The sequence below is a fragment of the Equus asinus genome, chromosome 1 (assembly GCF_041296235.1).
Source record: "Equus asinus isolate D_3611 breed Donkey chromosome 1, EquAss-T2T_v2, whole genome shotgun sequence".
NCBI classification, from domain to species: Eukaryota; Metazoa; Chordata; class Mammalia; order Perissodactyla; family Equidae; genus Equus; species Equus asinus.
This window is the reverse complement of record NC_091790.1, coordinates 65,427,112-65,499,200: the sequence shown is the minus strand read 5'-3', so window position 1 is coordinate 65,499,200 and position 72,089 is coordinate 65,427,112.

The following is a 72,089-nucleotide window of genomic DNA, read 5'->3' as shown; positions in this document are numbered from 1 at the left end:
ACACCCAGAGCAGATGTTCTACTTCTCCCTGGTCAGGCCTGCAAAGAAACTGCGTTTCACAGGCCTTTGTAAGAGATGTTCCCGGTAGGCTGTTAGAGCACTGTGCAGAGCGAGTTGTTTCTGAGCTTCCCGAAGAGCTGGAAGCAAGATGCTTTGGGGCCCTCTCACCCTTTGGAAAGAAGGCAGCACTTTGTGCCTTACAGCTCTAGGGCAATGTAGCACACCCAGAGCAGAAGTTCTTCTTCAGCCAGATCAGGCCTGCAAAGAAACTGCGTTTCACAGGCCTTTGTAAGAGATGTTCCCTGTAGGCTGTTAGAGAACTGGGCAGAGCGAGTTGTTTCTTAGCTTCCCAAAGACCTGGAAGCCAGATGCTTTGGGGCCCATCTGCCGTTAAGTAAAGAAGGCAGCACTTTGTGCCTTTCAGCTCTAGGGCAATGCAGCACACCCCGAGCAGAAGTTCTACTTCAGCCAGATCAGGCCTGCAAAGAAACTGCGTTTCACAGGCCTTTGTAAGAGATGTTCCCGGTAGGCTGTTAGAGCACTGTGCAGAGCGAGTTGTTTCTTAGCTTCCCAGAGAGCTGGAAGCAAGATGCTTTGGGGCCCGTTAATTTTATACCCTGCTACTTTGCTGTAGTTGTTGATTATTTCTAATAGTTTTTCTGTGGATTCTTTGGGGTTTTCTATGTATAAGATCATGTCGTCTGCAAACAACGCGAGTTTTACTTCTTCGTTACCTATTTGGATTCCTTTTATTTTTTTTTCCTGCCGAATTGCTCTGGCCAGCACCTCCAGTACTATGTTGAATAGGAGTGGTGAAAGTGGGCACCCTTGTCTTGTTCCTGTCCTCAGAGGGATGGCTTTCAGCTTTTGTCCATTGAGTATGATGTTGGCTGTGGGTCTATCATATATGGCCTTTATTATGTTGAGGTACTTTCCTTCTACACCCATTTTACTGAGGGTTTTTATCATAAATGGGTGTTGGATCTTGTCGAATGCTTTCTCTGCGTCTATTGAGATGATCATGTGGTTTTTGTTTTTCATTTTGTTGATGTAGTGTATCACGTTGATTGACTTGCGGGTGTTGAACCATCCCTGTGTCCCTGGTATAAATCCCACTTGATCATGGTGTATAATCTTTTTGATGTATTGCTGTAATCGGTTTGCCAAAATTTGGTTGAGGATTTTTGCATCTATGTTCATCAGTGATATCGGCCTGTAGTTCTCCTTCTTTGTGTTGTCCTTGTCAGGTTTGGGGATCAGAGTGATGTTGGCTTCATAGAATGTGTTAGGGAGTTCTCCATCTTTCTCAATTTTCTGGAACAGTTTGAGGAGAATAGGTACAAAGAACTCACACTGCTTAACAACAAAAAAACAAACAACCCGATCAAAAAATGGGCAGAGGACATGAACAGACATTTCTCCAGGGAAGATATGAATATGGCCAATAGACACATGAAAAGATGTTCATCATCGCTAATCATCAGGGAAATGCAAATCAAAACTACACTAAGATATCACCTTACCCCCGTTAGATTGGCAAAAACATCCAAAACCAAGAACGACGAATGTTGGAGAGGTTGTGGAGAAAGAGGAACCCTCATACACTGTTGGTGGGAATGCAAACTGGTACAGCCACTATGGAAAACAGTATGGAGATTTCTCAAAAAGTTAAAAATAGAAATACCCTATGACTCAGCCATCCCATTACTGGGTATCTATCCTAAGAACCTGATATCAGATATCTCAAGAGTCCGTTGCACCCCTATGTTCATCGCAGCATTATTTACAATAGCCAAGACGTGGAACCAGACTACATGCCCAGAAACTGATGATTGGATAAAGAAGATGTGGTATATATACACAACGGAATACTACTCAGCCATAAAAAAAGACGACATTTTCCCATTCACAACAATGTGGATGGACCTCGAGGGCATTATGTTAAGCGAAATAAGTCAGTCAGAGAAAGACAGACTCTATATGACTCCACTCATAGGTGGAAATTAGTATATTGACAAGGAGATCTGATCGGTGGTTACCAGGGAAAAGGGGGGGTGGGGGGAGGGCACGGAGGGGGAAGTGGTGTTCCCACAACATGACTAACAAAAATGTACAACTGAAATTTCACAAGCTTGTAATCCATCATAACATTAATAAACAAAAAAAAAAAAAAGATGCTTTGGGGCCCATCTGCCCCTATGGAAAGAACGCAGCACTTTGTGCCTTGCAGCTCTAGGGCAATGTAGCACACCCAGAGCAGAAGTTCTACTTCAGCCAGATCAGGCCCGCAAAGAAACTGCGTTTCACAGGCCTTTCTAAGAGATGTTCCCGGTAGGCTGTTAGAGCACTGTGCAGAGCGAGTTGTTTCTTAGCTTCCCAACGAGCTGGAAGCAAGATGCTTTAGGGGCCATCTGCCCTTAAGGAAAGAAGGCAGCACTTTGTGCCTTGCAGGTCTAGGGCAATGTAGCACACCCAGAGCAGAAGTTCTACTTCAGCCACATCAGGCCTGCAAAGAAACTGCGTTTCACAGGCCTTTGTAAGAGATGTTCCCGGTAGGCTGTTAGAGCACTGTGCAGAGCGAGTTGTTTCTTAGCTTCCCAAAGAGCTGGAAGCAAGATGCTTTGGGGCCCTTCTCACCCTTTGGAAAGAAGGCAGCACTTTGTGCCTTGCAGCTCTAGGGCAATGTAGCACACCCAGAGCAGAAGTTCTTCTTCAGCCAGATCAGGCCTGCAAAGGAACTGCGTTTCACAGGCCTTTGTAAGAGATGTTCCCTGTAGGCTGTTAGAGCACTGTGCAGAGCGAGTTCTTTCTTAGCTTCCCAAAGACCTGGAAGCCAGATGCTTTGGGGGCCATCTGCCGTTAAGTAAAGAAGGCAGCACTTTGTGCCTTTCAGCTCTAGGGCAATGCAGCACACCCCGAGCAGAAGTTCTACTTCAGCCAGATCAGGCCTGCAAAGAAACTGCGTTTCACAGGCCTTTGTAAGAGATGTTCCCGGTAGGCTGTTAGAGCACTGTGCAGAGCGAGTTGTTTCTTAGCTTCCCAGAGAGCTGGAAGCAAGATGCTTTGGGGCCCGTTAATTTTATACCCTGCTACTTTGCTGTAGTTGTTGATTACTTCTAATAGTTTTTCTGTGGATTCTTTGGGGTTTTCTATGTATAAGATCATGTCGTCTGCAAACATGCGAGTTTTACTTCTTCGTTACCTATTTGGATTCCTTTTATTTTTTTTTCCTGCCGAATTGCTCTGGCCAGCACCTCCAGTACTATGTTGAATAGGAGTGGTGAAAGTGGGCACCCTTGTCTTGTTCCTGTCCTCAGAGGGATGGCTTTCAGCTTTTGTCCATTGAGTATGATGTTGGCTGTGGGTCTATCATATATGGCCTTTATTATGTTGAGGTACTTTCCTTCTACACCCATTTTACTGAGGGTTTTTATCATAAATGGGTGTTGGATCTTGTCGAATGCTTTCTCTGCGTCTATTGAGATGATCATGTGGTTTTTGTTTTTCATTTTGTTGATGTAGTGTATCACGTTGATTGACTTGCGGGTGTTGAACCATCCCTGTGTCCCTGGTATAAATCCCACTTGATCATGGTGTATAATCTTTTTGATGTATTGCTGTAATCGGTTTGCCAAAATTTGGTTGAGGATTTTTGCATCTATGTTCATCAGTGATATCGGCCTGTAGTTCTCCTTCTTTGTGTTGTCCTTGTCAGGTTTGGGGATCACTGTAATGTTGGCTTCATAGAATGTGTTAGGGAGTTCTCCATCTTTCTCAATTTTCTGGAACAGTTTGAGGAGAATAGCTACAAAGAACTCACACTGCTTAACAACAAAAAAACAAACAACCCGATCAAAAAATGGGCGGAGGACATGAACAGACATTTCTCCAAAGAAGATATGAATATGGCCAATAGACACATGAAAAGATGTTCATCATCGCTAATCATCAGGGAAATGCAAATCAAAACTACACTAAGATATCACCTTACCCCCGTTAGATTGGCAAAAACATCCAAAACCAAGAACGACGAATGTTGGAGAGGTTGTGGAGAAAGAGGAACCCTCATACACTGTTGGTGGGAATACAAACTGGTACAGCCACTATGGAAAACAGTATGGAGATTTCTCAAAAAGTTAAAAATAGAAATACCCTATGACCCACCCATCCCATTACTGGGTATCTATCCTAAGAACCTGATATCAGATATCTCAAGAGTCCGTTGCACCCCTATGTTCATCGCAGCATTATTTACAATAGCCAAGACGTGGAACCAGCCTACATGCCCAGAAACTGATGATTGGATAAAGAAGATGTGGTATATATACACAACGGAATACTACTCAGCCATAAAAAAAGACGACATTTTCCCATTCACAACAATGTGGATGGACCTCGAGGGCATTATGTTAAGCGAAATAAGTCAGTCAGAGAAAGACAGACTCTATATGACTCCACTCATAGGTGGAAATTAGTATATTGACAAGGAGATCTGATCGGTGGTTACCAGGGAAAAGGGGGGGTGGGGGGAGGGCACGGAGGGGGAAGTGGTGTTCCCACAACATGACTAACAAAAATGTACAACTGAAATTTCACAAGCTTGTAATCCATCATAACATTAATAAACAAAAAAAAAAAAAAAGATGCTTTGGGGCCCATCTGCCCCTATGGAAAGAACGCAGCACTTTGTGCCTTGCAGCTCTAGGGCAATGTAGCACACCCAGAGCAGAAGTTCTACTTCAGCCAGATCAGGCCCGCAAAGAAACTGCGTTTCACAGGCCTTTCTAAGAGATGTTCCCGGTAGGCTGTTAGAGCACTGTGCAGAGCGAGTTGTTTCTTAGCTTCCCAACGAGCTGGAAGCAAGATGCTTTAGGGGCCATCTGCCCTTAAGGAAAGAAGGCAGCACTTTGTGCCTTGCAGGTCTAGGGCAATGTAGCACACCCAGAGCAGAAGTTCTACTTCAGCCACATCAGGCCTGCAAAGAAACTGCGTTTCACAGGCCTTTGTAAGAGATGTTCCCGGTAGGCTGTTAGAGCACTGTGCAGAGCGAGTTGTTTCTTAGCTTCCCAAAGAGCTGGAAGCAAGATGCTTTGGGGCCCTTCTCACCCTTTGGAAAGAAGGCAGCACTTTGTGCCTTACAGCTCTAGGGCAAAGTAGCACACCCAGAGCAGAAGTTCTTCTTCAGCCAGATCATGCCTGCAAAGGAACTGCGTTTCACAGGCCTTTGTAAGAGATGTTCCCTGTAGGCTGTTAGAGCACTGTGCAGAGCGAGTTCTTTCTTAGCTTCCCAAAGACCTGGAAGCCAGATGCTTTGGGGGCCATCTGCCGTTAAGTAAAGAAGGCAGCACTTTGTGCCTTTCAGCTCTAGGGCAATGCAGCACACCCCGAGCAGAAGTTCTACTTCAGCCAGATCAGGCCTGCAAAGAAACTGCGTTTCACAGGCCTTTGTAAGAGATGTTCCCGGTAGGCTGTTAGAGCACTGTGCAGAGCGAGTTGTTTCTTAGCTTCCCAGAGAGCTGGAAGCAAGATGCTTTGGGGCCCGTTAATTTTATACCCTGCTACTTTGCTGTAGTTGTTGATTACTTCTAATAGTTTTTCTGTGGATTCTTTGGGGTTTTCTATGTATAAGATCATGTCGTCTGCAAACAACGCGAGTTTTACTTCTTCGTTACCTATTTGGATTCCTTTTATTTTTTTTTCCTGCCGAATTGCTCTGGCCAGCACCTCCAGTACTATGTTGAATAGGAGTGGTGAAAGTGGGCACCCTTGTCTTGTTCCTGTCCTCAGAGGGATGGCTTTCAGCTTTTGTCCATTGAGTATGATGTTGGCTGTGGGTCTATCATATATGGCCTTTATTATGTTGAGGTACTTTCCTTCTACACCCATTTTACTGAGGGTTTTTATCATAAATGGGTGTTGGATCTTGTCGAATGCTTTCTCTGCGTCTATTGAGATGATCATGTGGTTTTTGTTTTTCATTTTGTTGATGTAGTGTATCACGTTGATTGACTTGCGGGTGTTGAACCATCCCTGTGTCCCTGGTATAAATCCCACTTGATCATGGTGTATAATCTTTTTGATGTATTGCTGTAATCGGTTTGCCAAAATTTGGTTGAGGATTTTTGCATCTATGTTCATCAGTGATATCGGCCTGTAGTTCTCCTTCTTTGTGTTGTCCTTGTCAGGTTTGGGGATCAGAGTGATGTTGGCTTCATAGAATGTGTTAGGGAGTTCTCCATCTTTCTCAATTTTCTGGAACAGTTTGAGGAGAATAGGTACAAAGAACTCACACTGCTTAACAACAAAAAAACAAACAACCCGATCAAAAAATGGGCAGAGGACATGAACAGACATTTCTCCAAAGAAGATATGAATATGGCCAATAGACACATGAAAAGATGTTCATCATCGCTAATCATCAGGGAAATGCAAATCAAAACTACACTAAGATATCACCTTACCCCCGTTAGATTGGCAAAAACATCCAAAACCAAGAACGACGAATGTTGGAGAGGTTGTGGAGAAAGAGGAACCCTCATACACTGTTGGTGGGAATGCAAACTGGTACAGCCACTATGGAAAACAGTATGGAGATTTCTCAAAAAGTTAAAAATAGAAATACCCTATGACCCAGCCATCCCATTACTGGGTATCTATCCTAAGAACCTGATATCAGATATCTCAAGAGTCCGTTGCACCCCTATGTTCATCGCAGCATTATTTACAATAGCCAAGACGTGGAACCAGCCTACATGCCCAGAAACTGATGATTGGATAAAGAAGATGTGGTATATATACACAACGGAATACTACTCAGCCATAAAAAAAGACGACATTTTCCCATTCACAACAATGTGGATGGACCTCGAGGGCATTATGTTAAGCGAAATAAGTCAGTCAGAGAAAGACAGACTCTATATGAATCCACTCATAGGTGGAAATTAGTATATTGAGAAGGAGATCTGATCGGTGGTTACCAGGGAAAAGGGGGGGTGGGGGGAGGGCACGGAGGGGGAAGTGGTGTTCCCACAACATGACTAACAAAAATGTACAACTGAAATTTCACAAGCTTGTAATCCATCATAACATTAATAAACAAACAAACAAAAAAAAGATGCTTTGGGGCCCATCTGCCCCTATGGAAAGAACGCAGCACTTTGTGCCTTGCAGCTCTAGGGCAATGTAGCACACCCAGAGCAGAAGTTCTACTTCAGCCAGATCAGGCCCGCAAAGAAACTGCGTTTCACAGGCCTTTGTAAGAGATGTTCCCGGTAGGCTGTTAGAGCACTGTGCAGAGCGAGTTGTTTCTTAGCTTCCCAACGAGCTGGAAGCAAGATGCTTTAGGGGCCATCTGCCCTTAAGTAAAGAAGGCAGCACTTTGTGCCTTGCAGCTCTAGGGCAATGTAGCACACCCAGAGCAGAAGTTCTACTTCAGCCAGATCAGCCCTGCAAAGAAACTGCATTTCACAGGCCTTTGTAAGAGATGTTCCCGGTAGGCTGTTAGAGCACTGTGCAGAGCGAGTTGTTTCTTAGCTTCCCAAAGAGCTGGAAGCAAGATGCTTTGGGGCCCTTCTCACCCTTTGGAAAGAAGGCAGCACTTTGTGCCTTACAGCTCTAGGGCAATGTAGCACACCCAGAGCAGAAGTTCTTCTTCAGCCAGATCAGGCCTGCAAAGAAACTGCGTTTCACAGGCCTTTGTGAGAGATGTTCCCTGTAGGCTGTTAGAGCACTGTGCAGAGCGAGTTCTTTCTTAGCTTCCCAAAGACCTGGAAGCAAGATGCTTTGGGGGCCATCTGCCGTTAAATAAAGAAGGCAGCACTTTGTGCCTTTCAGCTCTAGGGCAATGCAGCACACCCCGAGCAGAAGTTCTACTTCAGCCAGATCAGGCCTGCAAAGAAACTGCGTTTCACAGGCCTTTGTAAGAGATGTTCCCGGTAGGCTGTTAGAGCACTGTGCAGAGCGAGTTTTTCTTAGCTTCCCAGAGAGCTGGAAGCAAGATGCTTTGGGGCCCGTTAATTTTATACCCTGCTACTTTGCTGTAGTTGTTGATTACTTCTAATAGTTTTTCTGTGGATTCTTTGGGGTTTTCTATGTATAAGAGCATGTCGTCTGCAAACAACGCGAGTTTTACTTCTTCGTTACCTATTTGGATTCCTTTTATTTTTTTTTCCTGCCGAATTGCTCTGGCCAGCACCTCCAGTACTATGTTGAATAGGAGTGGTGAAAGTGGGCACCCTTGTCTTGTTCCTGTCCTCAGAGGGATGGCTTTCAGCTTTTGTCCATTGAGTATGATGTTGGCTGTGGGTCTATCATATATGGCCTTTATTATGTTGAGGTACTTTCCTTCTACACCCATTTTACTGAGGGTTTTTATCATAAATGGGTGTTGGATCTTGTCGAATGCTTTCTCTGCGTCTATTGAGATGATCATGTGGTTTTTGTTTTTCATTTTGTTGATGTAGTGTATCACGTTGATTGACTTGCGGGTGTTGAACCATCCCTGTGTCCCTGGTATAAATCCCACTTGATCATGGTGTATAATCTTTTTGATGTATTGCTGTAATCGGTTTGCCAAAATTTTGTTGAGGATTTTTGCATCTATGTTCATCAGTGATATCGGCCTGTAGTTCTCCTTCTTTGTGTTGTCCTTGTCAGGTTTGGGGATCAGAGTGATGTTGGCTTCATAGAATGTGTTAGGGAGTTCTCCATCTTTCTCAATTTTCTGGAACAGTTTGAGGAGAATAGGTACAAAGAACTCACACTGCTTAACAACAAAAAAACAAACAACCCGATCAAAAAATGGGCAGAGGACATGAACAGACATTTCTCCAAAGAAGATATGAATATGGCCAATAGACACATGAAAAGATGTTCATCATCGCTAAGCATCAGGGAAATGCAAATCAAAACTACACTAAGATATCACCTTACCCCCGTTAGATTGGCAAAAACATCCAAAACCAAGAACGACAAATGTTGGAGAGGTTGTGGAGAAAGAGGAACCCTCATACACTGTTGGTGGGAATGCAAACTGGTACAGCCACTATGGAAAACAGTATGGAGATTTCTCAAAAAGTTAAAAATAGAAATACCCTATGACCCAGCCATCCCATTACTGGGTATCTATCCTAAGAACCTGATATCAGATATCTCAAGAGTCCGTTGCACCCCTATGTTCATCGCAGCATTATTTACAATAGCCAAGACGTGGAACCAGCCTACATGCCCAGAAACTGATGATTGGATAAAGAAGATGTGGTATATATACACAACGGAATACTACTCAGCCATAAAAAAAGACGACATTTTCCCATTCACAACAATGTGGATGGACTTCGAGGGCATTATGTTAAGCGAAATAAGTCAGTCAGAGAAAGACAGACTCTATATGAATCCACTCATAGGTGGAAATTAGTATATTGAGAAGGAGATCTGATCGGTGGTTACCAGGGAAAAGGGGGGGTGGGGGGAGGGCACGGAGGGGGAAGTGGTGTTCCCACAACATGACTAACAAATGTACAACTGAAATTTCACAAGCTTGTAATCCATCATAACATTAATAAACAAACAAAAAAAAAAAGATGCTTTGGGGCCCATCTGCCCCTATGTAAAGAACGCAGCACTTTGTGCCTTGCAGCTCTAGGGCAATGTAGCACACCCAGAGCAGAAGTTCTACTTCAGCCAGATCAGGCCTGCAAAGAAACTGCGTTTCACAGGCCTTTGTAAGAGATGTTCCCGGTAGGCTGTTAGAGCACTGTGCAGAGCGAGTTGTTTCTTAGCTTCCCAAAGAGCTGGAAGCAAGATGCTTTGGGGCCCTTCTCACCCTTTGGAAAGAAGGCAGCACTTTGTGCCTTACAGCTCTAGGGCAATGTAGCACACCCAGAGCAGAAGTTCTTCTTCAGCCAGATCAGGCCTGCAAAGAAACTGCGTTTCACAGGCCTTTGTAAGAGATGTTCCCTGTAGGGTGTTAGAGCACTGTGCAGAGCGAGTTCTTTCTTAGCTTCCCAAAGACCTGGAAGCAAGATGCTTTGGGGGCCATCTGCCGTTAAATAAAGAAGGCAGCACTTTGTGCCTTTCAGCTCTAGGGCAATGCAGCACACCCCGAGCAGAAGTTCTACTTCAGCCAGATCAGGCCTGCAAAGAAACTGCGTTTCACAGGCCTTTGTAAGAGATTTTCCCGGTAGGCTGTTAGAGCACTGTGCAGAGCGAGTTTTTCTTAGCTTCCCAGAGAGCTCTAAGCAAGATGCTTTGGGGCCCGTTAATTTTATACCCTGCTACTTTGCTGTAGTTGTTGATTATTTCTAATAGTTTTTCTGTGGATTCTTTGGGGTTTTCTATGTATAAGAGCATGTCGTCTGCAAACAACGAGAGTTTTACTTCTTCGTTACCTATTTGGATTCCTTTTATTTTTTTTTCCTGCCGAATTGCTCTGGCCAGCACCTCCAGTACTATGTTGAATAGGAGTGGTGAAAGTGGGCACCCTTGTCTTGTTCCTGTCCTCAGAGGGATGGCTTTCAGCTTTTGTCCATTGAGTATGATGTTGGCTGTGGGTCTATCATATATGGCCTTTATTATGTTGAGGTACTTTCCTTCTACACCCATTTTACTGAGGGTTTTTATCATAAATGGGTGTTGGATCTTGTCGAATGCTTTCTCTGCGTCTATTGAGATGATCATGTGGTTTTTGTTTTTCATTTTGTTGATGTAGTGTATCACGTTGATTGACTTGCGGGTGTTGAACCATCCCTGTGTCCCTGGTATAAATCCCACTTGATCATGGTGTATAATCTTTTTGATGTATTGCTGTAATCGGTTTGCCAAAATTTTGTTGAGGATTTTTGCATCTATGTTCATCAGTGATATCGGCCTGTAGTTCTCCTTCTTTGTGTTGTCCTTGTCAGGTTTGGGGATCAGAGTGATGTTGGCTTCATAGAATGTGTTAGGGAGTTCTCCATCTTTCTCAATTTTCTGGAACAGTTTGAGGAGAATAGGTACAAAGAACTCACACTGCTTAACAACAAAAAAACAAACAACCCGATCAAAAAATGGGCAGAGGACATGAACAGACATTTCTCAAAAGAAGATATGAATATGGCCAATAGACACATGAAAAGATGTTCATCATCGCTAATCATCAGGGAAATGCAAATCAAAACTACACTAAGATATCACCTTACCCCCGTTAGATTGGCAAAAACATCCAAAACCAAGAACGACGAATGTTGGAGAGGTTGTGGAGAAAGAGGAACCCTCATACACTGTTGGTGGGAATGCAAACTGGTACAGCCACTATGGAAAACAGTATGGAGATTTCTCAAAAAGTTAAAAATAGAAATACCCTATGACCCAGCCATCCCATTACTGGGTATCTATCCTAAGAACCTGATATCAGATATCTCAAGAGTCCGTTGCACCCCTATGTTCATCGCAGCATTATTTACAATAGCCAAGACGTGGAACCAGCCTACATGCCCAGAAACTGATGATTGGATAAAGAAGATGTGGTATATATACACAATGGAATACTACTCAGCCATAAAAAAAGACGACATTGGCCCCTTCACAACAATGTGGATGGACCTCGAGGGCATTATGTTAAGCGAAATAAGTCAGTCAGAGAAAGACGAACTCTATATGATTCCACTCATAGGTGGAAATTAGTATATTGAGAAGGAGATCTGATCGGTGGTTACCAGGGAAAAGGGGGGGTGGGGGAGGGCACGGAGGGGGAAGTGGTGTTCCCACAACATGACTAACAAAAATGTACAACTGAAATTTCACAAGCTTGTAATCCATCATAAGATTAATAAACAAACAAAAAAAAATATGCTTTGGGGCCCATCTGACCCTATGGAAAGAACGCAGCACTTTGTGCCTTGCAGCTCTAGGGCAATGTAGCACACCCAGAGCAGAAGTTCTACTTCAGCCAGATCAGGCCTGCAAAGAAACTGCGTTTCACAGGCCTTTGTAAGAGATGTTCCCGGTAGGCTGTTAGAGCACTGTGCAGAGCGAGTTGTTTCTTAGCTTCCCAAGGAGCTGGAAGCAAGATGCTTTAGGGGCCATCTGCCCTTAAGTAAAGAAGGCAGCACTTTGTGCCTTGCAGCTCTAGGGCAATGTAGCACACCCAGAGCAGTTGTTCTACTTCTGCCAGGTCAGGCCTGCAAAGAAACTTCGTTTCACAGGCCTTTGTAAGAGATGTTCCCGGTAGGCTGTTAGAGCACTGTGCAGAGCGACTTGTTTCGTAGCTTCCCAAGGAGCTGGAAGCAAGATGCTTTAGGGGCCATCTGCCCTTAAGGAAAGAAGGCAGCACTTTGTGCCTTGCAGCTCTAGGGCAATGTAGCACACCCAGAGCAGTTGTTCTACTTCTGCCAGGTCAGGCCTGCAAAGAAACTTCGTTTCACAGGCCTTTGTAAGAGATGTTCCCAGTAGGCTGTTAGAGCACTGTGCAGAGCGACTTGTTTCTTAGCTTCCCAAAGAGCTGGAAGCAAGATGCTTTGGGGCCAATCTGCCCCTATGGAAAGAACGCAGCAGTTTGTGCCTTGCAGCTCTATGGCAATGCAGCACACCCCGAGCAGAAGTTGTACTTCAGCCAGATCAGGCCTGGAAAGAAACTGCGTTTCACAGGCCTTTGTAAGAGATGTTCCCGGTAGGCCGTTAGAGCACTGTGCAGAGCGAGTTGTTTCTTAGCTTCCCAAAGAGCTGGAAGCAAGATGCTTTGGGGCCCTTCTCACCCTTTGGAAAGAAGGCAGCACTTTGTGCCTTGCAGCTCTAGAGCAATGTAGCACACCCAAAGCAGAAGTTCTACTTCAGCCAGATCAGACCTGCAAAGAAACTGCGTTTCACAGGCCTTTGTAAGAGATGTTCCCTGTAGGCTGTTAGAGCACTGTGCAGAGCTAGTTGTTTCTTAGCTTCCCAAGGGGCTGGAAGCAAGATGCTTTAGGGGCCATCTGCCCTTAAGGAAAGAAGGCAGCACTTTGTGCCTTGCATCTCTAGGGCAATGTAGCACACCCAGAGCAGATGTTCTACTTCTCCCAGGTCAGGCCTGCAAAGAAACTGCGTTTCACAGGCCTTTGTAAGAGATGTTCCCGGTAGGCTGTTAGAGCACTGTGCAGAGCGAGTTGTTTCTGAGCTTCCCAAAGAGCTGGAAGCAAGATGCTTTGGGGCCCTCTCACCCTTTGGAAAGAAGGCAGCACTTTGTGCCTTGCAGCTCTAGGGCAATGTAGCACACCCAGAGCCGAAGTTCTACTTCAGCTAGATCAGACCTGCAAAGAAACTGCGTTTCACAGGCCTTTGTAAGAGATGTTCCCGGTAGGCTGTAAGAGCACTGTGCAGAGCGACTAGTTTCTTAGCTTCCCAGAGAGCTGGAAGCAAGATGCTTTGGGGCCCATCTGCCCCTATAGAAAGAACGCAGCACTTTGTGCCTTGCAGCTCTAGGGCAATACAGCACACCCCGAGCAGAAGTTGTACTTCAGCCAGATCAGACCTGCAATGAAACTGCGTTTCACAGGCCTTTGTAAGAGATGTTCCCTTTAGGCTGTTAGAGAACTGTGCAGAGCGAGTTGTTTCTTAGCTTCCCAAGGAGCTGGAAGCAAGATGCTTTAGGGGCCATCTGCCCTTAAGGAAAGAAGGCAGCACTTTGTGCCTTGCAGCTCTAGGGTAATGTAGCACACCCAGAGCAGTTGTTCTACTTCTGCCAGGTCAGGCCTGCAAAGAAACTTCGTTTCACAGGCCTTTGTAAGAGATGTTCCCTGTAGGCTTTTAGAGAACTGTGCAGAGCGAGTTGTTTCTTAGCTTCCCAAGGAGCTGGAAGCAAGATGCTTTAGGGGCCATCTGCCCTTAAGGAAAGAAGGCAGCACTTTGTGCCTTGCAGCTCTAGGGCAATGTAGCACACCCAGAGCAGTTGTTCTACTTCTGCCAGGTCAGGCCTGCAAAGAAACTTCGTTTCACAGGCCTTTGTAAGAGATGTTCCCTGTAGGGTGTTAGAGCACTGTGCAGAGCTAGTTGTTTCTTAGCTTCCCAAGGAGCTGGAAGCAAGATGCTTTGGGGCCCTTCTCACCCTTTGGAAAGAAGGCAGCACTTTGTGCCTTGCAGCTCTAGGGCAATGTAGCACACCCAGAGCCGAAGTACTACTTAAGCTAGATCAGACCTGCAAAGAAACTTCGTTTCACAGGCCTTTGTAAGAGATCATTCCGGTAGGCTGTTAGAGCACTGTGCAGAGCGAGTTGTTTCTTAGCTTCCCAGAGAGCTGGAAGCAAGATGCTTTGGGGCCCGTTAATTTTATACCCTGCTATTTTGCTGTAGTTGTTGATTATTTCTAATAGTTTTTCTGTGGATTCTTTGGGGTTTTCTATGTATAAGATCATGTCGTCTGCAAACAACGCGAGTTTTACTTCTTCGTTACCTATTTGGATTCCTTTTATTTTTTTTTCCTGCCGAATTGCTCTGGCCAGCACCTCCAGTACTATGTTGAATAGGAGTGGTGAAAGTGGGCACCCTTGTCTTGTTCCTGTCCTCAGAGGGATGGCTTTCAGCTTTTGTCCATTGAGTATGATGTTGGCTGTGGGTCTATCATATATGGCCTTTATTATGTTGAGGTACTTTCCTTCTACACCCATTTTACTGAGGGTTTTTATCATAAATGGGTGTTGGATCTTGTCGAATGCTTTCTCTGTGTCTATTGAGATGATCATGTGGTTTTTGTTTTTCATTTTGTTGATGTAGTGTATCACGTTGATTGACTTGCGGGTGTTGAACCATCCCTGTGTCCCTGGTATAAATCCCACTTGATCATGGTGTATAATCTTTTTGATGTATTGCTGTAATCGGTTTGCCAAAATTTTGTTGAGGATTTTTGCATTTATGTTCATCAGTGATATCGGCCTGTAGTTCTCCTTCTTTGTGTTGTCCTTGTCAGGTTTGGGGATCAGAGTGATGTTGGCTTCATAGAATGTGTTAGGGAGTTCTCCATCTTTCTCAATTTTCTGGAACAGTTTGAGGAGAATAGGTACAAAGAACTCACACTGCTTAACAACAAAAAAACAAACAACCCGATCAAAAAATGGGCAGAGGACATGAACAGACATTTCTCCAAAGAAGATATGAATATGGCCAATAGACACATGAAAAGATGTTCATCATCGCTAATCATCAGGGAAATGCAAATCAAAACTACACTAAGATATCACCTTACCCCCGTTAGATTGGCAAAAACATCCAAAACCAAGAACGACGAATGTTGGAGAGGTTGTGGAGAAAGAGGAACCCTCATACACTGTTGGTGGGAATGCAAACTGGTACAGCCACTATGGAAAACAGTATGGAGATTTCTCAAAAAGTTAAAAATAGAAATACCCTATGACCCAGCCATCCCATTACTGGGTATCTATCCTAAGAACCTGATATCAGATATCTCAAGAGTCCGTTGCACCCCTATGTTCATCGCAGCATTATTTACAATAGCCAAGACGTGGAACCAGCCTACATGCCCAGAAACTGATGATTGGATAAAGAAGATGTGGTATATATACACAATGGAATACTACTCAGCCATAAAAAAAGACGACATTGGCCCCTTCACAACAATGTGGATGGACCTCGAGGGCATTATGTTAAGCGAAATAAGTCAGTCAGAGAAAGACGAACTCTATATGATTCCACTCATAGGTGGAAATTAGTATATTGAGAAGGAGATCTGATCGGTGGTTACCAGGGAAAAGGGGGGGTGGGGGAGGGCACGGAGGGGGAAGTGGTGTTCCCACAACATGACTAACAAAAATGTACAACTGAAATTTCACAAGCTTGTAATCCATCATAAGATTAATAAACAAACAAAAAAAAAATATGCTTTGGGGCCCATCTGACCCTATGGAAAGAACGCAGCACTTTGTGCCTTGCAGCTCTAGGGCAATGTAGCACACCCAGAGCAGAAGTTCTACTTCAGCCAGATCAGGCCTGCAAAGAAACTGCGTTTCACAGGCCTTTGTAAGAGATGTTCCCGGTAGGCTGTTAGAGCACTGTGCAGAGCGAGTTGTTTCTTAGCTTCCCAAGGAGCTGGAAGCAAGATGCTTTAGGGGCCATCTGCCCTTAAGTAAAGAAGGCAGCACTTTGTGCCTTGCAGCTCTAGGGCAATGTAGCACACCCAGAGCAGTTGTTCTACTTCTGCCAGGTCAGGCCTGCAAAGAAACTTCGTTTCACAGGCCTTTGTAAGAGATGTTCCCTGTAGGCTGTTAGAGCACTGTGCAGAGCGACTTGTTTCGTAGCTTCCCAAGGAGCTGGAAGCAAGATGCTTTAGGGGCCATCTGCCCTTAAGGAAAGAAGGCAGCACTTTGTGCCTTGCAGCTCTAGGGCAATGTAGCACACCCAGAGCAGTTGTTCTACTTCTGCCAGGTCAGGCCTGCAAAGAAACTTCGTTTCACAGGCCTTTGTAAGAGATGTTCCCAGTAGGCTGTTAGAGCACTGTGCAGAGCGACTTGTTTCTTAGCTTCCCAAAGAGCTGGAAGCAAGATGCTTTGGGGCCAATCTGCCCCTATGGAAAGAACGCAGCAGTTTGTGCCTTGCAGCTCTATGGCAATGCAGCACACCCCGAGCAGAAGTTGTACTTCAGCCAGATCAGGCCTGCAAAGAAACTGCGTTTCACAGGCCTTTGTAAGAGATGTTCCCGGTAGGCTGTTAGAGCACTGTGCAGAGCGAGTTGTTTCTTAGCTTCCCAAAGAGCTGGAAGCAAGATGCTTTGGGGCCCTTCTCACCCTTTGGAAAGAAGGCAGCACTTTGTGCCTTGCAGCTCTAGAGCAATGTAGCACACCCAAAGCAGAAGTTCTACTTCAGCCAGATCAGACCTGCAAAGAAACTGCGTTTCACAGGCCTTTGTAAGAGATGTTCCCTGTAGGCTGTTAGAGCACTGTGCAGAGCGAGTTGTTTCTTAGCTTCCCAAGGGGCTGGAAGCAAGATGCTTTAGGGGCCATCTGCCCTTAAGGAAAGAAGGCAGCACTTTGCGCCTTGCATCTCTAGGGCAATGTAGCACACCCAGAGCAGATGTTCTACTTCTCCCAGGTCAGGCCTGCAAAGAAACTGCGTTTCACAGGCCTTTGTAAGAGATGTTCCCGGTAGGCTGTTAGAGCACTGTGCAGAGCGAGTTGTTTCTGAGCTTCCCAAAGAGCTGGAAGCAAGATGCTTTGGGGCCCTCTCACCCTTTGGAAAGAAGGCAGCACTTTGTGCCTTGCAGCTCTAGGGCAATGTAGCACACCCAGAGCCGAAGTTCTACTTCAGCTAGATCAGACCTGCAAAGAAACTTCGTTTCACAGGCCTTTGTAAGAGATGTTCCCGGTAGGCTGTAAGAGCACTGTGCAGAGCGACTAGTTTCTTAGCTTCCCAGAGAGCTGGAAGCAAGATGCTTTGGGGCCCATCTGCCCCTATGGAAAGAACGCAGCACTTTGTGCCTTGCAGCTCTAGGGCAATACAGCACACCCCGAGCAGAAGTTGTACTTCAGCCAGATCAGACCTGCAATGAAACTGCGTTTCACAGGCCTTTGTAAGAGATGTTCCCTTTAGGCTGTTAGAGAACTGTGCAGAGCGAGTTGTTTCTTAGCTTCCCAAGGAGCTGGAAGCAAGATGCTTTAGGGGCCATCTGCCCTTAAGGAAAGAAGGCAGCACTTTGTGCCTTGCAGCTCTAGGGTAATGTAGCACACCCAGAGCAGTTGTTCTACTTCTGCCAGGTCAGGCCTGCAAAGAAACTTCGTTTCACAGGCCTTTGTAAGAGATGTTCCCTGTAGGCTTTTAGAGAACTGTGCAGAGCGAGTTGTTTCTTAGCTTCCCAAGGAGCTGGAAGCAAGATGCTTTAGGGGCCATCTGCCCTTAAGGAAAGAAGGCAGCACTTTGTGCCTTGCAGCTCTAGGGCAATGTAGCACACCCAGAGCAGTTGTTCTACTTCTGCCAGGTCAGGCCTGCAAAGAAACTTCGTTTCACAGGCCTTTGTAAGAGATGTTCCCTGTAGGGTGTTAGAGCACTGTGCAGAGCTAGTTGTTTCTTAGCTTCCCAAGGAGCTGGAAGCAAGATGCTTTGGGGCCCTTCTCACCCTTTGGAAAGAAGGCAGCACTTTGTGCCTTGCAGCTCTAGGGCAATGTAGCACACCCAGAGCCGAAGTACTACTTAAGCTAGATCAGACCTGCAAAGAAACTTCGTTTCACAGGCCTTTGTAAGAGATCTTTCCGGTAGGCTGTTAGAGCACTGTGCAGAGCGAGTTGTTTCTTAGCTTCCCAGAGAGCTGGAAGCAAGATGCTTTGGGGCCCGTTAATTTTATACCCTGCTACTTTGCTGTAGTTGTTGATTATTTCTAATAGTTTTTCTGTGGATTCTTTGGGGTTTTCTATGTATAAGATCATGTCGTCTGCAAACAACGCGAGTTTTACTTCTTCGTTACCTATTTGGATTCCTTTTATTTTTTTTTCCTGCCGAATTGCTCTGGCCAGCACCTCCAGTACTATGTTGAATAGGAGTGGTGAAAGTGGGCACCCTTGTCTTGTTCCTGTCCTCAGAGGGATGGCTTTCAGCTTTTGTCCATTGAGTATGATGTTGGCTGTGGGTCTATCATATATGGCCTTTATTATGTTGAGGTACTTTCCTTCTACACCCATTTTACTGAGGGTTTTTATCATAAATGTGTGTTGGATCTTGTCGAATGCTTTCTCTGCGTCTATTGAGATGATCATGTGGTTTTTGTTTTTCATTTTGTTGATGTAGTGTATCACGTTGATTGACTTGCGGGTGTTGAACCATCCCTGTGTCCCTGGTATAAATCCCACTTGATCATGGTGTATAATCTTTTTGATGTATTGCTGTAATCGGTTTGCCAAAATTTTGTTGAGGATTTTTGCATCTATGTTCATCAGTGATATCGGCCTGTAGTTCTCCTTCTTTGTGTTGTCCTTGTCAGGTTTGGGGATCAGAGTGATGTTGGCTTCATAGAATGTGTTAGGGAGTTCTCCATCTTTCTCAATTTTCTGGAACAGTTTGAGGAGAATAGGTACAAAGAACTCACACTGCTTAACAACAAAAAAACAAACAACCCGATCAAAAAATGGGCAGAGGACATGAACAGACATTTCTCCAAAGAAGATATGAATATGGCCAATAGACACATGAAAAGATGTTCATCATCGCTAATCATCAGGGAAATGCAAATCAAAACTACACTAAGATATCACCTTACCCCCGTTAGATTGGCAAAAACATCCAAAACCAAGAACGACGAATGTTGGAGAGGTTGTGGAGAAAGAGGAACCCTCATACACTGTTGGTGGGAATGCAAACTGGTACAGCCACTATGGAAAACAGTATGGAGATTTCTCAAAAAGTTAAAAATAGAAATACCCTATGACCCAGCCATCCCATTACTGGGTATCTATCCTAAGAACCTGATATCAGATATCTCAAGAGTCCGTTGCACCCCTATGTTCATCGCAGCATTATTTACAATAGCCAAGACGTGGAACCAGCCTACATGCCCAGAAACTGATGATTGGATAAAGAAGATGTGGTATATATACACAATGGAATACTACTCAGCCATAAAAAAAGACGACATTGGCCCCTTCACAACAATGTGGATGGACCTCGAGGGCATTATGTTAAGCGAAATAAGTCAGTCAGAGAAAGACGAACTCTATATGATTCCACTCATAGGTGGAAATTAGTATATTGAGAAGGAGATCTGATCGGTGGTTACCAGGGAAAAGGGGGGGTGGGGGAGGGCACGGAGGGGGAAGTGGTGTTCCCACAACATGACTAACAAAAATGTACAACTGAAATTTCACAAGCTTGTAATCCATCATAAGATTAATAAACAAACAAAAAAAAAATATGCTTTGGGGCCCATCTGACCCTATGGAAAGAACGCAGCACTTTGTGCCTTGCAGCTCTAGGGCAATGTAGCACACCCAGAGCAGAAGTTCTACTTCAGCCAGATCAGGCCTGCAAAGAAACTGCGTTTCACAGGCCTTTGTAAGAGATGTTCCCGGTAGGCTGTTAGAGCACTGTGCAGAGCGAGTTGTTTCTTAGCTTCCCAAGGAGCTGGAAGCAAGATGCTTTAGGGGCCATCTGCCCTTAAGTAAAGAAGGCAGCACTTTGTGCCTTGCAGCTCTAGGGCAATGTAGCACACCCAGAGCAGTTGTTCTACTTCTGCCAGGTCAGGCCTGCAAAGAAACTTCGTTTCACAGGCCTTTGTAAGAGATGTTCCCGGTAGGCTGTTAGAGCACTGTGCAGAGCGACTTGTTTCGTAGCTTCCCAAGGAGCTGGAAGCAAGATGCTTTAGGGGCCATCTGCCCTTAAGGAAAGAAGGCAGCACTTTGTGCCTTGCAGCTCTAGGGCAATGTAGCACACCCAGAGCAGTTGTTCTACTTCTGCCAGGTCAGGCCTGCAAAGAAACTGCGTTTCACAGGCCTTTGTAAGAGATGTTCCCAGTAGGCTGTTAGAGCACTGTGCAGAGCGACTTGTTTCTTAGCTTCCCAAAGAGCTGGAAGCAAGATGCTTTGGGGCCAATCTGCCCCTATGGAAAGAACGCAGCAGTTTGTGCCTTGCAGCTCTATGGCAATGCAGCACACCCCGAGCAGAAGTTGTACTTCAGCCAGATCAGGCCTGCAAAGAAACTGCGTTTCACAGGCCTTTGTAAGAGATGTTCCCGGTAGGCTGTTAGAGCACTGTGCAGAGCGAGTTGTTTCTGAGCTTCCCAAAGAGCTGGAAGCAAGATGCTTTGGGGCCCTTCTCACCCTTTGGAAAGAAGGCAGCACTTTGTGCCTTGCAGCTCTAGAGCAATGTAGCACACCCAAAGCAGAAGTTCTACTTCAGCCAGATCAGACCTGCAAAGAAACTGCGTTTCACAGGCCTTTGTAAGAGATGTTCCCTGTAGGCTGTTAGAGCACTGTGCAGAGCGAGTTGTTTCTTAGCTTCCCAAGGGGCTGGAAGCAAGATGCTTTAGGGGCCATCTGCCCTTAAGGAAAGAAGGCAGCACTTTGTGCCTTGCAGCTCTAGGGCAATACAGCACACCCCGAGCAGAAGTTGTACTTCAGCCAGATCAGACCTGCAATGAAACTGCGTTTCACAGGCCTTTGTAAGAGATGTTCCCTTTAGGCTGTTAGAGAACTGTGCAGAGCGAGTTGTTTCTTAGCTTCCCAAGGAGCTGGAAGCAAGATGCTTTAGGGGCCATCTGCCCTTAAGGAAAGAAGGCAGCACTTTGTGCCTTGCAGCTCTAGGGTAATGTAGCACACCCAGAGCAGTTGTTCTACTTCTGCCAGGTCAGGCCTGCAAAGAAACTTCGTTTCACAGGCCTTTGTAAGAGATGTTCCCTGTAGGCTTTTAGAAAACTGTGCAGAGCGAGTTGTTTCTTAGCTTCCCAAGGAGCTGGAAGCAAGATGCTTTAGGGGCCATCTGCCCTTAAGGAAAGAAGGCAGCACTTTGTGCCTTGCAGCTCTAGGGCAATGTAGCACACCCAGAGCAGTTGTTCTACTTCAGCCAGGTCAGGCCTGCAAAGAAACTTCGTTTCACAGGCCTTTGTAAGAGATGTTCCCTGTAGGGTGTTAGAGCACTGTGCAGAGCTAGTTGTTTCTTAGCTTCCCAAGGAGCTGGAAGCAAGATGCTTTGGGGCCCTTCTCACACTTTGGAAAGAAGGCAGCACTTTGTGCCTTGCAGCTCTAGGGCAATGTAGCACACCCAGAGCCGAAGTACTACTTAAGCTAGATCAGACCTGCAAAGAAACTTCGTTTCACAGGCCTTTGTAAGAGATCTTTCCGGTAGGCTGTTAGAGCACTGTGCAGAGCGAGTTGTTTCTTAGCTTCCCAGAGAGCTGGAAGCAAGATGCTTTGGGGCCCGTTAATTTTATACCCTGCTACTTTGCTGTAGTTGTTGATTATTTCTAATAGTTTTTCTGTGGATTCTTTGGGGTTTTCTATGTATAAGATCATGTCGTCTGCAAACAACGCGAGTTTTACTTCTTCGTTACCTATTTGGATTCCTTTTATTTTTTTTTCCTGCCGAATTGCTCTGGCCAGCACCTCCAGTACTATGTTGAATAGGAGTGGTGAAAGTGGGCACCCTTGTCTTGTTCCTGTCCTCAGAGGGATGGCTTTCAGCTTTTGTCCATTGAGTATGATGTTGGCTGTGGGTCTATCATATATGGCCTTTATTATGTTGAGGTTCTTTCCTTCTATACCCATTTTACTGAGGGTTGTTATCATAAATGGGTGTTGGATCTTGTCGAATGCTTTCTCTGCGTCTATTGAGATGATCATGTGGTTTTTGTTTTTCATTTTGTTGATGTAGTGTATCACGTTGATTGACTTGCGGGTGTTGAACCATCCCTGTGTCCCTGGTATAAATCCCACTTGATCATGGTGTATAATCTTTTTGATGTATTGCTGTAATCGGTTTGCCAAAATTTGGTTGAGGATTTTTGCATCTATGTTCATCAGTGATATCGGCCTGTAGTTCTCCTTCTTTGTGTTGTCCTTGTCAGGTTTGGGGATCAGAGTGATGTTGGCTTCATAGAATGTGTTAGGGAGTTCTCCATCTTTCTCAATTTTCTGGAACAGTTTGAGGAGAATAGGTACAAAGAACTCACACTGCTTAACAACAAAAAAACAAACAACCCGATCAAAAAATGGGCAGAGGACATGAACAGACATTTCTCAAAAGAAGATATGAATATGGCCAATAGACACATGAAAAGATGTTCATCATCGCTAATCATCAGGGAAATGCAAATCAAAACTACACTAAGATATCACCTTACCCCCGTTAGATTGGCAAAAACATCCAAAACCAAGAACGACGAATGTTGGAGAGGTTGTGGAGAAAGAGGAACCCTCATACACTGTTGGTGGGAATGCAAACTGGTACAGCCACTATGGAAAACAGTATGGAGATTTCTCAAAAAGTTAAAAATAGAAATACCCTATGACCCAGCCATCCCATTACTGGGTATCTATCCTAAGAACCTGATATCAGATATCTCAAGAGTCCGTTGCACCCCTATGTTCATCGCAGCATTATTTACAATAGCCAAGACGTGGAACCAGCCTACATGCCCAGAAACTGATGATTGGATAAAGAAGATGTGGTATATATACACAATGGAATACTACTCAGCCATAAAAAAAGACGACATTGGCCCCTTCACAACAATGTGGATGGACCTCGAGGGCATTATGTTAAGCGAAATAAGTCAGTCAGAGAAAGATGAACTCTATATGACTCCACTCATAGGTGGAAATTAGTTTATTGAGAAGGAGATCTGATCGGTGGTTACCAGGGAAAAGAGGGGGTGGGGGGAGGGCACGGAGGGGGAAGTGGTGTTCCCACAACATGACTAACAAAAATGTACAACTGAAATTTCACAAGCTTGTAATCCATCATAACATTAATAAACAAACAAAAAAAAAAAAGATGCTTTGGGGCCCATCTGCCCCTATGGAAAGAACGCAGCACTTTGTGCCTTGCAGCTCTAGGGCAATGTAGCACACCCAGAGCAGAAGTTCTACTTCAGCCAAATCAGGCCTGCAAAGAAACTGCGTTTCACAGGCCTTTGTAAGAGATGTTCCCGGTAGGCTGTTAGAGCACTGTGCAGAGCGAGTTGTTTCTTAGCTTACCAAACAGCCGGAAGCAAGATGCTTTGGGGCCCTTCTCACCCTTTGGAAAGAAGTCAGCACTTTGTGCCTTGCAGCTCTAGGGCAATGTAGCACACCCAGAGCAGAAGTTCTACTTCAGCCAGATCAGGCCTGCAAAGAAACTGCGTTTCACAGGCCTTTGTAAGAGATGTTCCCGGTAGGCTGTTAGAGCACTGTGCAGGCGAGTTGTTTCCTAGCTTCCCAAAGAGCTGGAAGCAAGATGCTTTGGGGCCCTTCTCACCCTTTGGAAAGAAGGCAGCACTTTGTGCCTTGCAGCTCTAGGGCAATGTAGCACACCCAAAGCAGAAGTTCTTCTTCAGCCAGATCAGGACTACAAAGAAACTGCGTTTCACAGGCCTTTGTAAGAGATGTTCCCTGTAGGCTGTTAGAGCACTGTGCAGAGCGAGTTCTTTCTTAGCTTCCCAAAGACCTGGAAGCAAGATTCTTTGGGGGCCATCTGCCGTTAAGTAAAGAAGGCAGCACTTTGTGCCTTTCAGCTCTAGGGCAATGTAGCACACCCAGAGCAGATGTTCTACTTCTGCCAGGTCAGGCCTGCAAAGAAACTGCGTTTCACAGGCCTTTGTAAGAGATGTTCCCGGTAGGCTGTTAGAGCACTGTGCAGAGCGAGTTGTTTCCTAGCTTCCCAAAGAGCTGGAAGCATGATGCTTTGGGGCCCTCTCAACCTTTGGAAAGAAGGCAGCACTTTGTGCCTTGCAGCTCTAGGGCAATGTAGCACACCCAGAGCCGAAGTTCTACTTCAGCTAGATCAGACCTGCAAAGAAACTTCGTTTCACAGGCCTTTGTAAGAGATGTTCCCGGTAGGCTGTAAGAGCACTGTGCAGAGCGACTAGTTTCTTAGCTTCCCAGAGAGCTGGAAGCAAGACGCTTTGGGGCCCATCTGCCCCTATGGAAAGAACGCAGCACTTTGTGCCTTGCAGCTCTAGGGCAATGCAGCACACCCCGAGCAGAAGTTCTACTTCAGCCAGATCAGGCCTGCAAAGAAACTGCGTTTCACAGGCCTTTGTAAGAGATGTTCCCGGTAGGCTGTTAGAGCACTGTGCAGAGCGAGTTGTTTCTTAGCTTCCCAGAGAGCTGGAAGCAAGATGCTTTGGGGCCCGTTAATTTTATACCCTGCTACTTTGCTGTAGTTGTTGATTATTTCTAATAGTTTTTCTGTGGATTCTTTGGGGTTTTCTATGTATAAGATCATGTCGTCTGCAAACAACGCGAGTTTTACTTCTTCGTTACCTATTTGGATTCCTTTTATTTTTTTTTCCTGCCGAATTGCTCTGGCCAGCACCTCCAGTACTATGTTGAATAGGAGTGGTGAAAGTGGGCACCCTTGTCTTGTTCCTGTCCTCAGAAGGATGGCTTTCAGCTTTTGTCCATTGAGTATGCTGTTGGCTGTGGGTCTATCATATATGGCCTTTATTATGTTGAGGTACTTTCCTTCTATACCCATTTTACTGAGGGTTTTTATCATAAATGGGTGTTGGATCTTGTCGAATGCTTTCTCTGCGTCTATTGAGATGATCATGTGGTTTTTGTTTTTCATTTTGTTGATGTAGTGTATCACGTTGATTGACTTGCGGGTGTTGAACCATCCCTGTGTCCCTGGTATAAATCCCACTTGATCATGGTGTATAATCTTTTTGATGTATTGCTGTAATCGGTTTGCCAAAATTTTGTTGAGGATTTTTGCATCTATGTTCATCAGTGATATCGGCCTGTAGTTCTCCTTCTTTGTGTTGTCCTTGTCAGGTATGGGGATCAGAGTGATGTTGGCTTCATAGAATGTGTTAGGGAGTTCTCCATCTTTCTCAATTTTCTGGAACAGTTTGAGGAGAATAGGTACAAAGAACTCACACTGCTTAACAACAAAAAAACAAACAACCCGATCAAAAAATGGGCAGAGGACATGAACAGACATTTCTCCAAAGAAGATAAGAATATGGCCAATAGACACATGAAAAGATGTTCATCATCGCTAATCATCAGGGAAATGCAAATCAAAACTACACTAAGATATCACCTTACCCCCGTTAGATTGGCAAAAACATCCAAAACCAAGAACGACAAATGTTGGAGAGGTTGTGGAGAAAGAGGAACCCTCATACACTGTTGGTGGGAATGCAAACTGGTACAGCCACTATGGAAAACAGTATGGAGATTTCTCAAAAAGTTAAAAATAGAAATACCCTATGACCCAGCCATCCCATTACTGGGTATCTATCCTAAGAACCTGATATCAGATATCTCAAGAGTCCGTTGCACCCCTATGTTCATCGCAGCATTATTTACAATAGCCAAGACGTGGAACCAGCCTACATGCCCAGAAACTGATGATTGGATAAAGAAGATGTGGTATATATACACAATGGAATACTACTCAGCCATAAAAAAAGACGACATTTTCCCATTCACAACAATGTGGATGGACCTCGAGGGCATTATGTTAAGCGAAATAAGTCAGTCAGAGAAAGACGAACTCTATATGACTCCACTCATAGGTGGAAATTAGTATATTGAGAAGGAGATCTGATCGGTGGTTACCAGGGAAAAGGGGGGGTGGGGGGAGGGCACGGAGGGGGAAGTGGTGTTCCCACAACATGACTAACAAAAATGTACAACTGAAATTTCACAAGCTTGTAATCCATCATAAGATTAATAAACAACAACAAAAAAAAAAGATGCTTTGGGGCCCATCTGCCCCTATGGAAAGAACGCAGCACTTTGTGCCTTGCAGCTCTAGGGCAATGTAGCACACCCAGAGCAGAAGTTCTTCTTCAGCCAGATCAGGCCTGCAAAGAAACTGCGTTTCACAGGCCTTTGTAAGAGATGTTCCCTGTAGGCTGTTAGAGCACTGTGCAGAGCGAGTTCTTTCTTAGCTTCACAAAGACCTGGAAGCAAGATGCTTTGGGGGCCATCTGCCGTTAAGTAAAGAAGGCAGCACTTTGTGCCTTTCAGCTCTAGGGCAATGTAGCACACCCAGAGCAGAAGTTGTACTTCAGCCAGATCAGGACTGCAAAGAAACTGCGGTCCACAGGCCATTGTAAGAGATTCCCGGTAGGCTGTTAGAGCACTGTGCAGAGCGAGTTGTTTCCTAGCTTCCCAAAGAGCTGGAAGCAAGATGCTTTGGGGCCCTTCTCACCCTTTGGAAAGAAGGCAGCACTTTGTGCCTTGCAGCTCTAGGGCAATGTAGCACACCCAGAGCCGAAGTTCTATTCCAGCTAGATCAGACCTGCAAAGAAACTTCGTTTCACATGCCTTTGTAAGAGATGTTCCCGGTAGGCTGTAAGAGCACTGTTCAGAGCGACTAGTTTCTTAGCTTCCCAGAGAGCTGGAAGCATGATGCTTTGGGGCCCATCTGCCCCTATGGAAAGAACGCAGCACTTTGTGCCTTGCAGCTCTAGGGCAATGCAGCACACCCCGAGCAGAAGTTCTACTTCAGCCAGATCAGACCTGCAAAGAAACTGCGTTTCACAGGCCTTTGTAAGAGATGTTCCCGGTAGGCTGTTAGAGTACTGTGCAGAGCGAGTTGTTTCTTAGCTTCCCAGAGAGCTGGAAGCAAGATGCTTTGGGGCCCGTTAATTTTATACCCTGCTACTTTGCTGTAGTTGTTGATTATTTTTAATAGTTTTTCTGTGGATTCTTTGGGGTTTTCTATGTATAAGATCATGTCGTCTGCAAACAACGCGAGTTTTACTTCTTCGTTACCTATTTGGATTCCTTTTATTTTTTTTTCCTGCCGAATTGCTCTGCCCAGCACCTCCAGTACTATGTTGAATAGGAGTGGTGAAAGTGGGCACCCTTGTCTTGTTCCTGTCCTCAGAGGGATGGCTTTCAGCTTTTGTCCATTGAGTATGATGTTGGCTGTGGGTCTATCATATATGGCCTTTATTATGTTGAGGTACTTTCCTTCTATACCCATTTTACTGAGGGTTTTTATCATAAATGGGTGTTGGATCTTGTCGAATGCTTTCTCTGCGTCTATTGAGATGATCCTGTGGTTTTTGTTTTTCATTTTGTTGATGTAGTGTATCACGTTGATTGACTTGCGGGTGTTGGACCATCCCTGTGTCCCTGGTTTAAATCCCACTTGATCATGGTGTATAATCTTTTTGATGTATTGCTGTAATCGGTTTGCCAAAATTTTGTTGAGGATTTTTGCATCTATGTTCATCAGTGATATCGGCCTGTAGTTCTCCTTCTTTGTGTTGTCCTTGTCAGGTTGGGGGATCAGAGTGATGTTGGCTTCATAAAATGTGTTAGGGAGTTCTCCATCTTTCTCAATTTTCTGGAACAGTTTGAGGAGAATAGGTACAAAGAACTCACACTGCTTAACAACAAAAAAACAAACAACCCGATCAAAAAATGGGCAGAGGACATGAACAGACATTTCTCAAAAGAAGATATGAATATGGCCAATAGACACATGAAAAGATGTTCATCATCGCTAATCATCAGGGAAATGCAAATCAAAACTACACTAAGATATCACCTTACCCCCGTTAGATTGGCAAAAACATCCAAAACCAAGAAAGACGAATGTTGGAGAGGTTGTGGAGAAAGAGGAACCCTCATACACTGTTGGTGGGAATGCAAACTGGTACAGCCACTATGGAAAACAGTATGGAGATTTCTCAAAAAGTTAAAAATAGAAATACCCTATGACCCAGCCATCCCATTACTGGGTATCTATCCTAAGAACCTGATATCAGATATCTCAAGAGTCCGTTGCACCCCTATGTTCATCGCAGCATTATTTACAATAGCCAAGACGTGGAACCAGCCTACATGCCCAGAAACTGATGATTGGATAAAGAAGATGTGGTATATATACACAATGGAATACTACTCAGCCATAAAAAAAGACGACATTGGCCCCTTCACAACAATGTGGATGGACCTCGAGGGCATTATGTTAAGCGAAATAAGTCAGTCAGAGAATGAACGACTCTATATGACTCCACTCATATGTGGAAATTAGTATATTGAGAAGGAGATCTGATCGGTGGTTACCAGGGAAAAGGGGGGGTGGGGGGAGGGCACGGAGTGGGAAGTGGTGTTCCCACAACATGACTAACAAAAATGTACAACTGAAATTTCACAAGCTTGTAATCCATCATTACAGTAATCAACAAAAAAAAAAAAAAGATGCTTTGGGGTCCATCTGCCCCTATGGAAAGAACGCAGCACTTTGTTCCTTGCAGCTCTAGGGCAATGTAGCACACCCAGAGCAGAAGTTCTACTTCAGCCAGATCAGGCCCGCAAAGAAACTGCGTTTCACAGGCCTTTGTAAGAGATGTTCCCGGTAGGCTGTTAGAGCACTGTGCAGAGCGAGTTGTTTCTTAGCTTCCCAACGAGCTGGAAGCAAGATGCTTTAGGGGCCATCTGCCCTTATGGAAAGAAGGCAGCACTTTGTGCCTTGCAGCTCTAGGGCAATGTAGCACACCCAGAGCAGAAGTTCTACTTCAGCCAGATCAGGCCTGCAAAGAAACTGCGTTTCACAGGCCTCTGTAAGAGATGTTCCCGGTAGGCTGTTAGAGCACTGTGCAGAGCGAGTTGTTTCTTAGCTTCCCAGAGAGCTGGAAGCAAGATGCTTTGGGGCCCGTTAATTGTATCCCCTGCTACTTTGCTGTAGTTGTTGATTATTTCTAATAGTTTTTCTGTGGATTCTTTAGGGTTTTCTATGTATAAGATCATGTCGTCTGCAAACAACGTGAGTTTTACTTCTTCGTTACCTGTTTGGATTCCTTTTATTTTTTTTTCCTGCCGAATTGCTCTGGCCAGCACCTCCAGTACTATGTTGAATAGGAGTGGTGAAAGTGGGCACCCTTGTCTTGTTCCTGTCCTCAGAGGGATGGCTTTCAGCTTTTGTCCATTGAGTATGCTGTTGGCTGTGGGTCTATCATATATGGCCTTTATTATGTTGAGGTACTTTCCTTCTATATCCATTTTACTGAGGGTTTTTATCATAAATGGGTGTTGGATCTTGTCGAATGCTTTCTCTGCGTCTATTGAGATGATCCTGTGGTTTTTGTGTTTCATTTTGTTGATGTAGTGTATCACGTTGATTGACTTGCGGGTGTTGAACCATCCCTGTGTCCCTGGTATAAATCCCACTTGATCATGGTGTATAATCTTTTTGATGTATTGCTGTAATCGGTTTGCCAAAATTTTGTTGAGGATTTTTGCATCTATGTTCATCAGTGATATCGGCCTGTAGTTCTCCTTCTTTGTGTTGTCCTTGTCAGGTTGGGGGATCAGAGTGATGTTGGCTTCATAGAATGTGTTAGGGAGTTCTCCATCTTTCTCAATTTTCTGGAACAGTTTGAGGAGAATAGGTACAAAGAACTCACACTGCTTAACAACAAAAAAACAAACAACCCGATCAAAAAATGGGCAGAGGACATGAACAGACATTTCTCCAAAGAAGATAGGAATATGGCCAATAGACACATGAAAAGATGTTCATCATCGCTAATCATCAGGGAAATGCAAATCAAAACTACACTAAGATATCACCTTACCCCCGTTAGATTGGCAAAAACATCCAAAACCAAGAACGACAAATGTTGGAGAGGTTGTGGAGAAAGAGGAACCCTCATACACTGTTGGTGGGAATGCAAACTGGTACAGCCACTATGGAAAACAGTACGGAGATTTCTCAAAAAGTTAAAAATAGAAATACCCTATGACCCAGCCATCCCATTACTGGGTATCTATCCTAAGAACCTGATATCAGATATCTCAAGAGTCCGTTGCACCCCTATGTTCATCGCAGCATTATTTACAATAGCCAAGACGTGGAACCAGCCTACATGCCCAGAAACTGATGATTGGATAAAGAAGATGTGGTATATATACACAATGGAATACTACTCAGCCATAAAAAAAAGACGACATTGGCCCCTTCACAACAATGTGGATGGACCTCGAGGGCATTCTGTTAAGCGAAATAAGTCAGTCAGAGAAAGACGAACTCTATATGACTCCACTCACAGGTGGAAATTAGTATATTGAGAAGGAGATCTGATCGGTGGTTACCAGGGAAAAGGGGGGGTGGGGGGAGGGCACGGAGGGGGAAGTGGTGTTCCCACAACATGACTAACAAAAATGTACAACTGAAATTTCACAAGCTTGTAATCCATCATAACATTAATAAACAAACAAACAAAAAAAAGATGCTTTGGGGCCCATCTGCCCCTATGGAAAGAACGCAGCACTTTCTGCCTTGCAGCTCTAGGGCAATGTAGCACACCCAGAGCAGAAGTTCTACTTCAGCCAGATCAGGCCCGCAAAGAAACTGCGTTTCACAGGCCTTTGTAAGAGATGTTCCCGGTAGGCTGTTAGAGCACTGTGCAGAGCGAGTTGTTTCCTAGCTTCCCAAAGAGCTGGAAGCAAGATGCTTTGGGGCCCTTCTCACCCTTTGGAAAGAAGGCAGCACTTTGTGCCTTGCAGCTCTAGGGCAATGTAGCACACCCAAAGCAGAAGTTCTACTTCAGCCAGATCAGACCTGCAAAGAAACTGCGTTTCACAGGCCTTTGTAAGAGATGTTCCCGGTAGGCTGTTAGAGAACTGTGCAGAGCGAGTTGTTTCTTAGCTTCCCAAGGAGCTGGAAGCAAGATGCTTTAGGGGCCATCTGCCCTTAAGGAAAGAAGGCAGCACTTTGTGCCTTGCAGCTCTAGGGCAATGTAGCACACCCAGAGCAGTTGTTCTACTTCTGCCAGGTCAGGCCTGCAAAGAAACTTCGTTTCACAGGCCTTTGTAAGAGATGTTCCCGGTAGGCTGTTAGAGCACTGTGCAGAGTGACTTGTTTCTTAGCTTCCCAAAGAGCTGGAAGCAAGATGCTTTGGGGCCCTTCTCACCCTTGGGAAAGAAGGCAGCACTTTGTGCCTTGCAGCTCTAGGGCAATGTAGCACACCCAGAGCCGAAGTTCTACTTCTGCAAGATCAGACCTGCAAAGAAACTTCGTTTCACAGGCCTTTGTAAGAGATGTTCCCTGTAGGCTGTAAGAGCACTGTGCAGAGCGACTAGTTTCTTAGCTTCCCAGAGAGCTGGAAGCAAGATGCTTTGGGGCCCATCTGCCCCTATGGAAAGAACGCAGCACTTTGTGCCTTGCAGCTCTAGGGCTATGCAGCACACCCCGAGCAGAAGTTCTACTTCAGCCAGATCAGGCCTGCAAAGAAACTGCGTTTCACAGGCCTTTGTAAGAGATGTTCCCGGTAGGCTGTTAGAGCACTGTGCAGAGCGAGTTGTTTCTTAGCTTCCCAGAGAGCTGGAAGCAAGATGCTTTGGGGCCCGTTAATTGTATACCCTGCTACTTTGCTGTAGTTGGTGATTATTTCTAATAGTTTTTCTGTGGATTCTTTGGGGTTTTCTGTGTATAAGATCATGTCGTCTGCAAACAACGCGAGTTTTACTTCTTCGTTACCTATTTGGATTCCTTTTATTTTTTTTTCCTGCCGAATTGCTCTGGCCAGCACCTCCAGTACTATGTTGAATAGGAGTGGTGAAAGTGGGCACCCTTGTCTTGTTCCTGTCCTCAGAGGGATGGCTTTCAGCTTTTGTCCATTGAGTATGATGTTGGCTGTGGGTCTATCATTTATGGCCTTTATTATGTTGAGGTACTTTCCTTCTATACCCATTTTACTGAGGGTTGTTATCATAAATGGGTGTTGGATCTTGTCGAATGCTTTCTCTGCGTCTATTGAGATGATCATGTGGTTTTTGTTTTTCATTTTGTTGATGTAGTGTATCACGTTGATTGACTTGCGGGTGTTGAACCATCCCTGTGTCCCTGGTAGAAATCCCACTTGATCATGGTGTATAATCTTTTTGATGTATTGCTGTAATCGGTTTGCCAAAATTTTGTTGAGAATTTTTGCATCTATGTTCATCAGTGATATCGGCCTGTAGTTCTCCTTCTTTGTGTTGTCCTTGTCAGGTTGGGGGATCAGAGTGATGTTGGCTTCATAGAATGTGTTAGAGAGTTCTCCATCTTTCTCAATTTTCTGGAACAGTTTGAGGAGAATAGGTACAAAGAACTCACACTGCTTAACAACAAAAAAACAAACAACCCGATCAAAAAATGGGCAGAGGACAGGAACAGACATTTCTCAAAAGAAGATATGAATATGGCCAATAGACACATGAAAAGATGTTCATCATCGCTAATCATCAGGGAAATGCAAATCAAAACTACACTAAGATATCACCTTACCCCCGTTAGATTGGCAAAAACAATCAAAACCAAGAACGACGAATGTTGGAGAGGTTGTGGAGAAAGAGGAACCCTCATACACTGTTGGTGGAAATGCAAACTGGTACAGCCACTATGGAAAACAGTATGGAGATTTCTCAAAAAGTTAAAAATAGAAATACCCTATGACCCAGCCATCCCATTACTGGGTATCTATCCTAAGAACCTGATATCAGATATCTCAAGAGTCCGTTGCACCCCTATGTTCATCGCAGCATTATTTACAATAGCCAAGACGTGGAACCAGCCTACATGCCCAGAAACTGATGATTGGATAAAGAAGATGTGGTATATATACACAATGGAATACTACTCAGCCATAAAAAAAGACGAAATTGGCCCCTTCACAACAATGTGGATGGACCTCGAGGGCATTATGTTAAGCGAAATAAGTCAGTCAGAGAAAGACGAACTCTATATGACTCCACTCATAGGTGGAAATTAGTATATTGAGAAGGAGATCTGATCGGTGGTTACCAGGGAAAAGGGGGGTGGGGGGAGGGCACGGAGGGGGAAGTGGTGTTCCCACAACATGAGTAACAAAAATGTACAACTGAAATTTCACAAGCTTATAATCCATCATAACATTAATAAACAAACAAACAAAAAAAAAAAGATGCTTTGGGGCCCTTCTCACCCTTGGGAAAGAAGGCAGCACTTTGTGCCTTGCAGCTCTAGGGCAATGTAGCACACCCAGAGCCGAAGTTCTACTTCTGCAAGATCAGACCTGCAAAGAAACTTCGTTTCACAGGCCTTTGTAAGAGATGTTCCCTGTAGGCTGTAAGAGCACTGTGCAGAGCGACTAGTTTCTTAGCTTCCCAGAGAGCTGGAAGCAAGATGCTTTGGGGCCCATCTGCCCCTATGGAAAGAACGCAGCACTTTGTGCCTTGCAGCTCTAGGGCTATGCAGCACACCCCGAGCAGAAGTTCTACTTCAGCCAGATCAGGCCTGCAAAGAAACTGCGTTTCACAGGCCTTTGTAAGAGATGTTCCCGGTATGCTGTTAGAGCACTGTGCAGAGCGAGTTGTTTCTTAGCTTCCCAGAGAGCTGGAAGCAAGATGCTTTGGGGCCCGTTAATTTTATACCCTGCTCCTTTGCTGTAGTTGTTGATTATTTCTAATAGTTTTTCTGTGGATTCTTTGGGGTTTTCTATGTATAAGATCATGTCGTCTGCAAACAACGCGAGTTTTACTTCTTCGTTACCTATTTGGATTCCTTTTATTTTTTTTTCCTGCCGAATTGCTCTGGCCAGCACCTCCAGTACTATGTTGAATAGGAGTGGTGAAAGTGGGCACCCTTGTCTTGTTCCTGTCCTCAGAGGGATGGCTTTCAGCTTTTGTCCATTGAGTATGATGTTGGCTGTGGGTCTATCATATATGGCCTTTATTATGTTGAGGTACTTTCCTTCTATACCCATTTTACTGAGGGTTTTTATCATAAATGGGTGTTGGATCTTGTCGAATGCTTTCTCTGCGTCTATTGAGATGATCATGTGGTTTTTGTTTTTCATTTTGTTGATGTAGTGTATCACGTTGATTGACTTGCGGGTGTTGAACCATCCCTGTGTCCTTGGTATAAATCCCACTTGATCATGGTGTATAATCTTTTTGATGTATTGCTGTAATCGGTTTGCCAATATTTTGTTGAGGATTTTTGCATCTATGTTCATCAGTGATATCGGCCTGTAGTTCTCATTCTTTGTGTTGTCCTTGTCAGGTTGGGGGATCAGAGTGATGTTGGCTTCATAGAATGTGTTAGGGAGTTCTCCATCTTTCTCAATTTTCTGGAACAGTTTGAGGAGAATAGGTACAAAGAACTCACACTGCTTAACAACAAAAAAACAAACAACCCGATCAAAAAATGGGCAGAGGACATGAACAGACATTTCTCAAAAGAAGATATGAATATGGCCAATAGACACATGAAAAGATGTTCATCATCGCTAATCATCAGGGAAATGCAAATCAAAACTACACTAAGATATCACCTTACCCCCGTTAGATTGGCAAAAACATCCAAAACCAAGAAAGACGAATGTTGGAGAGGTTGTGGAGAAAGAGGAACCCTCATACACTGTTGGTGGGAATGCAAACTGGTACAGCCACTATGGAAAACAGTATGGAGATTTCTCAAAAAGTTAAAAACAGAAATACCCTATGACCCAGCCATCCCATTACTGGGTATCTATCCTAAGAACCTGATATCAGATATCTCAAGAGTCCGTTGCACCCCTATGTTCATCGCAGCATTATTTACAATAGCCAAGACGTGGAACCAGCCTACATGCCCAGAAACTGATGATTGGATAAAGAAGATGTGGTATATATACACAATGGAATACTACTCAGCCATAAAAAAAGACGACATTGGCCCCTTCACAACAATGTGGATGGACCTCGAGGGCATTATGTTAAGCGAAATAAGTCAGTCAGAGAAAGACAGACTCTATATGACTCCACTCACAGGTGGAAATTAGTATATTGAGAAGGAGATCTGATCGGTGGTTACCAGGGAAAAGGGGGGGTGGGGGGAGGGCACGGAGGGGGAAGTGGTGTTCCCACAACATGAGTAACAAAAATGTACAACTGAAATTTCACAAGCTTATAATCCATCATAACATTAATAAACAAACAAACAAAAAAAAAAAGATGCTTTGGGGCCCATCTGCCCCTATGGAAAGAACGCAGCACTTTGTGCCTTGCAGCTCTAGGGCAATGTAGCACACCCAGAGCAGAAGTTCTACTTCAGCCAGATCAGGCCCGCAAAGAAACTGCGTTTCACAGGCCTTTGTAAGAGATGTTCGCGGTAGGCTGTTAGAGCACTGTGCAGAGCGAGTTGTTTCTTAGCTTCCCAAAGAGCTGGAAGCAAGATGCTTTGGGGCCTTTCTCACCCTTTGGCAAGAAGGCAGCACTTTGTGCCTTGCAGCTCTAGGGCAATGTAGCACACCCAGAGCAGAAGTTCTACTTCAGCCAGATCAGGCCTGCAAACAAACTGCGTTTCACAGGCATTTGTAAGAGATGTTCGCGCTAGGCTGTTAGAGCACTGTGCAGAGCGAGTTGTTTCTCAGCTTCCAAAAGAGTTGGAAGCAAGATGCTTTGGGGCTCATCTGCCCCTTTGAAAAGAAGGCAGCACTTTGTGCCTTGCAGCTCTAGCGCAATGTAGCACACCCAGAGCAGAAGTTCTACTTCAGCCAGATCAGGCCCGCAAAGAAACTGCATTTCACAGGCCTTTGTAAGAGATGTTCCCGGTAGGCTGTTAGAGCACTGTGCAGAGCGAGTTGTTTCTCAGCTTCCAAAAGAGTTGGAAGCAAGATGCTTTGGGGCCCATCTGCCCCTATGTAAAGAAGGCAGCACTTTGTGCCGTGCAGCTCTAGGGCAATGCAGCACACCCCGAGCAGAAGTTCTACTTCAGCCAGATCTGGCCTGCAAAGAAACTGCGTTTCACAGGCCTTTGTAAGAGATGTTCCCGGTAGGCTGTTAGAGCACTGTGCAGAGCGAGTTGTTTCCTAGCTTCCCAAAGAGCTGGAAGCAAGATGCTTTGGGGCCCTTCTCACCCTTTGGAAAGAAGGCAGCACTTTGTGCCTTGCAGCTCTAGGGCAATGTAGCACACCCAAAGCAGAAGTTCTACTTCAGCCAGATCAGAGCTGCAAAGAAACTGCGTTTCACAGGCCTTTGTAAGACATGTTCCCTGTAGGCTTTTAGAGAACTGTGCAGAGCGAGCTGTTTCTTAGCTTCCCAAGGAGCTGGAAGCAAGATGCTTTAGGGGCCATCTGCCCTTAAGGAAAGAAGGCAGCACTTTGTGCCTTGCAGCTCTAGGGCAATGTAGCACACCCAGAGCAGTTGTTCTACTTCTGCCAGGTCAGGCCTGCAAAGAAACTTCGTTTCACAGGCCTTTGTAACAGATGTTCCCGGTAGGCTGTTAGAGCACTGTGCAGAGCGAGTTGTTTCTTAGCTTCCCAAAGAGCTGGAAGCAAGATGCTTTGGGGCCCTTCTCACCCTTTGGAAAGAAGGCAGCACTTTGTGCCTTGCAGCTCTAGGGCAATGTAGCACACCCACAGCAGAAGTTCTACTTCAGCTAGATCAGACCTGCAAAGAAACTTCGTTTCACAGGCCTTTGTAAGAGATGTTCCCTGTAGGCTGTAAGAGCACTGTGCAGAGCGACTAGTTTCTTAGCTTCCCAGAGAGCTGGAAGCAAGAAGCTTTGGGGCCCATCTGCCCCTATGGAAAGAACGCAGCACTTTCTGCCTTGCAGCTCTAGGGCAATGTAGCACACCCAGAGCAGAAGTTCTACTTCAGCCAGATCAGGCCCGCAAAGAAACTGCGTTTCACAGGCCTTTGTAAGAGATGTTCCCAGTAGGCTGTTAGAGCACTGTGCAGAGAGACTTGTTTCTTAGCTTCCCAAAGAGCTGGCAGCAAGATGCTTTGGGGCCCTTCTCACCCTTTGGGAAGAAGGCAGCACTTTGTGCCTTGCAGGTCTAGGTCAATGTAGCACACCCAGAGCAGAAGTTCTACTTCAGCCAGATCAGGCCTGCAAAGAAAGTGCGTTTCACAGGCCTTTGTAAGAGATGATCGCGGTAGGCTGTTAGAGCACTGTGCAGAGCGAGTTGTTTCTCAGCTTCCAAAAGAGTTGGAAGCAAGATGCTTTGGGGCTCATCTGCCCCTTTGAAATGAAGGCAGCACTTTGTGCCTTGCAGCTCTAGGGCAATGTAGCACATCCAGAGCAGAAGTTCTACTTCAGCCAAATCAGGCCCGCAAAGAAACTGCATTTCACAGGCCTTTTTAAGAGATGTTCCCGGTAGGCTGTTAGAGCACTGTGCAGAGCGAGTTGTTTCTCAGCTTCCCAAATAGCTGGAAGCAAGATGCTTTGGGCCCTACTCAGCCTTTGGAAAGAAGGCAGCACTTTGTGCCTTGCAGCTCTAGGGCAATGTAGCACAAACAGAGCAGAAGTTTTACTTCAGCCAGATCAGGCCTGCAAAGAAACTGCGTTTCACAGGCCTTTGTAAGAGATGTTCCCCGTAGGCTGTTAGACCACTGTGCAGAGCGAGTTCTTTCTTAGCTTCCCAAAGACCTGGAAGCAAGATGCTTTGGGGGCCATCTGCCCTTAAGGAAAGAAGGCAGCACTTTGTGCCTTGCAGCTCTAGGGCAATGTAGCACACCCAGAGCAGATGTTCTACTTCTGCCAGGTCAGGCCTGCAAAGAAACTGCGTTTCACAGGCCTTTGTAATAGATGTTCCCCGTAGGCTGTTAGAGCACTGTGCAGAGCGAGTTGTTTCTTAGCTTCCCAAACAGCCGGTAGCAAGACGCTTTGGGGGCAATCTGCACTTAAGTAAAGAAGGCAGCACTTTGTGCCTTGCAGCTCTACGGCATTGTAGCACACCCAGAGCAGTTGTTCTACTTCTGCCAGGTCAGTCGTGCAAAGAAACTGCGTTTCACAGGCCTTTGTAGGAGATGTTCCCGGTAGGCTGTTAGAGCACTGTGCAGAGCGAGTTGTTTCTTAGCTTCCCAAAGAGCCGGAAGCAAGATGCTTTGGGGCCCTTCTCACCCTTTGGAAAGAAGGCAGCACTTTGTGCCTTGCAGCTCTAGGGCAATGTAGCACACCCAGAGCAGAAGTTGTACTTCAGCCAGATCAGGCCTGCAAAGAAACTGCGTTTCACAGGCCTTTGTAAGAGATGTTCACGGTAGGCTGTTAGAGCACTGTGCAGAGCGAGTTGTTTCCTAGCTTCCCAAAGAGCTGCAAGCAAGATGCTTTGGGGACCTTCTCACCCTTTGGAAAGAAGGCAGCACTTTGTGCCTTGCAGCTCTAGGGCAATGTAGCACACCCAGATCAGAAGTTCTACTTCAGCCAGATCAGACCTGCAAAGAAACTGCGTTTCACAGGCCTATGTAAGAGATGTTCCCGGTAGGCTGTTAGAGCACTGTGCAGAGCGAGTTGTTTCTTAGCTTCCCAGAGAGCTCTAAGCAAGATGCTTTGGGGCCCGTTAACTTTATACCCTGCTACTTTGCTGTAGTTGTTGATTATTTCTAATAGTTTTTCTGTGGATTCTTTGGGGTTTTCTATGTATAAGATCATGTCGTCTGCAAACAACGCGAGTTTTACTTCTTCGTTACCTATTTGGATTCCTTTTATTTTTTTTTCCTGCCGAATTGCTCTGGCCAGCACCTCCAGTACTATGTTGAATAGGAGTGGTGAAAGTGGGCACCCTTGTCTTGTTCCTGTCCTCAGAGGGATGGCTTTCAGCTTTTGTCCATTGAGTATGATGTTGGCTGTGGGTCTATCATTTATGGCCTTTATTATGTTGAGGTACTTTCCTTCTATACCCATTTTACTGAGGGTTGTTATCATAAATGGGTGTTGGATCTTGTCGAATGCTTTCTCTGCGTCTATTGAGATGATCATGTGGTTTTTGTTTTTCATTTTGTTGATGTAGTGTATCACGTTGATTGACTTGCGGGTGTTGAACCATCCCTGTGTCCCTGGTAGAAATCCCACTTGATCATGGTGTATAATCTTTTTGATGTATTGCTGTAATCGGTTTGCCAAAATTTTGTTGAGAATTTTTGCATCTATGTTCATCAGTGATATCGGCCTGTAGTTCTCCTTCTTTGTGTTGTCCTTGTCAGGTTGGGGGATCAGAGTGATGTTGGCTTCATAGAATGTGTTAGAGAGTTCTCCATCTTTCTCAATTTTCTGGAACAGTTTGAGGAGAATAGGTACAAAGAACTCACAGTGCTTAACAACAAAAAAACAAACAACCCGATCAAAAAATGGGCAGAGGACAGGAACAGACATTTCTCAAAAGAAGATATGAATATGGCCAATAGACACATGAAAAGATGTTCATCATCGCTAATCATCAGGGAAATGCAAATCAAAACTACACTAAGATATCACCTTACCCCCGTTAGATTGGCAAAAACAATCAAAACCAAGAACGACGAATGTTGGAGAGGTTGTGGAGAAAGAGGAACCCTCATACACTGTTGGTGGAAATGCAAACTGGTACAGCCACTATGGAAAACAGTATGGAGATTTCTCAAAAAGTTAAAAATAGAAATACCCTATGACCCAGCCATCCCATTACTGGGTATCTATACTAAGAACCTGATATCAGATATCTCAAGAGTCCGTTGTACCCCTATGTTCATCGCAGCATTATTTACAATAGCCAAGACGTGGAACCAGCCTACATGCCCAGAAACTGATGATTGGATAAAGAAGATGTGGTATATATACACAATGGAATACTACTCAGCCATAAAAAAAGACGAAATTGGCCCCTTCACAACAATGTGGATGGACCTCGAGGGCATTATGTTAAGCGAAATAAGTCAGTCAGAGAAAGACGAACTCTATATGACTCCACTCATAGGTGGAAATTAGTATATTGAGAAGGAGATCAGATCGGTGGTTACCAGGGAAAAGGGGGGTGGGGGGAGGGCACGGAGGGGGAAGTGGTGTTCCCACAACATGAGTAACAAAAATGTACAACTGAAATTTCACAAGCTTATAATCCATCATAACATTAATAAACAAACAAACAAAAAAAAAAAGATGCTTTGGGGCCCATATGCCCCTATGGAAAGAACGCAGCACTTTGTGCCTTGCAGCTCTAGGGCAATGTAGCACACCCAGAGCAGTTCTTCTACTTCTGCCAGGTCAGGCCTGCAAAGAAACTTCGTTTCACAGGCCTTTGTAAGAGATGTTCCCGGTAGGCTGTTAGAGCACTGTGCAGAGCGAGTTGTTTCTTAGCTTCCCAAAGAGCTGGAAGCAAGATGCTTTGGGGCCCTTCTCACCCTTTGGAAAGAAGGCAGCACTTTGTGCCTTGCAGCTCTAGGGCAATGTAGCACACCCAGAGCCGAAGTTCTACTTCAGCTAGATCAGACCTGCAAAGAAACTTCGTTTCACAGGCCTTTGTAAGAGATGTTCCCTGTAGGCTGTAAGAGCACTGTGCAGAGCGACTAGTTTCTTAGCTTCCCAGAGAGCTGGAAGCAAGATGCTTTGGGGCACATCTGCCCCTATGGAAAGAACGCAGCACTTTGTGCCTTGCAGCTCTAGGGCAATGCAGCACACCCCGAGCAGAAGTTCTACTTCAGCCAGATCAGGCCTGCAAAGAAACTGCGTTTCACAGGCCTTTGTAAGAGATGTTCCCGGTAGGCTGTTAGAGCACTGTGCAGAGCGAGTTGTTTCTTAGCTTCCCAGAGAGCTGGAAGCAAGATGCTTTGGGGCCCGTTAATTTTATACCCTGCTACTTTGCTGTAGTTGTTGATTATTTCTAATAGTTTTTCTGTGGATTCTTTGGGGTTTTCTATGTATAAGATCATGTCGTCTGCAAACAACGCGAGTTTTACTTCTTCGTTACCTATTTGGATTCCTTTTATTTTTTTTTCCTGCCGAATTGCTCTGGCCAGCACCTCCAGTACTATGTTGAATAGGAGTGGTGAAAGTGGGCACCCTTGTCTTGTTCCTGTCCTCAGAGGGATGGCTTTCAGCTTTTGTCCATTGAGTATGATGTTGGCTGTGGGTCTATCATATATGGCCTTTATTAGTTTGAGGTACTTTCCTTCTATACCCAGTTTACTGAGGGTTTTTATCATAAATGGGTGTTGGATCTTGTCGAATGCTTTCTCTGCGTCTATTGAGATGATCATGTGGTTTTTGTTTTTCATTTTGTTGATGTAGTGTATCACGTTGATTGACTTGCGGGTGTTGAACCATCCCTGTGTCCCTGGTAGAAATCCCACTTGATCATGGTGTATAATCTTTTTGATGTATTGCTGTAATCGGTTTGCCAAAATTTTGTTGAGGATTTTTGCATCTATGTTCATCAGTGATATCGGCCTGTAGTTCTCCTTCTTTGTGTTGTCCTTGTCAGGTTGGGGGATCAGAGTGATGTTGGCTTCATAGAATGTGTTAGGGAGTTCTCCATCTTTCTCAATTTTCTGTAACAGTTTGAGGAGAATAGGTACAAAGAACTCACACTGCTTAACAACAAAAAAACAAACAACCCGATAAAAAATGGGCAGAGGACATGAACAGACATTTCTCCAAAGAAGATATGAATATGGCCAATAGACACATGAAAAGATGTTCATCATCGCTAATCATCAGGGAAATGCAAATCAAAACTACACTAAGATATCACCTTACCCCCGTTAGATTGGCAAAAACATCCAAAACCAAGAACGACAAATGTTGGAGAGGTTGTGGAGAAAGAGGAACCCTCATACACTGTTGGTGTAAATGCAAACTGGTACAGCCACTATGGAAAACAGTATGGAGATTTCTCAAAAAGTTAAAAATAGAAATACCCTATGACCCAGCCATCCCATTACTGGGTATCTATCCTAAGAACCTGATATCAGATATCTCAAGAGTCCGTTGCACCCCTATGTTCATCGCAGCATTATTTACAATAGCCAAGACGTGGAACCAGCCTACATGCCCAGAAACTGATGATTGGATAAAGAAGATGTGGTATATATACACAATGGAATACTACTCAGCCATAAAAAAAGACGAAATTGGCCCCTTCACAACAATGTGGATGGACCTCGAGGGCATTATGTTAAGCGAAATAAGTCAGTCAGAGAAAGACGAACTCTATATGACTCCACTCATAGGTGGAAATTAGTATATTGAGAAGGAGATCTGATCGGTGGTTACCAGGGAAAAGGGGGGGTGGGGCGAGGGCACGGAGGGGGAAGTGGTGTTCCCACAACATGACTAACAAAAATGTACAACTGAAATTTCACAAGCTTGTAATCCATCATAACATTAATAACCAAAAAAAAAAAAAAAAGCTTTGGGGCTCATCTGCCCCTATGGAAAGAACGCACCACTTTGTGCCTTGCAGCTCTAGGGCAATGTAGCACACCCAGAGCAGAAGTTCTACTTCAGCCAGATCAGGCCCGCAAAGAACCTGCGTTTCACATGCCTTTGTAAGAGATGTTCGCGGTAGGCTGTTAGAGCACTGTGCAGAGCGAGTTGTTTCTTAGCTTCCCAAAGAGCTGGAAGCAAGATGCTTTGGGGCCCTTCTCCCCCTTTGGCAAGAAGGCAGCACTTTGTGCCTTCCAGCTCTAGGGCAATGTAGCACTCCCAGAGCAGAAGTTCTACTTCAGCCAGAACAGGCATGCAAAGAAACTGCGTTTCACAGGCCTTTGTAAGAGATGTTCCCTGTAGGCTGTTAGAGCACTGTGCAGAGCAAGTTGCTTCTCAGCTTCCAAAAGAGTTGGAAGCAAGATGATTGGGGCTCATCTACCTCTTTGAAAGGAAGGCAGCATTTTGTGCCTTGCAGCTCTAGGGCAATGTAGCACACCCAGAGCAGAAGTTCTACTTTAGCCAGATCAGGCCCGCAAAGAAACTGCATTTCTCAGGCCTTTGTAAGAGATGTTCCCCGTAGGCTGTTAGAGCACTGTGCAGAGCGAGTTGTTTCTTAGCTTCCCAAACAGCTGGAAGCAAGATGCTTTGGGGCCCTACTCACCCTTTGGAAAGAAGGCAGCACTTTGTGCCTTGCAGCTCTAGGGCAGTGTAGCACACCCAGAGCAGATGTTCTACTTCTGCCAGGTCAGGCCTGCAAAGAAACTGCGTTTCACAGGCCTTTGTAAGAGATGTTCCCGGTAGGCTGTTAGAGCACTGTGCAGAGCGAGTTGTTTCTCAGCTTCCCAAACAGCCGGAAGCAAGATGCTTTGGGGGCCATCTGCCCTTAAGGAAAGAAGGCAGCACTTTGTGCCTTGCAGCTCTAGGGCAATGCAGCACACCCAGAGCAGAAGTTCTACTTCAGCCAGATCAGGCCTGCAAAGAAACTGCGTTTCACAGGCCTTTGTAAGAGATGTTCCCGGTAGGCTGTTAGAGCACTGTGCAGAGCGAGTTGTTTCTTAGCTTCCCAGAGAGCTGGAAGCAAGATGCTTTGGGGACCGTTAATTTTATACCCTGCTACTTTGCTGTAGATGTTGATTATTTCTAATAGTTTTTCTGTGGATTCTTTGGGGTTTTCTATGTATAAGATCATGTCGTCTGCAAACAACGCGAGTTTTACTTCTTCGTTACCTATTTCGATTCCTTTTATTTTTTTTTCCTGCCGAATTGCTCTGGCCAGCACCTCCAGTTCTATGTTGAATAGGAGTGGTGAAAGTGGGCACACTTGTCTTGTTCCTGTCCTCAGAGGGATGGCTTTCAGCTTTTGTCCATTGAGTATGATGTTGGCTGTGGGTCTATCATATATGGCCTTTATTATGTTGAGGTACTTTCCTTCTATACCCATTTTACTGAGGGTTTTTATCATAAATGGGTGTTGGATCTTGTTGAATGCTTTCTCTGCGTCTATGGATATGATCATGTGGTTTTTGTTTTTCATTTTGTTGATGTAGTGTATCACGTTGATTGACTTGCGGGTGTTGAACCATCCCTGTGTCGCTGGTATAAATCCCACTTGATCATGGTGTATAGTGTTTTTGATGTATTGCTGTAATCGGTTTGCCAAAATTTTGTTGAGGATTTTTGCATCTATGTTCATCTGTGATATCGGCCTGTAGTTCTCCTTCTTTGTGTTGTCCTTGTCAGGTTTGGGGATCAGAGTGATGTTGGCTTCATAGAATGTGTTAGGGAGTTCTCCATCTTTCTCAATTTTCTGGAACAGTTTGAGGAGAATAGGTACAAAGAACTCACACTGCTTAACAACAAAAAAACAAACAACCCGATCAAAAAATGGGCAGAGGACATGAACAGACATTTCTCAAAAGAAGATATGAATATGGCCAATAGACACATGAAAAGATGTTCATCATCGCTAATCATCAGGGAAATGCAAATCAAAACTACACTAAGATATCACCTTACCCCCGTTAGATTGGCAAAAACATCCAAAACCAAGAACGACAAATGTTGGAGAGGATGTGGAGAAAGAGGAACCCTCATACACTGTTGGTGGGAATGCAAACTGGTACAGCCACTATGGAAAACAGTATGGAGATTTCTCAAAAAGTTAAAAATAGAAATACCCTATGACCCAGCCATCCCATTACTGGGTATCTATCCTAAGAACCTGATATCAGATATCTCAAGAGTCCGTTGCACCCCTATGTTCATCGCAGCATTATTTACAATAGCCAAGACGTGGAACCAGCCTACATGCCCAGAAACTGATGATTGGATAAAGAAGATGTGGTATATATACACAATGGAATACTACTCAGCCATAAAAAAAGACGACATTGGCCCCTTCACAACAATGTGGATGGACCTCGAGGGCATTATGTTAAGCGAAATAAGTCAGTCAGAGAAAGACGAACTCTATATGACTCCACTCATAGGTGGAAATTAGTATATTGAGAAGGAGATCTGATCGGTGGTTACCAGGGAAAAGGGGGGGTGGGGGAAGGGCACGGAGGGGGAAGTGGTGTTCCCACAACATGACTAACAAAAAGGTACAACTGAAATTTCACAAGCTTGTAATCCATCATAACATTAATAAAGAAAAAAAAAAAAAAAGATGATTTGGGGCCCATCTGCCCCTATGGAAATAACGCAGCACTTTGTTCCTTGCAGCTCTAGGGCAATGTAGCACACGCAGAGCAGAAGTTCTACTTCAGCCAGATCAGGCCTGCAAAGAAACTGCGTTTCACAGGCCTTTGTAAGAGATGTTCCCTGTAGGCTGTTAGAGCACTGTGCAGAGCTAGTTGTTTCTTAGCTTCACAAAGAGCTGGAAGCAAGATGCTTTGGGGCCCTTCTCACCCTTTGGAAAGAAGGCAGCACTTTGTGCCTTGCAGCTCTAGGGCAATGTAGCACACCCAGAGCCGAATTCTACTTCAGCTAGATCAGACCTGCAAAGAAACTTCGTTTCACAGGCCTTTGTAAGAGATCTTCCCGGTAGGCTGTTAGAGCACTGTGCAGAGCGAGTTGTTTCTTAGCTTCCCAGAGAGCTGGAAGCAAGATGCTTTGGGGCCCGTTAATTGTATCACCTGCTACTTTGCTATAGTTGTTGATTATTTCTAATAGTTTTTCTGTGGATTCTTTGGGGTTTTCTATGTATAAGATCATGTCGTCTGCAAACAACACGAGTTTTACTTCTTCGTTACCTATTTCGATTCCTTTTATTTCTTTTCCCTGCCGAATTGCTCTGGCCAGCACCTCCAGTACTATGTTGAATAGGAGTGGTGAAAGTGGGCACCCTTGTCTTGTTCCTGTCCTCAGAGGGATGGCTTTCAGCTTTTGTCCATTGAGTATGCTGTTGGCTGTGGGTCTATCATATATGGCCTTTATTATGTTCAGGTACTTTCCTTCTATACCCATTTTACTGAGGGTTTTTATCATAAATGGGTGTTGGATCTTGTCGAATGCTTTCTCTGCGTCTATTGAGATGATCATGTGGTTTTTGTTTTTCATTTTGTTGATGTAGTGTATCACGTTGATTGACTTGCGGGTGTTGAACCATCCCTGTGTCCCTGGTATAAATCCCACTTGATCATGGTGTATAATCTTTTTGATGTATTGCTGTAATCGGTTTGCCAAAATTTTGTTGAGGATTTTTGCATCTATGTTCATCAGTGATATCGGCCTGTAGTTCTCCTTCTTTGTGTTGTCCTTGTCAGGTTTGGGGATCAGAGTGATGTTGGCTTCATAGAATGTGTTAGGGAGTTCTCCATCTTTCTCAATTTTCTGGAACAGTTTGAGGAGAATAGGTACAAAGAACTCACACTGCTTAACAACAAAAAAACAAACAACCCGATCAAAAAATGGGCAGAGGACATGAACAGACATTTCTCAAAAGAAGATATGAATATGGCCAATAGACACATGAAAAGATGTTCATCATCGCTAATCATCAGGGAAATGCAAATCAAAACTACACTAAGATATCACCTTACCCCCGTTAGATTGGCAAAAACATCCAAAACCAAGAACGACAAATGTTGGAGAGGTTGTGGAGAAAGAGGAACCCTCATACACTGTTGGTGGGAATGCAAACTGGTACAGCCACTATGGAAAACAGTATGGAGATTTCTCAAAAAGTTAAAAATAGAAATACCCTATGACCCAGCCATCCCATTACTGGGTATCTATCCTAAGAACCTGATATCAGATATCTCAAGAGTCCGTTGCACCCCTATGTTCATCGCAGCATTATTTACAATAGCCAAGACGTGGAACCAGCCTACATGCCCAGAAACTGATGATTGGATAAAGAAGATGTGGTATATATACACAATGGAATACTACTCAGCCATAAAAAAAGACGACATTGGCCCATTCACAAAAATGTGGATGGACCTCGAGGGCATTATGTTAAGCGAAATAAGTCAGTCAGAGAAAGACGAACTCTATATGACTCCACTCATAGGTGGAAATTAGTATATTGAGAAGGAGATCTGATCGGTGTTTACCAGGGAAAAGGGGGAGTGGGGGGAGGGCACGGAGGGGGAAGTGGTGTTCCCACAACATGACTAACAAAAATGTACAACTGAAATTTCACAAGCTTCTAATCCATCATAACATTAATAAACAAAAAAAAAAAAAGATGCTTTGGGGCCCATCTGCCCCTATGGAAAGAACGCAGCACTTTGTGCCTTGCAGCTCTAGGGCAATGTAACACACCCAGAGCAGAAGTTCTACTTCAGCCAGATCAGGCCCGCAAAGAAACTGCGTTTCACAGGCCTTTGTAAGAGATGTTCCCGGTAGGCTGTTAGAGAACTGTGCAGAGCGAGTTGTTTCTTAGCTTCCCAAAGAGCTGGAAGCAAGATGCTTTGGGGCCCTTCTCACCCTTTGGCAAGAAGGCAGCACTTTGTGCCTTGCAGCTCTAAGGCAATGTAGCACACCAAGAGCATAAGTTCTACTTCAGCCAGATCAGGCATGCAAAGAAACTGCGTTACACAGGCCTTTGTAAGAGATGTTCCCTGTAGGCTGTTAGAGCACTGTGCAGAGCAAGTTGTTTCTCAGCTTCCAAAAGAGTTGGAAGCAAGATGACTGGGGCTCATCTACCTCTTTGAAAGGAAGGCAGCATTTTGTGCCTTGCAGCTCTAGGGCAATGTAGCACACCCAGAGCAGAAGTTCTACTTCAGCCAGATCAGACCTGCAAAGAAACTGCGTTTCACAGGCCTTTGTAAGAGATGTTCCCTGTAGGCTGTTAGAGAACTGTGCAGAGCGAGTTGTTGCTTAGCTTCATAAAGAGCTGGAAGCAAGATGCTTTGGGGCCCTACTCACCCTTTGGAAAGAAGGCAGCACTTTGTGCCTTGCAGCTCTAGGGCAATGTAGCACACCCAGAGCCGAAGTTCTACTTCTGCCAGGTCAGGCCTGCAAAGAAACTGCGTTTCACAGGCCTTTGTAAGAGATGTTCCCGGTAGGCTGTTAGAGCACTGTGCAGAGCGAGTTGTTTCTCAGCTTCCCAAACAGCCGGAAGCAAGATGCTTTGGGGGCCATCTGCCCTTAAGGAAAGAAGGCAGCACTTTGTGCCTTGCAGCTCTAGGGCAATGCAGCACGCCCAGAGCAGAAGTTCTACTTCAGCCAGATCAGGCCTGCAAAGAAACTGCGTTTCACAGGCCTTTGTAAGAGATGTTCCCGGTAGGCTGTTAGAGCACTGTGCAGAGCGAGTTGTTTCTTAGCTTCCCAGAGAGCTGGAAGCAAGATGCTTTGGGGCCCGTTAATTTTATACCCTGCTAATTTGCTGTAGTTGTTGGTTATTTCTAATAGTTTTTCTGTGGATTCTTTGGGGTTTTCTATGTATAAGATCATGTCGTCTGCAAACAACGCGAGTTTTACTTCTTCGTTACCTATTTGGATTCCTTTTATTTTTTTTTCCTGCCGAATTGCTCTGGCCAACACCTCCAGTACTATGTTGAATAGGAGTGGTGAAAGTGGGCACCCTTGTCTTGTTCCTGTCCTCAGAGGGATGGCTTTCAGCTTTTGTCCATTGAGTATGATGTTGGCTGTGGGTCTATCATATATGGCCTTTATTATGTTGAGGTACTTTCCTTCTATACCCATTTTACTGAGGGTTTTTATCATAAATGGGTGTTGGATCTTGTTGAATGCTTTCTCTGCGTCTATGGATATGATCCTGTGGTTTTTGTTTTTCATTTTGTTGATGTAGTGTATCACGTTGATTGACTTGCGGGTGTTGAACCATCCCTGTGTCGCTGGTATAAATCCCACTTGATCATGGTGTATAGTGTTTTTGATGTATTGCTGTAATCAGTTTGCCAAAATTTTGTTGAGGATTTTTGCATCTATGTTCATCTGTGATATCGGCCTGTAGTTCTCCTTCTTTGTGTTGTCCTTGTCAGGTTTGGGGATCAGAGTGATGTTGGCTTCATAGAATGTGTTAGGGAGTTCTCCATCTTTCTCAATTTTCTGGAACAGTTTGAGGAGAATAGGTACAAAGAACTCACACTGCTTAACAACAAAAAAACAAACAACCCGATCAAAAAATGGGCAGAGGACATGAACAGACATTTCTCAAAAGAAGATATGAATATGGCCAATAGACACATGAAAAGATGTTCATCATCGCTAATCATCAGGGAAATGCAAATCAAAACTACACTAAGATATCACCTTACCCCCGTTAGATTGGCTAAAACATCCAAAACCAAGAACGACAAATGTTGGAGAGGATGTGGAGAAAGAGGAACCCTCATACACTGTTGGTGGGAATGCAAACTGGTACAGCCACTATGGAAAACAGTATGGAGATTTCTCAAAAAGTTAAAAATAGAAATACCCTATGACCCAGCCATCCCATTACTGGGTATCTATCCTAAGAACCTGATATCAGATATCTCAAGAGTCCGTTGCACCCCTATGTTCATCGCAGCATTATTTACAATAGCCAAGACGTGGAACCAGCCTACATGCCCAGAAACTGATGATTGGATAAAGAAGATGTGGTATATATACACAATGGAATACTACTCAGCCATAAAAAAAGACGACATTGGCCCCTTCACAACAATGTGGATGGACCTCGAGGGCATTATGTTAAGCGAAATAAGTCAGTCAGAGAAAGACGAACTCTATATGACTCCACTCATAGGTGGAAATTAGTATATTGAGAAGGAGATCTGATCGGTGGTTACCAGGGAAAAGGGGGGGTGGGGGAAGGGCACGGAGGGGGAAGTGGTGTTCCCACAACATGACTAACAAAAAGGTACAACTGAAATTTCACAAGCTTGTAATCCATCATAACATTAATAAAGAAAAAAAAAAAAAAAGATGCTTTGGGGCCCATCTGCCCCTATGGAAATAACGCAGCACTTTGTTCCTTGCAGCTCTAGGGCAATGTAGCACACGCAGAGCAGAAGTTCTACTTCAGCCAGATCAGGCCTGCAAAGAAACTGCGTTTCACAGGCCTTTGTAAGAGATGTTCCCTGTAGGCTGTTAGAGCACTGTGCAGAGCTAGTTGTTTCTTAGCTTCACAAAGAGCTGGAAGCAAGATGCTTTGGGGCCCTTCTCACCCTTTGGAAAGAAGGCAGCACTTTGTGCCTTGCAGCTCTAGGGCAATGTAGCACACCCAGAGCCGAATTCTACTTCAGCTAGATCAGACCTGCAAAGAAACTTCGTTTCACAGGCCTTTGTAAGAGATCTTCCCGGTAGGCTGTTAGAGCACTGTGCAGAGCGAGTTGTTTCTTAGCTTCCCAGAGAGCTGGAAGCAAGATGCTTTGGGGCCCGTTAATTGTATCACCTGCTACTTTGCTATAGTTGTTGATTATTTCTAATAGTTTTTCTGTGGATTCTTTGGGGTTTTCTATGTATAAGATCATGTCGTCTGCAAACAACACGAGTTTTACTTCTTCGTTACCTATTTCGATTCCTTTTATTTCTTTTCCCTGCCGAATTGCTCTGGCCAGCACCTCCAGTACTATGTTGAATAGGAGTGGTGAAAGTGGGCACCCTTGTCTTGTTCCTGTCCTCAGAGGGATGGCTTTCAGCTTTTGTCCATTGAGTATGCTGTTGGCTGTGGGTCTATCATATATGGCCTTTATTATGTTCAGGTACTTTCCTTCTATACCCATTTTACTGAGGGTTTTTATCATAAATGGGTGTTGGATCTTGTCGAATGCTTTCTCTGCGTCTATTGAGATGATCATGTGGTTTTTGTTTTTCATTTTGTTGATGTAGTGTATCACGTTGATTGACTTGCGGGTGTTGAACCATCCCTGTGTCCCTGGTATAAATCCCACTTGATCATGGTGTATAATCTTTTTGATGTATTGCTGTAATCGGTTTGCCAAAATTTTGTTGAGGATTTTTGCATCTATGTTCATCAGTGATATCGGCCTGTAGTTCTCCTTCTTTGTGTTGTCCTTGTCAGGTTTGGGGATCAGAGTGATGTTGGCTTCATAGAATGTGTTAGGGAGTTCTCCATCTTTCTCAATTTTCTGGAACAGTTTGAGGAGAATAGGTACAAAGAACTCACACTGCTTAACAACAAAAAAACAAACAACCCGATCAAAAAATGGGCAGAGGACATGAACAGACATTTCTCAAAAGAAGATATGAATATGGCCAATAGACACATGAAAAGATGTTCATCATCGCTAATCATCAGGGAAATGCAAATCAAAACTACACTAAGATATCACCTTACCCCCGTTAGATTGGCAAAAACATCCAAAACCAAGAACGACAAATGTTGGAGAGGTTGTGGAGAAAGAGGAACCCTCATACACTGTTGGTGGGAATGCAAACTGGTACAGCCACTATGGAAAACAGTATGGAGATTTCTCAAAAAGTTAAAAATAGAAATACCCTATGACCCAGCCATCCCATTACTGGGTATCTATCCTAAGAACCTGATATCAGATATCTCAAGAGTCCGTTGCACCCCTATGTTCATCGCAGCATTATTTACAATAGCCAAGACGTGGAACCAGCCTACATGCCCAGAAACTGATGATTGGATAAAGAAGATGTGGTATATATACACAATGGAATACTACTCAGCCATAAAAAAAGACGACATTGGCCCATTCACAAAAATGTGGATGGACCTCGAGGGCATTATGTTAAGCGAAATAAGTCAGTCAGAGAAAGACGAACTCTATATGACTCCACTCATAGGTGGAAATTAGTATATTGAGAAGGAGATCTGATCGGTGGTTACCAGGGAAAAGGGGGAGTGGGGGGAGGGCACGGAGGGGGAAGTGGTGTTCCCACAACATGACTAACAAAAATGTACAACTGAAATTTCACAAGCTTCTAATCCATCATAACATTAATAAACAAAAAAAAAAAAAGATGCTTTGGGGCCCATCTGCCCCTATGGAAAGAACGCAGCACTTTGTGCCTTGCAGCTCTAGGGCAATGTAGCACACCCAGAGCAGAAGTTCTACTTCAGCCAGATCAGGCCCGCAAAGAAACTGCGTTTCACAGGCCTTTGTAAGAGATGTTCCCGGTAGGCTGTTAGAGAACTGTGCAGAGCGAGTTGTTTCTTAGCTTCCCAAAGAGCTGGAAGCAAGATGCTTTGGGGCCCTTCTCACCCTTTGGCAAGAAGGCAGCACTTTGTGCCTTGCAGCTCTAAGGCAATGTAGCACACCAAGAGCAGAAGTTCTACTTCAGCCAGATCAGGCATGCAAAGAAACTGCGTTACACAGGCCTTTGTAAGAGATGTTCCCTGTAGGCTGTTAGAGCACTGTGCAGAGCAAGTTGTTTCTCAGCTTCCAAAAGAGTTGGAAGCAAGATGACTGGGGCTCATCTACCTCTTTGAAAGGAAGGCAGCATTTTGTGCCTTGCAGCTCTAGGGCAATGTAGCACACCCAGAGCAGAAGTTCTACTTCAGCCAGATCAGACCTGCAAAGAAACTGCGTTTCACAGGCCTTTGTAAGAGATGTTCCCTGTAGGCTGTTAGAGAACTGTGCAGAGCGAGTTGTTGCTTAGCTTCATAAAGAGCTGGAAGCAAGATGCTTTGGGGCCCTACTCACCCTTTGGAAAGAAGGCAGCACTTTGTGCCTTGCAGCTCTAGGGCAATGTAGCACACCCAGAGCCGAAGTTCTACTTCTGCCAGGTCAGGCCTGCAAAGAAACTGCGTTTCACAGGCCTTTGTAAGAGATGTTCCCGGTAGGCTGTTAGAGCACTGTGCAGAGCGAGTTGTTTCTCAGCTTCCCAAACAGCCGGAAGCAAGATGCTTTGGGGGCCATCTGCCCTTAAGGAAAGAAGGCAGCACTTTGTGCCTTGCAGCTCTAGGGCAATGCAGCACGCCCAGAGCAGAAGTTCTACTTCAGCCAGATCAGGCCTGCAAAGAAACTGCGTTTCACAGGCCTTTGTAAGAGATGTTCCCGGTAGGCTGTTAGAGCACTGTGCAGAGCGAGTTGTTTCTTAGCTTCCCAGAGAGCTGGAAGCAAGATGCTTTGGGGCCCGTTAATTTTATACCCTGCTAATTTGCTGTAGTTGTTGATTATTTCTAATAGTTTTTCTGTGGATTCTTTGGGGTTTTCTATGTATAAGATCATGTCGTCTGCAAACAACGCGAGTTTTACTTCTTCGTTACCTATTTGGATTCCTTTTATTTTTTTTTCCTGCCGAATTGCTCTGGCCAACACCTCCAGTACTATGTTGAATAGGAGTGGTGAAAGTGGGCACCCTTGTCTTGTTCCTGTCCTCAGAGGGATGGCTTTCAGCTTTTGTCCATTGAGTATGATGTTGGCTGTGGGTCTATCATATATGGCCTTTATTATGTTGAGGTACTTTCCTTCTATACCCATTTTACTGAGGGTTTTTATCATAAATGGGTGTTGGATCTTGTCGAATGCCTTCTCTGCGTCTATTGAGATGATCATGTGGTTATTGTTTTTCATTTTGTTGATGTAGTGTATCACGTTGATTGACTTGCGGGTGTTGAACCATCCCTGTGTCCCTGGTATAAATCCCACTTGATCATGGTGTATAATCTTTTTGATGTATTGCTGTAATCGGTTTGCCAAAATTTTGTTGAGGATTTTTGCATCTATGTTCATCAGTGATATCGGCCTGTAGTTCTCCTTCTTTGTGTTGTCCTTGTCAGGTTTGGGGATCAGAGTGATGTTGGCTTCATAGAATGTGTTAGGGAGTTCTCCATCTTTCTCAATTTTCTGGAACAGTTTGAGGAGAATAGGTACAAAGAACTCACACTGCTTAACAACAAAAAAACAAACAACCCGATCAAAAAATGGGCAGAGGACATGAACAGACATTTCTCAAAAGAAGATATGAATATGGCCAATAGACACATGAAAAGATGTTCATCATCGCTAATCATCAGGGAAATGCTAATCAAAACTACACTAAGATATCACCTTACCCCCGTTAGATTGGCAAAAACATCCAAAACCAAGAACGACAAATGTTGGAGAGGTTGTGGAGTAAGAGGAACCCTCATACACTGTTGGTGGGAATGCAAAGTGGTACAGCCACTATGGAAAACAGTATGGAGATTTCTCAAAAAGTTAAAAATAGAAATACCTTGTGACCCAGCCATCCCATTACTGGGTATCTATCCTAAGAACCTGATATCAGATATCTCAAGAGTCCGTTGCACCCCTATGTTCATCGCAGCATTATTTACAATAGCCAAGACGTGGAACCAGCCTACATGCCCAGAAACTGATGATTGGATAAAGAAGATGTGGTATATATACACAATGGAATACTACTCAGCCATAAAAAAGACGACATTGGCCCCTTCACAACAATGTGGATGCACCTCGAGGGCATTATGTTAAGCGAAATAAGTCAGTCAGAGAAAGACGAACTCTATATGACTCCACTCATAGGTGGAAATTAGTATATTGAGAAGGAGATCTGATCGGTGGTTACCAGGGAAAAGGGGGGTAGGGGGAGGGCACAGAGGGGGAAGTGGTGTTCCCACAACATGACTAACAAAAATGTACAACTGAAATTTCACAAGCTTGTAATCCATCCTAAGATTAATAAACAAACAAACAAAAAAAAAGATGCTTTGGGGCCCATCTGCCCCTATGGAAACAACGCAGCACTTTGTGCCTTGCAGCTCTAGGGCAATGTAGCACACCCAGAGCAGAAGTTCTACTTCAGCCAGATCAGGCCCGCAAAGAAACTGCGTTTCACAGGCCTTTGTAAGAGATGTTCGCGGTAGGCTGTTAGAGCACTGTGCAGAGCGAGTTGTTTCTTATCTTCCCAAACAGCCGGAAGCAAGATGCTTTGGGGCCCTTCTCCCCCTTTGGCAAGAAGGCAGCACTTTGTGCCTTGCAGCTCTAGGGCAATGTAGCACACCCAGAGCAGAAGTTCTACTTCAGCCAGATCAGGCCTGCAAAGAAACTGCGTTTCACAGGCCTTTGTAAGAGATGTTCCCGGTAGGCTGTTAGAGCACTGTGCAGAGCGAGTTGTTTCCTAGCTTCCCAAAGAGCTGGAAGCAAGATGCTTTTGGTCCAGTCTCACCCTTTGGAAAGAAGGCAGCACTTTGTGCCTTGCAGCTCTAGGGCAATGTAGAACACCCAAAGCAGAAGTTCTACTTCAGCCACATCAGACCTGCAAAGAAACTGCGTTTCACAGGCCTTTGTAAGAGATGTTCCCTGTAGGCTGTTAGAGAACTGTGCAGAGCGAGTTGTTTCTTAGCTTCCCAACGAGCTGGAAGCAAGATGCTTTAGGGGCCATGTGCCCTTAAGGAAAGAAGGCAGCACTTTGTGCCTTGCAGCTCTAGGGCAATGTAGCACACCCAGAGCAGTTGTTCTACTTCTGCCAGGTCAGGCCTGCAAAGAAACTTCGTTTCACAGGCCTTTTTAAGAGATGTTCCCGGTAGGCTGTTAGAGCACTGTGCACAGCGACTTGTTTCTTAGCTTCCCAGAGAGCTGGAAGCAAGATGCTTTGGGGCCCGTTAATTTTATACCCTGCTACTTTGCTGTAGTTTTTGATTATTTCTAATAGTTTTTCTGTGGATTCTTTGGGGTTTTCTAGGTATAAGATCATGTCGTCTGCAAACAACGCGAGTTTTACTTCTTCGTTACCTATTTGGATTCCTTTTATTTTTTTTTCCTGCCGAATTGCTCTGGCCAGCACCTCCAGTACTATGTTGAATAGGAGTGGTGAAAGTGGGCACCCTTGTCTTGTTCCTGTCCTCAGAGGGATGGCTTTCAGCTTTTGTCCATTGAGTATGATGTTGGCTGTGGGTCTATCATATATGGCCTTTATTATGTTGAGGTACTTTCCTTCTATACCCATTTTACTGAGGGTTTTTATCATAAATGGGTGTTGGATCTTGTCGAATGCTTTCTCTGCGTCTATTGAGATGATCCTGTGGTTTTTGTTTTTCATTTTGTTGATGTAGTGTATCACGTTGATTGACTTGCGGGTGTTGAACCATCCCTGTGTCCCTGGTATAAATCCCACTTGATCATGGTGTATAATCTTTTTGATGTATTGCTGTAATCGGTTTGCCAAAATTTTGTTGAGGATTTTTGCATCTATGTTCATCAGTGATATCGGCCTGTAGTTCTCCTTCTTTGTGTTGTCCTTGTCAGGTTGGGGGATCAGAGTGATGTTGGCTTCATAGAATGTGTTAGGGAGTTCTCCATCTTTCTCAATTTTCTGGAACAGTTTGAGGAGAATAGGTACAAAGAACTCACACTGCTTAACAACAAAAAAACAAACAACCCGATCAAAAAATGGGCAGAGGACATGAACAGACATTTCTCCAAAGAAGATATGAATATGGCCAATAGACACATGAAAAGATGTTCATCATCGCTAATCATCAGGGAAATGCAAATCAAAACTACACTAAGATATCACCTTACCCCCGTTAGATTGGCAAAAACATCCAAAACCAAGAACGACAAATGTTGGAGAGGTTGTGGAGAAAGAGGAACCCTCATACACTGTTGGTGGGAATGCAAACTGGTACAGCCACTATGGAAAACAGTATGGAGATTTCTCAAAAAGTTAAAAATAGAAATACCCTATGACCCACCCATCCCATTACTGGGTATCTATCCTAAGAACCTGATATCAGATATCTCAAGAGTCCGTTGCACCCCTATGTTCATCGCAGCATTATTTACAATAGCCAAGACGTGGAACCAGCCTACATGCCCAGAAACTGATGATTGGATAAAGAAGATGTGGTATATATACACAATGGAATACTACTCAGCCTTAAAAAAGACGACATTGGCCCCTTCACAACAATGTGGATGGACCTCGAGGGCATTATGTTAAGCGAAATAAGTCAGTCAGAGAAAGACGAACTCTATATGACTCCACTCATAGGTGGAAATTAGTATATTGAGAAGGAGATCTGATCGGTGGTTACCAGGGAAAAGGGGGGGTGGGGCGAGGGCACGTAGGGGGAAGTGGTGTTCCCACAACATGACTAACAAAAATGTACAACTGAAATTTCACAAGCTTGTAATCCATCATAACATCAAGAAACAAAAAAAAAAAAAAAAAAGATGCTTTGGGGCCCATCTGCCCCTATGGAAAGAACACAGCACTTTGTGCCTTGCAGCTCTAGGGCAATGTAGCACACGCAGAGCAGAAGTTCTACTTCAGCCAGATCAGGCCTGCAAAGAAACTGCGTTTCACAGGCCTTTGTAAGAGATGTTCCCTGTAGGCTGTTAGAGAACTGTGCAGAGCGAGTTGTTTCTTAGCTTCCCAACGAGCTGGAAGCAAGATGCTTTAGGGGCCATGTGCCCTTAAGGAAAGAAGGCAGCACTTTGTGCCTTGCAGCTCTAGGGCAATGTAGCACACCCAGAGCAGTTGTTCTACTTCTGCCAGGTCAGGCCTGCAAAGAAACTTCGTTTCACAGGCCTTTTTAAGAGATGTTCCCGGTAGGCTGTTAGAGCACTGTGCACAGCGACTTGTTTCTTAGCTTCCCAGAGAGCTGGAAGCAAGATGCTTTGGGGCCCGTTAATTTTATACCCTGCTACTTTGCTGTAGTTTTTGATTATTTCTAATAGTTTTTCTGTGGATTCTTTGGGGTTTTCTAGGTATAAGATCATGTCGTCTGCAAACAACGCGAGTTTTACTTCTTCGTTACCTATTTGGATTCCTTTTATTTTTTTTTCCTGCCGAATTGCTCTGGCCAGCACCTCCAGTACTATGTTGAATAGGAGTGGTGAAAGTGGGCACCCTTGTCTTGTTCCTGTCCTCAGAGGGATGGCTTTCAGCTTTTGTCCATTCAGTATGATGTTGGCTGTGGGTCTATCATATATGGCCTTTATTATGTTGAGGTACTTTCCTTCTATACCCATTTTACTGAGGGTTTTTATCATAAATGGGTGTTGGATCTTGTCGAATGCTTTCTCTGCGTCTATTGAGATGATCCTGTGGTTTTTGTTTTTCATTTTGTTGATGTAGTGTATCACGTTGATTGACTTGCGGGTGTTGAACCATCCCTGTGTCCCTGGTATAAATCCCACTTGATCATGGTGTATAATCTTTTTGATGTATTGCTGTAATCGGTTTGCCAAAATTTTGTTGAGGATTTTTGCATCTATGTTCATCAGTGATATCGGCCTGTAGTTCTCCTTCTTTGTGTTGTCCTTGTCAGGTTTGGGGATCAGAGTGATGTTGGCTTCATAGAATGTGTTAGGGAGTTCTCCCTCTTTCTCAATTTTCTGGAACAGTTTGAGGAGAATAGGTACAAAGAACTCACACTGCTTAACAACAAAAAAACAAACAACCCGATCAAAAAATGGGCAGAGGACATGAACAGACATTTCTCAAAAGAAGATATGAATATGGCCAATAGACACATGAAAAGATGTTCATCATCGCTAATCATCAGGGAAATGCAAATCAAAACTACACTAAGATATCACCTTACCCCCGTTAGATTGGCAAAAACATCCAAAACCAAGAACGACAAATGTTGGAGAGGTTGTGGAGAAAGAGGAACCCTCATACACTGTTGGTGGGAATGCAAACTGGTACAGCCACTATGGAAAACAGTATGGAGATTTCTCAAAAAGTTAAAAATAGAAATACCTTGTGACCCAGCCATCCCATTACTGGGTATCTATCCTAAGAACCTGATATCAGATATCTCAAGAGTCCGTTGCACCCCTATGTTCATCGCAGCATTATTTACAATAGCCAAGACGTGGAACCAGCCTACATGCCCAGAAACTGATGATTGGATAAAGAAGATGTGGTATATATACACAATGGAATACTACTCAGCCTTAAAAAAGACGACATTGGCCCCTTCACAACAATGTGGATGGACCTCGAGGGCATTATGTTAAGCGAAATAAGTCAGTCAGAGAAAGACGAACTCTATATGACTCCACTCATAGGTGGAAATTAGTATATTGAGAAGGAGATCTGATCGGTGGTTACCAGGGAAAAGGGGGGGTGGGGCGAGGGCACGTAGGGGGAAGTGGTGTTCCCACAACATGACTAACAAAAATGTACAACTGAAATTTCACAAGCTTGTAATCCATCATAACATCAAGAAACAAAAAAAAAAAAAAAAAAGATGCTTTGGGGCCCATCTGCCCCTATGGAAAGAACACAGCACTTTGTGCCTTGCAGCTCTAGGGCAATGTAGCACACGCAGAGCAGAAGTTCTACTTCAGCCAGATCAGGCCTGCAAAGAAACTGCGTTTCACAGGCCTTTGTAAGAGATGTTCCCTGTAGGCTGTTGGAGCACTGTGCAGAGCTAGTTGTTTCTTAGCTTCCCAAGGAGCTGGAAGCAAGATGCTTTGGGGCCCTTCGCACCCTTTGGAAAGAAGGCAGCACTTTGTGCCTTGCAGCTCTAGGGCAATGTAGCACACCCAGAGCCGAAGTTCTACTTCAGCTAGATCAGACCTGCAAAGAAACTTCGTTTCACAAGCCTTTGTAAGAGATCTTCCCGGTAGGCTGTTAGAGCACTGTGCAGAGCGAGTTGTTTCCTAGCTTCACAGAGAGCTGGAAGCAAGGTGCTTTGGGGCCCGTTAATTTTATACCCTGCTACTTTGCTGTAGTTGTTGATTATTTCTAATAGTTTTTCTGTGGATTCTTTGGGGTTTTCTAGGTATAAGATCATGTCGTCTGCAAACAACGCGAGTTTTACTTCTTCGTTACCTATTTGGATTCCTTTTATTTTTTTTTCCTGCCGAATTGCTCTGGCCAGCACCTCCAGTACTATGTTGAATAGGAGTGGTGAAAGTGGGCACCCTTGTCTTGTTCCTGTCCTCAGAGGGATGGCTTTCAGCTTTTGTCCATTCAGTATGATGTTGGCTGTGGGTCTATCATATATGGCCTTTATTATGTTGAGGTACTTTCCTTCTATACCCATTTTACTGAGGGTTTTTATCATAAATGGGTGTTGGATCTTGTCGAATGCCTTCTCTGCGTCTATTGAGATGATCATGTGGTTTTTGTTTTTCATTTTGTTGATGTAGTGTATCACGTTGATTGACTTGCGGGTGTTGAACCATCCCTGTGTCCCTGGTATAAATCCCACTTGATCATGGTGTATAATCTTTTTGATGTATTGCTGTAATCGGTTTGCCAAAATTTTGTTGAGGATTTTTGCATCTATGTTCATCAGTGATATCGGCCTGTAGTTCTCCTTCTTTGTGTTGTCCTTGTCAGGTTTGGGGATCAGAGTGATGTTGGCTTCATAGAATGTGTTAGGGAGTTCTCCCTCTTTCTCAATTTTCTGGAACAGTTTGAGGAGAATAGGTACAAAGAACTCACACTGCTTAACAACAAAAAAACAAACAACCCGATCAAAAAATGGGCAGAGGACATGAACAGACATTTCTCAAAAGAAGATATGAATATGGCCAATAGACACATGAAAAGATGTTCATCATCGCTAATCATCAGGGAAATGCAAATCAAAACTACACTAAGATATCACCTTACCCCCGTTAGATTGGCAAAAACATCCAAAACCAAGAACGACAAATGTTGGAGAGGTTGTGGAGTAAGAGGAACCCTCATACACTGTTGGTGGGAATGCAAACTGGTACAGCCACTATGGAAAACAGTATGGAGATTTCTCAAAAAGTTAAAAATAGAAATACCTTGTGACCCAGCCATCCCATTACTGGGTATCTATCCTAAGAACCTGATATCAGATATCTCAAGAGTCCGTTGCACCCCTATGTTCATCGCAGCATTATTTACAATAGCCAAGACGTGGAACCAGCCTACATGCCCAGAAACTGATGATTGGATAAAGAAGATGTGGTATATATACACAATGGAATACTACTCAGCCATAAAAAAGACGACATTGGCCCCTTCACAACAATGTGGATGGACCTCGAGGGCATTATGTTAAGCGAAATAAGTCAGTCAGAGAAAGACGAACTCTATATGACTCCACTCATAGGTGGAAATTAGTATATTGAGAAGGAGATCTGATCGGTGGTTACCAGGGAAAAGGGGGGTAGGGGGAGGGCACAGAGGGGGAAGTGGTGTTCCCACAACATGACTAACAAAAATGTACAACTGAAATTTCACAAGCTTGTAATCCATCCTAAGATTAATAAACAAACAAACAAAAAAAAAGATGCTTTGGGGCCCATCTGCCCCTATGGAAACAACGCAGCACTTTGTGCCTTGCAGCTCTAGGGCAATGTAGCACACCCCGAGTAGAAGTTCTACTCCAGCCAGATCAGGCCCGCAAAGAAACTGCGTTTCACAGGCCTTTGTAAGAGATGTTCCCGGTAGGCTGTTAGAGCACTGTGCAGAGCGAGTTGTTTCTTATCTTCCCAAACAGCCGGAAGCAAGATGCTTTGGGGCCCTTCTCCCCCTTTGGCAAGAAGGCAGCACTTTGTGCCTTGCAGCTCTAGGGCAATGTAGCACACCCAGAGCAGAAGTTCTACTTCAGCCAGATCAGGCCTGCAAAGAAACTGCGTTTCACAGGCCTTTGTAAGAGATGTTCCCGGTAGGCTGTTAGAGCACTGTGCAGAGCGAGTTGTTTCCTAGCTTCCCAAAGAGCTGGAAGCAAGATGCTTTTGGTCCAGTCTCACCCTTTGGAAAGAAGGCAGCACTTTGTGCCTTGCAGCTCTAGGGCAATGTAGAACACCCAAAGCAGAAGTTCTACTTCAGCCACATCAGACCTGCAAAGAAACTGCGTTTCACAGGCCTTTGTAAGAGATGTTCCCTGTAGGCTGTTAGAGAACTGTGCAGAGCGAGTTGTTTCTTAGCTTCCCAAGGAGCTGGAAGCAAGATGCTTTAGGGGCCATGTGCCCTTAAGGAAAGAAGGCAGCACTTTGTGCCTTGCAGCTCTAGGGCAATGTAGCACACCCAGAGCAGTTGTTCTACTTCTGCCAGGTCAGGCCTGCAAAGAAACTTCGTTTCACAGGCCTTTTTAAGAGATGTTCCCGGTAGGCTGTTAGAGCACTGTGCACAGCGACTTGTTTCTTAGCTTCCCAGAGAGCTGGAAGCAAGATGCTTTGGGGCCCGTTAATTTTATACCCTGCTACTTTGCTGTAGTTGTTGATTATTTCTAATAGTTTTTCTGTGGATTCTTTGGGGTTTTCTAGGTATAAGATCATGTCGTCTGCAAACAACGCGAGTTTTACTTCTTCGTTACCTATTTGGATTCCTTTTATTTTTTTTTCCTGCCGAATTGCTCTGGCCAGCACCTCCAGTACTATGTTGAATAGGAGTGGTGAAAGTGGGCACCCTTGTCTTGTTCCTGTCCTCAGAGGGATGGCTTTCAGCTTTTGTCCATTCAGTATGATGTTGGCTGTGGGTCTATCATATATGGCCTTTATTATGTTGAGGTACTTTCCTTCTATACCCATTTTACTGAGGGTTTTTATCATAAATGGGTGTTGGATCTTGTCGAATGCCTTCTCTGCGTCTATTGAGATGATCATGTGGTTTTTGTTTTTCATTTTGTTGATGTAGTGTATCACGTTGATTGACTTGCGGGTGTTGAACCATCCCTGTGTCCCTGGTATAAATCCCACTTGATCATGGTGTATAATCTTTTTGATGTATTGCTGTAATCGGTTTGCCAAAATTTTGTTGAGGATTTTTGCATCTATGTTCATCAGTGATATCGGCCTGTAGTTCTCCTTCTTTGTGTTGTCCTTGTCAGGTTTGGGGATCAGAGTGATGTTGGCTTCATAGAATGTGTTAGGGAGTTCTCCCTCTTTCTCAATTTTCTGGAACAGTTTGAGGAGAATAGGTACAAAGAACTCACACTGCTTAACAACAAAAAAACAAACAACCCGATCAAAAAATGGGCAGAGGACATGAACAGACATTTCTCAAAAGAAGATATGAATATGGCCAATAGACACATGAAAAGATGTTCATCATCGCTAATCATCAGGGAAATGCAAATCAAAACTACACTAAGATATCACCTTACCCCCGTTAGATTGGCAAAAACATCCAAAACCAAGAACGACAAATGTTGGAGAGGTTGTGGAGTAAGAGGAACCCTCATACACTGTTGGTGGGAATGCAAACTGGTACAGCCACTATGGAAAACAGTATGGAGATTTCTCAAAAAGTTAAAAATAGAAATACCTTGTGACCCAGCCATCCCATTACTGGGTATCTATCCTAAGAACCTGATATCAGATATCTCAAGAGTCCGTTGCACCCCTATGTTCATCGCAGCATTATTTACAATAGCCAAGACGTGGAACCAGCCTACATGCCCAGAAACTGATGATTGGATAAAGAAGATGTGGTATATATACACAATGGAATACTACTCAGCCATAAAAAAGACGACATTGGCCCCTTCACAACAATGTGGATGCACCTCGAGGGCATTATGTTAAGCGAAATAAGTCAGTCAGAGAAAGACGAACTCTATATGACTCCACTCATAGGTGGAAATTAGTATATTGAGAAGGAGATCTGATCGGTGGTTACCAGGGAAAAGGGGGGTAGGGGGAGGGCACAGAGGGGGAAGTGGTGTTCCCACAACATGACTAACAAAAATGTACAACTGAAATTTCACAAGCTTGTAATCCATCCTAAGATTAATAAACAAACAAACAAAAAAAAAGATGCTTTGGGGCCCATCTGCCCCTATGGAAACAACGCAGCACTTTGTGCCTTGCAGCTCTAGGGCAATGTAGCACACCCCGAGTAGAAGTTCTACTCCAGCCAGATCAGGCCCGCAAAGAAACTGCGTTTCACAGGCCTTTGTAAGAGATGTTCCCGGTAGGCTGTTAGAGCACTGTGCAGAGCGAGTTGTTTCTTATCTTCCCAAACAGCCGGAAGCAAGATGCTTTGGGGCCCTTCTCCCCCTTTGGCAAGAAGGCAGCACTTTGTGCCTTGCAGCTCTAGGGCAATGTAGCACACCCAGAGCAGAAGTTCTACTTCAGCCAGATCAGGCCTGCAAAGAAACTGCGTTTCACAGGCCTTTGTAAGAGATGTTCCCGGTAGGCTGTTAGAGCACTGTGCAGAGCGAGTTGTTTCCTAGCTTCCCAAAGAGCTGGAAGCAAGATGCTTTTGGTCCAGTCTCACCCTTTGGAAAGAAGGCAGCACTTTGTGCCTTGCAGCTCTAGGGCAATGTAGAACACCCAAAGCAGAAGTTCTACTTCAGCCACATCAGACCTGCAAAGAAACTGCGTTTCACAGGCCTTTGTAAGAGATGTTCCCTGTAGGCTGTTAGAGAACTGTGCAGAGCGAGTTGTTTCTTAGCTTCCCAAGGAGCTGGAAGCAAGATGCTTTAGGGGCCATGTGCCCTTAAGGAAAGAAGGCAGCACTTTGTGCCTTGCAGCTCTAGGGCAATGTAGCACACCCAGAGCAGTTGTTCTACTTCTGCCAGGTCAGGCCTGCAAAGAAACTTCGTTTCACAGGCCTTTTTAAGAGATGTTCCCGGTAGGCTGTTAGAGCACTGTGCACAGCGACTTGTTTCTTAGCTTCCCAGAGAGCTGGAAGCAAGATGCTTTGGGGCCCGTTAATTTTATACCCTGCTACTTTGCTGTAGTTGTTGATTATTTCTAATAGTTTTTCTGTGGATTCTTTGGGGTTTTCTAGGTATAAGATCATGTCGTCTGCAAACAACGCGAGTTTTACTTCTTCGTTACCTATTTGGATTCCTTTTATTTTTTTTTCCTGCCGAATTGCTCTGGCCAGCACCTCCAGTACTATGTTGAATAGGAGTGGTGAAAGTGGGCACCCTTGTCTTGTTCCTGTCCTCAGAGGGATGGCTTTCAGCTTTTGTCCATTGAGTATGATGTTGGCTGTTGGTCTATCATATATGGCCTTTATTATGTTGAGGTACTTTCCTTCTATACCCATTTTACTGAGGGTTTTTATCATAAATGGGTGTTGGATCTTGTCGAATGCTTTCTCTGCGTCTATTGAGATGATCATGTGGTTTTTGTTTTTCATTTTGTTGATGTAGTGTATCACGTTGATTGACTTGCGGGTGTTGAACCATCCCTGTGTCCCTGGTATAAATCCCACTTGATCATGGTGTATAATCTTTTTGATGTATTGCTGTAATCGGTTTGCCAAAATTTTGTTGAGGATTTTTGCATCTATGTTCATCAGTGATATCGGCCTGTAGTTCTCCTTCTTTGTGTTGTCCTTGACAGGTTGGGGGATCAGAGTGATGTTGGCTTCATAGAATGTGTTAGGGAGTTCTCCATCTTTCTCAATTTTCTGGAACAGTTTGAGGAGAATAGGTACGAAGAACTCACACTGCTTAACAACAAAAAAACAAACAACCCGATCAAAAAATGGGCAGAGGACATGAACAGACATTTCTCAAAAGATGATATGAATATGGCCAATAGACACATGAAAAGATGTTCATCATCGCTAATCATCAGGGAAATGCAAATCAAAACTACACTAAGATATCACCTTACCCCCGTTAGATTGGCAAAAACATCCAAAACCAAGAACGACGAATGTTGGAGAGGTTGTGGAGAAAGAGGAACCCTCATACACTGTTGGTGGGAATGCAAACTGGTACAGCCACTATGGAAAACAGTATGGAGATTTCTCAAAAAGTTAAAAATAGAAATACCCTATGACCCAGCCATCCCATTACTGGGTATCTATCCTAAGAACCTGATATCAGATATCTCAAGAGTCCGTTGCACCCCTATGTTCATCACAGCATTATTTACAATAGCCAAGACGTGGAACCAGCCTACATGCCCAGAAACTGATGATTGGATAAAGAAGATGTGGTATATATACACAATGGAATACTACTCAGCCTTAAAAAAAGACGACATTGGCCCCTTCACAACAATGTGGATGGACCTCGAGGGCATTATGTTAAGCGAAATAAGTCAGTCAGAGAAAGACGAACTCTATATGACTCCACTCATAGGTGGAAATTAGTATATTGAGAAGGAGATCTGATCGGTGGTTACCAGGGAAAAGGGGGGGTGGGGCGAGGGCACGGAGGGGGAAGTGGTGTTCCCACAACATGACTAACAAAAATGTACAACTGAAATTTCACAAGCTTGTAATCCATCATAACATCAAGAAACAAAAAAAAAAAAAAAAAAGATGCTTTGGGGCCCATCTGCCCCTATGGAAAGAACGCAGCACTTTGGGCCTTTTAGCTCTAGGGCAATGTAGCACACGCAGAGCAGAAGTTCTACTTCAGCCAGATCAGGCCTGCAAAGAAACTGCGTTTCACAGGCCTTTGTAAGAGATGTTCCCTGTAGGCTGTTGGAGCACTGTGCAGAGCTAGTTGTTTCTTAGCTTCCCAAGGAGCTGGAAGCAAGATGCTTTGGGGCCCTTCGCACCCTTTGGAAAGAAGGCAGCACTTTGTGCCTTGCAGCTCTAGGGCAATGTAGCACACCCAGAGCCGAAGTTCTACTTCAGCTAGATCAGACCTGCAAAGAAACTTCGTTTCACAAGCCTTTGTAAGAGATCTTCCCGGTAGGCTGTTAGAGCACTGTGCAGAGCGAGTTGTTTCCTAGCTTCACAGAGAGCTGGAAGCAAGGTGCTTTGGGGCCCGTTAATTTTATACCCTGCTACTTTGCTGTAGTTGTTGATTATTTCTAATAGTTTTTCTGTGGATTCTTTGGGGTTTTCTAGGTATAAGATCATGTCGTCTGCAAACAACGCGAGTTTTACTTCTTCGTTACCTATTTGGATTCCTTTTATTTTTTTTTCCTGCCGAATTGCTCTGGCCAGCACCTCCAGTACTATGTTGAATAGGAGTGGTGAAAGTGGGCGCCCTTGTCTTGTTCCTGTCCTCAGAGGGATGGCTTTCAGCTTTTGTCCATTGAGTATGCTGTTGGCTGTGGGTCTATCATATATGGCCTTTATTATGTTGAGGTACTTTCCTTCTATACCCATTTTACTGAGGGTTTTTATCATAAATGGGTGTTGGATCTTGTCGAATGCTTTCTCTGCGTCTATTGAGATGATCCTGTGGTTTTTGTTTTTCATTTTGTTGATGTAGTGTATCACGTTGATTGACTTGCGGGTGTTGAACCATCCCTGTGTCCCTGGTATAAATCCCACTTGATCATGGTGTATAATCTTTTTGATGTATTGCTGTAATCGGTTTGCCAAAATTTTGTTGAGGATTTTTGCATCTATGTTCATCAGTGATATCGGCCTGTAGTTCTCCTTCTTTGTGTTGTCCTTGTCAGGTTGGGGGATCAGAGTGATGTTGGCTTCATAGAATGTGTTAGGGAGTTCTCCATCTTTCTCAATTTTCTGGAACAGTTTGAGGAGAATAGGTACAAAGAACTCACACTGCTTAACAACAAAAAAACAAACAACCCGATCAAAAAATGGGCAGAGGACATGAACAGACATTTCTCCAAAGAAGATATGAATATGGCCAATAGACACATGAAAAGATGTTCATCATCGCTAATCATCAGGGAAATGCAAATCAAAACTACACTAAGATATCACCTTACCCCCGTTAGATTGGCAAAAACATCCAAAACCAAGAACGACAAATGTTGGAGAGGTTGTGGAGAAAGAGGAACCCTCATACACTGTTGGTGGGAATGCAAACTGGTACAGCCACTATGGAAAACAGTATGGAGATTTCTCAAAAAGTTAAAAATAGAAATACCCTATGACCCACCCATCCCATTACTGGGTATCTATCCTAAGAACCTGATATCAGATATCTCAAGAGTCCGTTGCACCCCTATGTTCATCGCAGCATTATTTACAATAGCCAAGACGTGGAACCAGCCTACATGCCCAGAAACTGATGATTGGATAAAGAAGATGTGGTATATATACACAATGGAATACTACTCAGCCATAAAAAAGACGACATTGGCCCCTTCACAACAATGTGGATGGACCTCGAGGGCATTATGTTAAGCGAAATAAGTCAGTCAGAGAAAGACGAACTCTATATGACTCCACTCATAGGTGGAAATTAGTATATTGAGAAGGAGATCTGATCGGTGGTTACCAGGGAAAAGGGGGGGTGGGGCGAGGGCACGTAGGGGGAAGTGGTGTTCCCACAACATGACTAACAAAAATGTACAACTGAAATTTCACAAGCTTGTAATCCATCATAACATCAAGAAACAAAAAAAAAAAAAAAAAAGATGCTTTGGGGCCCATCTGCCCCTATGGAAAGAACACAGCACTTTGTGCCTTGCAGCTCTAGGGCAATGTAGCACACGCAGAGCAGAAGTTCTACTTCAGCCAGATCAGGCCTGCAAAGAAACTGCGTTTCACAGGCCTTTGTAAGAGATGTTCCCTGTAGGCTGTTGGAGCACTGTGCAGAGCTAGTTGTTTCTTAGCTTCCCAAGGAGCTGGAAGCAAGATGCTTTGGGGCCCTTCGCACCCTTTGGAAAGAAGGCAGCACTTTGTGCCTTGCAGCTCTAGGGCAATGTAGCACACCCAGAGCCGAAGTTCTACTTCAGCTAGATCAGACCTGCAAAGAAACTTCGTTTCACAAGCCTTTGTAAGAGATCTTCCCGGTAGGCTGTTAGAGCACTGTGCAGAGCGAGTTGTTTCCTAGCTTCACAGAGAGCTGGAAGCAAGGTGCTTTGGGGCCCGTTAATTTTATACCCTGCTACTTTGCTGTAGTTGTTGATTATTTCTAATAGTTTTTCTGTGGATTCTTTGGGGTTTTCTAGGTATAAGATCATGTCGTCTGCAAACAACGCGAGTTTTACTTCTTCGTTACCTATTTGGATTCCTTTTATTTTTTTTTCCTGCCGAATTGCTCTGGCCAGCACCTCCAGTACTATGTTGAATAGGAGTGGTGAAAGTGGGCACCCTTGTCTTGTTCCTGTCCTCAGAGGGATGGCTTTCAGCTTTTGTCCATTGAGTATGCTGTTGGCTGTGGGTCTATCATATATGGCCTTTATTATGTTGAGGTACTTTCCTTCTATACCCATTTTACTGAGGGTTTTTATCATAAATGGGTGTTGGATCTTGTCGAATGCTTTCTCTGCGTCTATTGAGATGATCCTGTGGTTTTTGTTTTTCATTTTGTTGATGTAGTGTATCACGTTGATTGACTTGCGGGTGTTGAACCATCCCTGTGTCGCTGGTATAAATCCCACTTGATCATGGTGTATAATCTTTTTGATGTATTGCTGTAATCGGTTTGCCAAAATTTTGTTGAGGATTTTTGCATCTATGTTCATCAGTGATATCGGCCTGTAGTTCTCCTTCTTTGTGTTGTCCTTGTCAGGTTTGGGGATCAGAGTGATGTTGGCTTATAGAATGTGTTAGGGTGTTCTCCATCTTTCTCAATTTTCTGGAACAGTTTGAGGAGAATAGGTACAAAGAACTCACACTGCTTAACAACAAAAAAACAAACAACCCGATCAAAAAATGGGCAGAGGACATGAACAGACATTTCTCAAAAGAAGATATGAATATGGCCAATAGACACATGAAAAGATGTTCATCATCGCTAATCATCAGGGAAATGCTAATCAAAACTACACTAAGATATCACCTTACCCCCGTTAGATTGGCAAAAACATCCAAAACCAAGAACGACAAATGTTGGAGAGGTTGTGGAGTAAGAGGAACCCTCATACACTGTTGGTGGGAATGCAAACTGGTACAGCCACTATGGAAAACAGTATGGAGATTTCTCAAAAAGTTAAAAATAGAAATACCTTGTGACCCAGCCATCCCATTACTGGGTATCTATCCTAAGAACCTGATATCAGATATCTCAAGAGTCCGTTGCACCCCTATGTTCATCGCAGCATTATTTACAATAGCCAAGACGTGGAACCAGCCTACATGCCCAGAAACTGATGATTGGATAAAGAAGATGTGGTATATATACACAATGGAATACTACTCAGCCATAAAAAAGACGACATTGGCCCCTTCACAACAATGTGGATGCACCTCGAGGGCCTTATGTTAAGCGAAATAAGTCAGTCAGAGAAAGACGAACTCTATATGACTCCACTCATAGGTGGAAATTAGTATATTGAGAAGGAGATCTGATCGGTGGTTACCAGGGAAAAGGGGGGTAGGGGGAGGGCACAGAGGGGGAAGTGGTGTTCCCACAACATGACTAACAAAAATGTACAACTGAAATTTCACAAGCTTGTAATCCATCCTAAGATTAATAAACAAACAAACAAAAAAAAAGATGCTTTGGGGCCCATCTGCCCCTATGGAAACAACGCAGCACTTTGTGCCTTGCAGCTCTAGGGCAATGTAGCACACCCCGAGTAGAAGTTCTACTCCAGCCAGATCAGGCCCGCAAAGAAACTGCGTTTCACAGGCCTTTGCAAGAGATGTTCCCGGTAGGCTGTTAGAGCACTGTGCAGAGCGAGTTGTTTCTTATCTTCCCAAACAGCCGGAAGCAAGATGCTTTGGGGCCCTTCTCCCCCTTTGGCAAGAAGGCAGCACTTTGTGCCTTGCAGCTCTAGGGCAATGTAGCACACCCAGAGCAGAAGTTCTACTTCAGCCAGATCAGGCCTGCAAAGAAACTGCGTTTCACAGGCCTTTGTAAGAGATGTTCCCGGTAGGCTGTCAGAGCACTGTGCAGAGCGAGTTGTTTCCTAGCTTCCCAAAGAGCTGGAAGCAAGATGCTTTTGGTCCAGTCTCACCCTTTGGAAAGAAGGCAGCACTTTGTGCCTTGCAGCTCTAGGGCAATGTAGAACACCCAAAGTAGAAGTTCTACTTCAGCCACATCAGACCTGCAAAGAAACTGCGTTTCACAGGCCTTTGTAAGAGATGTTCCCTGTAGGCTGTTAGAGAACTGTGCAGAGCGAGTTGTTTCTTAGCTTCCCAAGGAGCTGGAAGCAAGATGCTTTAGGGGCCATGTGCCCTTAAGGAAAGAAGGCAGCACTTTGTGCCTTGCAGCTCTAGGGCAATGTAGCACACCCAGAGCAGTTGTTCTACTTCTGCCAGGTCAGGCCTGCAAAGAAACTTCGTTTCACAGGCCTTTTTAAGAGATGTTCCCGGTAGGCTGTTAGAGCACTGTGCACAGCGACTTGTTTCTTAGCTTCCCAGAGAGCTGGAAGCAAGATGCTTTGGGGCCCGTTAATTTTATACCCTGCTACTTTGCTGTAGTTGTTGATTATTTCTAATAGTTTTTCTGTGGATTCTTTGGGGTTTTCTATGTATAAGATCATGTCGTCTGCAAACAACGCGAGTTTTACTTCTTCGTTACCTATTTGGATTCCTTTTATTTTTTTTTCCTGCCGAATTGCTCTGGCCAGCACCTCCAGTACTATGTTGAATAGGAGTGGTGAAAGTGGGCACCCTTGTCTTGTTCCTGTCCTCAGAGGGATGGCTTTCAGCTTTTGTCCATTGAGTATGATGTTGGCTGTGGGTCTATCATATATGGCCTTTATTATGTTGAGGTACTTTCCTTCTATACCCATTTTACTGAGGGTTTTTATCATAAATGGGTGTTGGATCTTGTCGAATGCTTTCTCTGCGTCTATTGAGATGATCCTGTGCTTTTTGTTTTTCATTTTGTTGATGTAGTATATCACGTTGATTGACTTGCGGGTGTTGAACCATCCCTGTGTCCCTGGTATAAATCCCACTTGATCATGGTGTATAATCTTTTTGATGTATTGCTGTAATCGGTTTGCCAAAATTTTGTTGAGGATTTTTGCATCTATGTTCATCAGTGATATCGGCCTGTAGTTCTCCTTCTTTGTGTTGTCCTTGACAGGTTGGGGGATCAGAGTGATGTTGGCTTCATAGAATGTGTTAGGGAGTTCTCCATCTTTCTCAATTTTCTGGAACAGTTTGAGGAGAATAGGTACGAAGAACTCACACTGCTTAACAACAAAAAAACAAACAACCCGATCAATAAATGGGCAGAGGACATGAACAGACATTTCTCAAAAGAAGAT